This window comes from Meles meles, unplaced genomic scaffold (genome assembly GCF_922984935.1).
Source record: "Meles meles unplaced genomic scaffold, mMelMel3.1 paternal haplotype, whole genome shotgun sequence".
NCBI lineage: Eukaryota > Metazoa > Chordata > Mammalia > Carnivora > Mustelidae > Meles > Meles meles.
In genome coordinates this window covers 381,110-452,506 of record NW_025721142.1, presented here as the reverse complement: position 1 = coordinate 452,506, position 71,397 = coordinate 381,110, and positions in this window count along the sequence as shown.

Here is a 71,397-nt window from a genome sequence, read left to right as displayed (position 1 = left end):
AGCTCACTGGGGAGTCTGCTTAAGGACGCTCTTTTCGCTTCTCCCTCCACCCCACGCCCCACTCATGCGCATGCTCACTCTCTCAAAAAGAAAAAAAAATTTGTTAAATTAACTCAAAATTAATCACCGCCTTCTATGTAAAATGATAAATCTTCTAGGGAAAAAAATGTCCAGAATGGACAGCTAGGGAAAGAATCCTCCGACTGGACATCAAATCATGTTCCGTTCAAGAAGAGTTGATTCATTAGACATGATCCAACAATCAGAATTGGAAGTCTGTAATGTGTGAAACACCTTGTGAAGAAGACCCAAAAGGGGAGCTACAAACTGGGAGAAAATAGGTGCAAACCACATACCTGATAAAGGACTCCTGTCGGAAGGAGAGAACCTCAAAAGTTGACCCCCAAAGAAGCAAGCCATCCAGTCTGAAAAGAACAAAAACAAAAAAAATGGGCAAAAGACCGAAACACTTTACCAAAGAGTATACAGATGGAAATCCCATAAAAAGTTACCATCGGGGCAATTCAAATTCAAACTCCAATGAGCTCTCACCGCACACCTATCAGCATGATGCAAACCAAATGCACCCGAGAGGGAGAGAGAGACCCCACTCCCCAATGCAAGGCAGGATGTGGAACGACTGGATCGCTCCTGCATCGCTGTTGGGAATGGAAGATGATAGAGCTCCCTCTTGAAAACAGTTCACAGTTCCTTTTCTTTTTCAAGGCCTGGATTTAAATTCCAGGGAACAAGCAGTAGAATATGCTTTTCGGGTGCACAGTAGAGTGACCCAACCCTCCACACAGTTTCTCTGAAAACTAGACTTGCAACCACCCTAGGACCCCAGTCATTGCACTCTTGGCATTTCTCTGAGAGAAATCCAAACTTACGTTTGCTCAAAAACCTGTACAGGAACGGATCTGTGTCCTGATGGAAGCAGTGGGGCTGCCAAGGGGGTAGAAGTGACTGCAGTGGTTGGATATTGACACTGGACAGCCTTGTAAGAGATGTTCTCATCTTGCTTCTTTGAAGGCCCCTTCCCATTCATGGTGGTCCTGGGGACAAGGAGAAAAGGAATGTCAACGATTTCAAGAAGTTGAAAGGATTTCAAGAAGTTGAAACCAAGCATTAGAACACCATCTCTTCTACATGAATTCATTCTCATATTCACCCCCAGGCTCCCAAAGCAGACAGGAGGGGTCTGGTCCAACAGGGGTTGCGGGCAGTGGCCCTTCCACAGGCCATCTCCCCTCCAGTCTAGAAGTGCAACGACCAGGTCCCAGGCTTTCAACTCATCTCATTCTCTCGGGGCCTTCTCTAGGGGCCCCAGGGAACATCTGGGCTCTTTCTCTGCCTTCTAGGAGGCTCTGTGGGGCTGGGTCGAGTGCTCTCAGCCGACTTGGACCACACTGCCAGGTGTCTCCCCCTGCATTTGCCACCCTTCGACACAGGAGGATCAAGTGGGAGGATGTCCTCTCAGAGAGATCCATGGCGATCAGACTAGATGTCCTCTCTCTTCCATTGTTTACCCTCATCTCTCAGGCGTTTCTACCATCTCTTGATTTCCCTGGAATTTCAACCCCAGGAGAGGGGGGGTGGGTCAGAAGCCCGACATTTGGCTTCCCACTCCTGTCTTTCTTGAAGGTTTTCCCCGAACGAATGGGCCTAAAACAACATTCATAACCTGATATGGTTTCTGTGGGCCAGCCATCCAGGTGCAACTAGCCAGGTCCCTGTGGCTCAGGATCTCTCCCAAGGCTGCAGTCCAGAGGGCCTCTGGATCTTCAGTCATCTGCGGGCTTGTTGGGGGTAAGTCTGCTTTTGAGCTCACTCAGCTGGCTGTGAGCAGCCAGAGGCCCTCCACTGCTGGAAGCAAGAAATAGTCATTCCTTGCCCCATGGGCCTCTCCAGCATAAAGCTCCCAAGGAGCAGCTGGCTTCCCTGGGAACAGATGAGGGAGGGAGGGACGGAGGGCGGGCAAGCCCAAGAGGAGACCAGTCTCTTTGTCAACTCACCTCCGAAGGGACATCCTATCACTTTGGCCACATTCTGTCCTTTACAAGGGAGTCAGTAGTTCTGACTCGAATCAAGAGGTAGAGTATGGAACACAAAACGATGTGTACCCAAGATGGGAATCGTTGGAGACCCTTAAAGGCTGCCCTCCCTACTTGGCTGGGACTTGACCTCAGCTAGCCACCACTATAATCTCTGCATCCTTATATTATTATATATTATGTTAGATTATATTATATGCACTATTATCTTTGCATAGAATCATCACATCCTAGGACGTGAACGAGGGGAACATTTTACCAAGCCCTTCTGGGATCCTTCAGCAGCTTGCCTAGAAGTTCCTTGCCCAAGGGTGCCTGTCAGTTCAGTGTCTGGCTCCTGATTTCGGTTCAGGGCTGATCACGTGATCTGGGAAATCCAGACCAGCGTCTGGTTCAGCACTTGTGTCCGAAGCCTGACGAGGAATCTCTCTAACTCGGCCCCTCCCCCGCCTGCATGTGTGTGCGTTCCTTTGTGAGTGTGTGTGTGTATGTGTGCGCCGTCAACCTTTCTGTCTCTCCGAAGAAGAAGAAGAAGAAGAAGAAGAAGAAGAAGAAGAAGAAGAAGAAGAAGAAGAAGAAGAAGAAGAAGAACAGTAGTAGGCATTGTAGTAGAAGTTATTGGCACAGCAGGTGATCATTAGACAACCCTGGTTTGGAACAGGAGCTCTGAAATTCACTAGCTGTGTGATCTTGGGGCAAGTTGTTTCCCCTGTCTGAACCTCAGTCACACATGACACACTGGGTTATTGGGACGATTAAGGGATCGATACAAGACACTTCAAACCGTCCCTTGCTTGGCATAGAATCCCTTAATCAAATCCATTCTCAGTAGCAGTAGTCTCAGCCATTGGATATTTTTATTTTTATTTGTGTTACGCTGAACACTGAAAAATATTCTCTCACACTCATACGGCTCCAGGGAATATGGAGCATCAGGCTAAAGGATGGGGTGGATCTCAAGTCAAAGGAGCCATGGGTATGGCTGAAGGGGTCAGCACAGGAGCTTCTGTGCTCTGGTTGTGAGTGTTGGTGGCTGCTGGGCAAGGGAATCAGACCTGCAGGGGACCCGAGAACTTGGAGTCTGGCCAGTGCACCCTTGCTCCCTTCTTGGGCTTCCTGTGTTTCAGGGGAGCCTTTGGCCCTTGAGGGTATTTGAGGCTGTGCCCGGAACAGCAGGAGCAGGAGCAGGAGGCCCCCCGGAGACAGGCTGGACCTTGGGCCCAGAGTTGGCCAGCTTCTGCCTGAGGCAATGGTTTTGGGCCTGGAGCCTTTGGAACTCCCTCTCTGCCCACAGGACAGCCTTCTGGCTCTCCTCACTCCTCTTCTCCACCAGGAGGCGCTCCCGCTCATGCAAGGAGGCGATTTGCTGCCATTCTCGGTGCAGGTCGGCGGCCATGTTCCTATAGAGGCCCAAGTGCCAGTGGGCAGCATCCGCCTTCCTGCGCACCTTGGCAAGCTCGTTCTTCACTTGCAGGCAGCGTGCCTTCTCCTCCATCATCTTCCTCTCCAGGTGTCTGAGGTGCTCTTCGCACAGCTTCGGCTCTGGCTCAAGCTTCAGGCGCAACTTCGGAATCTCACCGTCCAGGAGGGTGTTCCGAAGGTGAACAGGTCCTTGCTCAGCTTGGTGGCTTGTTGGGTTTCTTGGGAGCTCTTCATTCCTCTGACGTGCCTTCTTCAGTGCCCTGGACGGCTTTAATTGGTTCACGGGGCTCCCGCCTGAGGGCACGTGGTCAGGGGAGGAGGAGCCAGTCTCCACCTGCCTCCTTGAGCCCCCACCTTCCAGATGATCTCCAAGCAGCTCTAGCACATGCATCCCCTTCAGGAGGATCTGGCTGAGGGTGTGCTGTTGGCTCTGGCCCTCAGCGCTGGCCTGCCGCCGCACTCCTCCTTCAGGAAGCTCTGGCCTGCCTGCCTGCCCTGCCTCGTCCTGCACTCTCTGTCCACAGCTGCCAATCTCCTGAACCAGCGGGTCTGCACTTGCCTGCAGATCACGGCTGTCCTTGAAGCCTTCTGGTGTTTTCCTCACCAGGGCTTCTCCATCTTCCCGGGCTGCTCCACAGATGGGATTTTCAGGAGGCAGCTGGTGAGGGCTCTTCAACAGCCTTTCCCGAACTCCCTTCAGCAGTTGCGTGGTGTTTCCCACTGACCAATACCCGGCATCTTGATTCAGGGCAGCCAGAGCAAGAAGCTGGAACGGGAGAGGACTGGCCTTCGGCTCGGATGATGCGACAGCTCCACGGGCTTGTGCGTCCGGTTCGGTCTTCTCCATGCCTTTTCCAGAGACTTCCTCGTTCTGGGCACACTGCCCCTTTCTTCTTCGGAAGCTGAGTGCACTCTTTCCCAGGAACACCACCACTGCAGTGCACACCAGGATCTCCCAGCGAAACCCAGAGACTCGTGGCACATGTGGCCAACGTTCGTCTATCACCAACCCAGCAGCCCACAGCTGCTCCAGGACAGCCCACAGCGGCTCCAGAACTGTGTGGGGAGGCATTTGGATGGCCCCCAGCTGGCTCCAAAGAGCCTTGTGGCTTGGTCTCCGATCACCAGTGTCTTCTGGGCCACTAGGAAGTGCTTGGAACCCCTACGAGGGTTCCGTCTCCAACGCAAACCAGTGCCTGGCAACAGGAGCTGAAGGGAGGAGGGGTGGGGGAGGTGCACCTGAGTCTCCAAGGCACATCAGTGCCTGCAACCCGAGCTGACAGCAGGTGGGGTAGGGGAGGGGAATCGCTCTATTGTACACCTGAAACAAAGACAACCCTATCGATCAATTTCTCGGAAGTACAATTTCAACATTAAAAAAAATATATTTAAAAAGCAAACTAGGTATCCAAAGGAGAAAACGAACAAATATCCAAACACTGAGAAAGTAACCTTCTAGATGATCAAAGATCAAAGATCAAATCTCAATGCCTTGAAGTGAAGGAAAATGAACATACAACATATGAAAATGTGTGGGACACAGCACAATCAATGGACAGCACCATGTAGAGCAATCACTGCCTATGTTAGAAAGGAGGAGGAGCATCTGGGAGGCTCAGTCAGTTAGTCCAACTCTTGATTTTGACTCGGGTCATGATGAAACTCGAGGTTGTGAGACTGAACCTGCATTGTGCTGGTGCTGGGCATGGAGGCTGTTTAATAATCTCTTTCTCTCTCTCTCTCTCTGTACCCCTTCCCTGTCTCTCTCTCTCTCTCTCTCTCTCTCTCTCAAAACAATAAGCTCTCCACGTCAGAACCTAGAAAAAGATGAGAAAATAAAACTAAAGAAGAAAACCAAAGGAATCCTTCCACCCAGTTTCAAGATCTACAGCTATAGTAATCCAAAATGTGTGGTGTTGGTGAAGGGATAGACAAATGGAACAGTATAAAGATAGATAAGTGGAACAGGATCAAACCCAGAAAGAGACCAACCACCAACATGTCAATGGGATTCTGACAAAGGGGAAAAGCAATTCAATGGAGGAGTGACAGCGTTTTGAAGAAATGGTGCTAGAGCAAGTGGACTTCCAGAGACAAAGAAGAAGAAGGAGAAGAAGAAGAGGGAGGGGCAGAGAGGAGGAGGAGGTGGAGGTGGAGGACGAGGAGGACGAGGACCACAATCGAAGGCTCATCCTCTGTACAAAACTGAACTCGTGGCGCCTGGGTGACTCAGTCGCTGAGGCAGCCAGCTCTTCATTTCGGCTCTTGTCATGCTCTCAGGGTCCCGGGACAAAATCAGGCTCCAAGCTCACTGGGGAGTCTGCTTAAGGACGCTCTTTTCGCTTCTCCCTCCACCCCACGCCCCACTCATGCGCATGCTCACTCTCTCAAAAAGAAAAAAAAATTTGTTAAATTAACTCAAAATTAATCACCGCCTTCTATGTAAAATGATAAATCTTCTAGGGAAAAAAATGTCCAGAATGGACAGCTAGGGAAAGAATCCTCCGACTGGACATCAAATCATGTTCCGTTCAAGAAGAGTTGATTCATTAGACATGATCCAACAATCAGAATTGGAAGTCTGTAATGTGTGAAACACCTTGTGAAGAAGACCCAAAAGGGGAGCTACAAACTGGGAGAAAATAGGTGCAAACCACATACCTGATAAAGGACTCCTGTCGGAAGGAGAGAACCTCAAAAGTTGACCCCCAAAGAAGCAAGCCATCCAGTCTGAAAAGAACAAAAACAAAAAAAATGGGCAAAAGACCGAAACACTTTACCAAAGAGTATACAGATGGAAATCCCATAAAAAGTTACCATCGGGGCAATTCAAATTCAAACTCCAATGAGCTCTCACCGCACACCTATCAGCATGATGCAAACCAAATGCACCCGAGAGGGAGAGAGAGACCCCACTCCCCAATGCAAGGCAGGATGTGGAACGACTGGATCGCTCCTGCATCGCTGTTGGGAATGGAAGATGATAGAGCTCCCTCTTGAAAACAGTTCACAGTTCCTTTTCTTTTTCAAGGCCTGGATTTAAATTCCAGGGAACAAGCAGTAGAATATGCTTTTCGGGTGCACAGTAGAGTGACCCAACCCTCCACACAGTTTCTCTGAAAACTAGACTTGCAACCACCCTAGGACCCCAGTCATTGCACTCTTGGCATTTCTCTGAGAGAAATCCAAACTTACGTTTGCTCAAAAACCTGTACAGGAACGGATCTGTGTCCTGATGGAAGCAGTGGGGCTGCCAAGGGGGTAGAAGTGACTGCAGTGGTTGGATATTGACACTGGACAGCCTTGTAAGAGATGTTCTCATCTTGCTTCTTTGAAGGCCCCTTCCCATTCATGGTGGTCCTGGGGACAAGGAGAAAAGGAATGTCAACGATTTCAAGAAGTTGAAAGGATTTCAAGAAGTTGAAACCAAGCATTAGAACACCATCTCTTCTACATGAATTCATTCTCATATTCACCCCCAGGCTCCCAAAGCAGACAGGAGGGGTCTGGTCCAACAGGGGTTGCGGGCAGTGGCCCTTCCACAGGCCATCTCCCCTCCAGTCTAGAAGTGCAACGACCAGGTCCCAGGCTTTCAACTCATCTCATTCTCTCGGGGCCTTCTCTAGGGGCCCCAGGGAACATCTGGGCTCTTTCTCTGCCTTCTAGGAGGCTCTGTGGGGCTGGGTCGAGTGCTCTCAGCCGACTTGGACCACACTGCCAGGTGTCTCCCCCTGCATTTGCCACCCTTCGACACAGGAGGATCAAGTGGGAGGATGTCCTCTCAGAGAGATCCATGGCGATCAGACTAGATGTCCTCTCTCTTCCATTGTTTACCCTCATCTCTCAGGCGTTTCTACCATCTCTTGATTTCCCTGGAATTTCAACCCCAGGAGAGGGGGGGTGGGTCAGAAGCCCGACATTTGGCTTCCCACTCCTGTCTTTCTTGAAGGTTTTCCCCGAACGAATGGGCCTAAAACAACATTCATAACCTGATATGGTTTCTGTGGGCCAGCCATCCAGGTGCAACTAGCCAGGTCCCTGTGGCTCAGGATCTCTCCCAAGGCTGCAGTCCAGAGGGCCTCTGGATCTTCAGTCATCTGCGGGCTTGTTGGGGGTAAGTCTGCTTTTGAGCTCACTCAGCTGGCTGTGAGCAGCCAGAGGCCCTCCACTGCTGGAAGCAAGAAATAGTCATTCCTTGCCCCATGGGCCTCTCCAGCATAAAGCTCCCAAGGAGCAGCTGGCTTCCCTGGGAACAGATGAGGGAGGGAGGGACGGAGGGCGGGCAAGCCCAAGAGGAGACCAGTCTCTTTGTCAACTCACCTCCGAAGGGACATCCTATCACTTTGGCCACATTCTGTCCTTTACAAGGGAGTCAGTAGTTCTGACTCGAATCAAGAGGTAGAGTATGGAACACAAAACGATGTGTACCCAAGATGGGAATCGTTGGAGACCCTTAAAGGCTGCCCTCCCTACTTGGCTGGGACTTGACCTCAGCTAGCCACCACTATAATCTCTGCATCCTTATATTATTATATATTATGTTAGATTATATTATATGCACTATTATCTTTGCATAGAATCATCACATCCTAGGACGTGAACGAGGGGAACATTTTACCAAGCCCTTCTGGGATCCTTCAGCAGCTTGCCTAGAAGTTCCTTGCCCAAGGGTGCCTGTCAGTTCAGTGTCTGGCTCCTGATTTCGGTTCAGGGCTGATCACGTGATCTGGGAAATCCAGACCAGCGTCTGGTTCAGCACTTGTGTCCGAAGCCTGACGAGGAATCTCTCTAACTCGGCCCCTCCCCCGCCTGCATGTGTGTGCGTTCCTTTGTGAGTGTGTGTGTGTATGTGTGCGCCGTCAACCTTTCTGTCTCTCCGAAGAAGAAGAAGAAGAAGAAGAAGAAGAAGAAGAAGAAGAAGAAGAAGAAGAAGAAGAAGAACAGTAGTAGGCATTGTAGTAGAAGTTATTGGCACAGCAGGTGATCATTAGACAACCCTGGTTTGGAACAGGAGCTCTGAAATTCACTAGCTGTGTGATCTTGGGGCAAGTTGTTTCCCCTGTCTGAACCTCAGTCACACATGACACACTGGGTTATTGGGACGATTAAGGGATCGATACAAGACACTTCAAACCGTCCCTTGCTTGGCATAGAATCCCTTAATCAAATCCATTCTCAGTAGCAGTAGTCTCAGCCATTGGATATTTTTATTTTTATTTGTGTTACGCTGAACACTGAAAAATATTCTCTCACACTCATACGGCTCCAGGGAATATGGAGCATCAGGCTAAAGGATGGGGTGGATCTCAAGTCAAAGGAGCCATGGGTATGGCTGAAGGGGTCAGCACAGGAGCTTCTGTGCTCTGGTTGTGAGTGTTGGTGGCTGCTGGGCAAGGGAATCAGACCTGCAGGGGACCCGAGAACTTGGAGTCTGGCCAGTGCACCCTTGCTCCCTTCTTGGGCTTCCTGGGTTTCAGGGGAGCCTTTGGCCCTTGAGGGTATTTGAGGCTGTGCCCGGAACAGCAGGAGCAGGAGCAGGAGGCCCCCCGGAGACAGGCTGGACCTTGGGCCCAGAGTTGGCCAGCTTCTGCCTGAGGCAATGGTTTTGGGCCTGGAGCCTTTGGAACTCCCTCTCTGCCCACAGGACAGCCTTCTGGCTCTCCTCACTCCTCTTCTCCACCAGGAGGCGCTCCCGCTCATGCAAGGAGGCGATTTGCTGCCATTCTCGGTGCAGGTCGGCGGCCATGTTCCTATAGAGGCCCAAGTGCCAGTGGGCAGCATCCGCCTTCCTGCGCACCTTGGCAAGCTCGTTCTTCACTTGCAGGCAGCGTGCCTTCTCCTCCATCATCTTCCTCTCCAGGTGTCTGAGGTGCTCTTCGCACAGCTTCGGCTCTGGCTCAAGCTTCAGGCGCAACTTCGGAATCTCACCGTCCAGGAGGGTGTTCCGAAGGTGAACAGGTCCTTGCTCAGCTTGGTGGCTTGTTGGGTTTCTTGGGAGCTCTTCATTCCTCTGACGTGCCTTCTTCAGTGCCCTGGACGGCTTGAATTGGTTCACGGGGCTCCCGCCTGAGGGCACGTGGTCAGGGGAGGAGGAGCCAGTCTCCACCTGCCTCCTTGAGCCCCCACCTTCCAGATGATCTCCAAGCAGCTCTAGCACATGCATCCCCTTCAGGAGGATCTGGCTGAGGGTGTGCTGTTGGCTCTGGCCCTCAGCGCTGGCCTGCCGCCGCACTCCTCCTTCAGGAAGCTCTGGCCTGCCTGCCTGCCCTGCCTCGTCCTGCACTCTCTGTCCACAGCTGCCAATCTCCTGAACCAGCGGGTCTGCACTTGCCTGCAGATCACGGCTGTCCTTGAAGCCTTCTGGTGTTTTCCTCACCAGGGCTTCTCCATCTTCCCGGGCTGCTCCACAGATGGGATTTTCAGGAGGCAGCTGGTGAGGGCTCTTCAACAGCCTTTCCCGAACTCCCTTCAGCAGTTGCGTGGTGTTTCCCACTGACCAATACCCGGCATCTTGATTCAGGGCAGCCAGAGCAAGAAGCTGGAACGGGAGAGGACTGGCCTTCGGCTCGGATGATGCGACAGCTCCACGGGCTTGTGCGTCCGGTTCGGTCTTCTCCATGCCTTTTCCAGAGACTTCCTCGTTCTGGGCACACTGCCCCTTTCTTCTTCGGAAGCTGAGTGCACTCTTTCCCAGGAACACCACCACTGCAGTGCACACCAGGATCTCCCAGCGAAACCCAGAGACTCGTGGCACATGTGGCCAACGTTCGTCTATCACCAACCCAGCAGCCCACAGCTGCTCCAGGACAGCCCACAGCGGCTCCAGAACTGTGTGGGGAGGCATTTGGATGGCCCCCAGCTGGCTCCAAAGAGCCTTGTGGCTTGGTCTCCGATCACCAGTGTCTTCTGGGCCACTAGGAAGTGCTTGGAACCCCTACGAGGGTTCCGTCTCCAACGCAAACCAGTGCCTGGCAACAGGAGCTGAAGGGAGGAGGGGTGGGGGAGGTGCACCTGAGTCTCCAAGGCACATCAGTGCCTGCAACCCGAGCTGACAGCAGGTGGGGTAGGGGAGGGGAATCGCTCTATTGTACACCTGAAACAAAGACAACCCTATCGATCAATTTCTCGGAAGTACAATTTCAACATTAAAAAAAATATATTTAAAAAGCAAACTAGGTATCCAAAGGAGAAAACGAACAAATATCCAAACACTGAGAAAGTAACCTTCTAGATGATCAAAGATCAAAGATCAAATCTCAATGCCTTGAAGTGAAGGAAAATGAACATACAACATATGAAAATGTGTGGGACACAGCACAATCAATGGACAGCACCATGTAGAGCAATCACTGCCTATGTTAGAAAGGAGGAGGAGCATCTGGGAGGCTCAGTCAGTTAGTCCAACTCTTGATTTTGACTCGGGTCATGATGAAACTCGAGGTTGTGAGACTGAACCTGCATTGTGCTGGTGCTGGGCATGGAGGCTGTTTAATAATCTCTTTCTCTCTCTCTCTCTCTGTACCCCTTCCCTGTCTCTCTCTCTCTCTCTCTCTCTCTCTCTCAAAACAATAAGCTCTCCACGTCAGAACCTAGAAAAAGATGAGAAAATAAAACTAAAGAAGAAAACCAAAGGAATCCTTCCACCCAGTTTCAAGATCTACAGCTATAGTAATCAAAAATGTGTGGTGTTGGTGAAGGGATAGACAAATGGAACAGTATAAAGATAGATAAGTGGAACAGGATCAAACCCAGAAAGAGACCAACCACCAACATGTCAATGGGATTCTGACAAAGGGGAAAAGCAATTCAATGGAGGAGTGACAGCGTTTTGAAGAAATGGTGCTAGAGCAAGTGGACTTCCAGAGACAAAGAAGAAGAAGGAGAAGAAGAAGAGGGAGGGGCAGAGAGGAGGAGGAGGTGGAGGTGGAGGACGAGGAGGACGAGGACCACAATCGAAGGCTCATCCTCTGTACAAAACTGAACTCGTGGCGCCTGGGTGACTCAGTCGCTGAGGCAGCCAGCTCTTCATTTCGGCTCTTGTCATGCTCTCAGGGTCCCGGGACAAAATCAGGCTCCAAGCTCACTGGGGAGTCTGCTTAAGGACGCTCTTTTCGCTTCTCCCTCCACCCCACGCCCCACTCATGCGCATGCTCACTCTCTCAAAAAGAAAAAAAAATTTGTTAAATTAACTCAAAATTAATCACCGCCTTCTATGTAAAATGATAAATCTTCTAGGGAAAAAAATGTCCAGAATGGACAGCTAGGGAAAGAATCCTCCGACTGGACATCAAATCATGTTCCGTTCAAGAAGAGTTGATTCATTAGACATGATCCAACAATCAGAATTGGAAGTCTGTAATGTGTGAAACACCTTGTGAAGAAGACCCAAAAGGGGAGCTACAAACTGGGAGAAAATAGGTGCAAACCACATACCTGATAAAGGACTCCTGTCGGAAGGAGAGAACCTCAAAAGTTGACCCCCAAAGAAGCAAGCCATCCAGTCTGAAAAGAACAAAAACAAAAAAAATGGGCAAAAGACCGAAACACTTTACCAAAGAGTATACAGATGGAAATCCCATAAAAAGTTACCATCGGGGCAATTCAAATTCAAACTCCAATGAGCTCTCACCGCACACCTATCAGCATGATGCAAACCAAATGCACCCGAGAGGGAGAGAGAGACCCCACTCCCCAATGCAAGGCAGGATGTGGAACGACTGGATCGCTCCTGCATCGCTGTTGGGAATGGAAGATGATAGAGCTCCCTCTTGAAAACAGTTCACAGTTCCTTTTCTTTTTCAAGGCCTGGATTTAAATTCCAGGGAACAAGCAGTAGAATATGCTTTTCGGGTGCACAGTAGAGTGACCCAACCCTCCACACAGTTTCTCTGAAAACTAGACTTGCAACCACCCTAGGACCCCAGTCATTGCACTCTTGGCATTTCTCTGAGAGAAATCCAAACTTACGTTTGCTCAAAAACCTGTACAGGAACGGATCTGTGTCCTGATGGAAGCAGTGGGGCTGCCAAGGGGGTAGAAGTGACTGCAGTGGTTGGATATTGACACTGGACAGCCTTGTAAGAGATGTTCTCATCTTGCTTCTTTGAAGGCCCCTTCCCATTCATGGTGGTCCTGGGGACAAGGAGAAAAGGAATGTCAACGATTTCAAGAAGTTGAAAGGATTTCAAGAAGTTGAAACCAAGCATTAGAACACCATCTCTTCTACATGAATTCATTCTCATATTCACCCCCAGGCTCCCAAAGCAGACAGGAGGGGTCTGGTCCAACAGGGGTTGCGGGCAGTGGCCCTTCCACAGGCCATCTCCCCTCCAGTCTAGAAGTCCAACGACCAGGTCCCAGGCTTTCAACTCATCTCATTCTCTCGGGGCCTTCTCTAGGGGCCCCAGGGAACATCTGGGCTCTTTCTCTGCCTTCTAGGAGGCTCTGTGGGGCTGGGTCGAGTGCTCTCAGCCGACTTGGACCACACTGCCAGGTGTCTCCCCCTGCATTTGCCACCCTTCGACACAGGAGGATCAAGTGGGAGGATGTCCTCTCAGAGAGATCCATGGCGATCAGACTAGATGTCCTCTCTCTTCCATTGTTTACCCTCATCTCTCAGGCGTTTCTACCATCTCTTGATTTCCCTGGAATTTCAACCCCAGGAGAGGGGGGGTGGGTCAGAAGCCCGACATTTGGCATCCCACTCCTGTCTTTCTTGAAGGTTTTCCCCGAACCAATGGGCCTAAAACAACATTCATAACCTGATATGGTTTCTGTGGGCCAGCCATCCAGGTGCAACTAGCCAGGTCCCTGTGGCTCAGGATCTCTCCCAAGGCTGCAGTCCAGAGGGCCTCTGGATCTTCAGTCATCTGCGGGCTTGTTGGGGGTAAGTCTGCTTTTGAGCTCACTCAGCTGGCTGTGAGCAGCCAGAGGCCCTCCACTGCTGGAAGCAAGAAATAGTCATTCCTTGCCCCATGGGCCTCTCCAGCATAAAGCTCCCAAGGAGCAGCTGGCTTCCCTGGGAACAGATGAGGGAGGGAGGGACGGAGGGCGGGCAAGCCCAAGAGGAGACCAGTCTCTTTGTAAACTCACCTCCGAAGGGACATCCTATCACTTTGGCCACATTCTGTCCTTTACAAGGGAGTCAGTAGTTCTGACTCGAAGCAAGAGGTAGACTATGGAACACAAAACGATGTGTACCCATGATGGGAATCGTTGGAGACCCTTAAAGGCTGCCCTCCCTACTTGGCTGGGACTTGACCTCAGCTAGCCACCACTATAATCTCTGCATCCTTATATTATTATATATTATGTTAGATTATATTATATGCACTATTATCTTTGCATAGAATCATCACATCCTAGGACGTGAACGAGGGGAACATTTTACCAAGCCCTTCTGGGATCCTTCAGCAGCTTGCCTAGAAGTTCCTTGCCCAAGGGTGCCTGTCAGTTCAGTGTCTGGCTCCTGATTTCGGTTCAGGGCTGATCACGTGATCTGGGAAATCCAGACCAGCGTCTGGTTCAGCACTTGTGTCCGAAGCCTGACGAGGAATCTCTCTAACTCGGCCCCTCCCCCGCCTGCATGTGTGTGCGTTCCTTTGTGTGTGTGTGTGTGTATGTGTGCGCCGTCAACCTTTCTGTCTCTCCGAAGAAGAAGAAGAAGAAGAAGAAGAAGAAGAAGAAGAAGAAGAAGAAGAAGAACAGTAGTAGGCATTGTAGTAGAAGTTATTGGCACAGCAGGTGATCATTAGACAACCCTGGTTTGGAACAGGAGCTCTGAAATTCACTAGCTGTGTGATCTTGGGGCAAGTTGTTTCCCCTGTCTGAACCTCAGTCACACATGACACACTGGGTTATTGGGACGATTAAGGGATCGATACAAGACACTTCAAACCGTCCCTTGCTTGGCATAGAATCCCTTAATCAAATCCATTCTCAGTAGCAGTAGTCTCAGCCATTGGATATTTTTATTTTTATTTGTGTTACGCTGAACACTGAAAAATATTCTCTCACACTCATACGGCTCCAGGGAATATGGAGCATCAGGCTAAAGGATGGGGTGGATCTCAAGTCAAAGGAGCCATGGGTATGGCTGAAGGGGTCAGCACAGGAGCTTCTGTGCTCTGGTTGTGAGTGTTGGTGGCTGCTGGGCAAGGGAATCAGACCTGCAGGGGACCCGAGAACTTGGAGTCTGGCCAGTGCACCCTTGCTCCCTTCTTGGGCTTCCTGGGTTTCAGGGGAGCCTTTGGCCCTTGAGGGTATTTGGAGGCTGTGCCCGGAACAGCAGGAGCAGGAGCAGGAGGCCCCCCGGAGACAGGCTGGACCTTGGGCCCAGAGTTGGCCAGCTTCTGCCTGAGGCAATGGTTTTGGGCCTGGAGCCTTTGGAACTCCCTCTCTGCCCACAGGACAGCCTTCTGGCTCTCCTCACTCCTCTTCTCCACCAGGAGGCGCTCCCGCTCATGCAAGGAGGCGATTTGCTGCCATTCTCGGTGCAGGTCGGCGGCCATGTTCCTATAGAGGCCCAAGTGCCAGTGGGCAGCATCCGCCTTCCTGCGCACCTTGGCAAGCTCGTTCTTCACTTGCAGGCAGCGTGCCTTCTCCTCCATCATCTTCCTCTCCAGGTGTCTGAGGTGCTCTTCGCACAGCTTCGGCTCTGCCTCAAGCTTCAGGCGCAACTTCGGAATCTCACCGTCCAGGAGGGTGTTCCGAAGGTGAACAGGTCCTTGCTCAGCTTGGTGGCTTGTTGGGTTTCTTGGGAGCTCTTCATTCCTCTGACGTGCCTTCTTCAGTGCCCTGGACGGCTTTAATTGGTTCACGGGGCTCCCGCCTGAGGGCACGTGGTCAGGGGAGGAGGAGCCAGTCTCCACCTGCCTCCTTGAGCCCCCACCTTCCAGATGATCTCCAAGCAGCTCTAGCACATGCATCCCCTTCAGGAGGATCTGGCTGAGGGTGTGCTGTTGGCTCTGGCCCTCAGCGCTGGCCTGCCGCCGCACTCCTCCTTCAGGAAGCTCTGGCCTGCCTGCCTGCCCTGCCTCGTCCTGCACTCTCTGTCCACAGCGGCCAATCTCCTGAACCAGCGGGTCTGCACTTGCCTGCAGATCACGGCTGTCCTTGAAGCCTTCTGGTGTTTTCCTCACCAGGGCTTCTCCATCTTCCCGGGCTGCTCCACAGATGGGATTTTCAGGAGGCAGCTGGTGAGGGCTCTTCAACAGCCTTTCCCGAACTCCCTTCAGCAGTTGCGTGGTGTTTCCCACTGACCAATACCCGGCATCTTGATTCAGGGCAGCCAGAGCAAGAAGCTGGAACGGGAGAGGACTGGCCTTCGGCTCGGATGATGCGACAGCTCCACGGGCTTGTGCGTCCGGTTCGGTCTTCTCCATGCCTTTTCCAGAGACTTCCTCGTTCTGGGCACACTACCCCTTTCTTCTTCGGAAGCTGAGTGCACTCTTTCCCAGGAACACCACCACTGCAGTGCACACCAGGATCTCCCAGCGAAACCCAGAGACTCGTGGCACATGTGGCCAACGTTCGTCTATCACCAACCCAGCAGCCCACAGCTGCTCCAGGACAGCCCACAGCGGCTCCAGAACTGTGTGGGGAGGCATTTGGATGGCCCCCAGCTGGCTCCAAAGAGCCTTGTGGCTTGGTCTCCGATCACCAGTGTCTTCTGGGCCACTAGGAAGTGCTTGGAACCCCTACGAGGGTTCCGTCTCCAACGCAAACCAGTGCCTGGCAACAGGAGCTGAAGGGAGGAGGGGTGGGGGAGGTGCACCTGAGTCTCCAAGGCACATCAGTGCCTGCAACCGGAGCTGACAGCAGGTGGGGTAGGGGAGGGGAATCGCTCTATTGTACACCTGAAACAAAGAAAACCCTATCGATCAATTTCTCAGAAGTACAATTTCAACATTAAAAAAAATATATTTAAAAAGCAAACTAGGTATCCAAAGGAGAAAACGAACAAATATCCAAACACTGAGAAAGTAACCTTCTAGATGATCAAAGATCAAAGATCAAATCTCAATGCCTTGAAGTGAAGGAAAATGAACATACAACATATGAAAATGTGTGGGACACAGCACAATCAATGGACAGCACCATGTAGAGCAATCACTGCCTATGTTAGAAAGGAGGAGGAGCATCTGGGAGGCTCAGTCAGTTAGTCCAACTCTTGATTTTGACTCGGGTCATGATTAAACTCGAGGTTGTGAGACTGAACCTGCATTGTGCTGGTGCTGGCCATGGAGGCTGTTTAATAATCTCTCTCTCTCTCTCTCTCTCTCTGTACCCCTTCCCTGTCTCTCTCTCTCTCTCTCTCTATCTCTGTCTCAAAACAATAAGCTCTCCACGTCAGAACCTAGAAAAAGATGAGAAAATAAAACTAAAGAAGAAAACCAAAGGAATCCTTCCACCCAGTTTCAAGATCTACAGCTATAGTAATCAAAAATGTGTGGTGTTGGTGAAGGGATAGACAAATGGAACAGTATAAAGATAGATAAGTGGAACAGGATCAAACCCAGAAAGAGACCAACCACCAACATGTCAATGGGATTCTGACAAAGGGGAAAAGCAATTCAATGGAGGAGTGACAGCGTTTTGAAGAAATGGTGCTAGAGCAAGTGGACTTCCAGAGACAAAGAAGAAGAAGGAGAAGAAGAAGAGGGAGGGGCAGAGAGGAGGAGGAGGTGGAGGTGGAGGACGAGGAGGACGAGGACCACAATCGAAGGCTCATCCTCTGTACAAAACTGAACTCGTGGCGCCTGGGTGACTCAGTCGCTGAGGCAGCCAGCTCTTAATTTCGGCTCTTGTCATGCTCTCAGGGTCCCGGGACAAAATCAGGCTCCAAGCTCACTGGGGAGTCTGCTTAAGGACGCTCTTTTCGCTTCTCCCTCCACCCCACGCCCCACTCATGCGCATGCTCACTCTCTCAAAAAGAAAAAAAAATTTGCTAAATTAACTCAAAATTAATCACCGCCTTCTATGTAAAATGATAAATCTTCTAGGGAAAAAAATGTCCAGAATGGACAGCTAGGGAAAGAATCCTCCGACTGGACATCAAATCATGTTCCGTTCAAGAAGAGTTGATTCATTAGACATGATCCAACAATCAGAATTGGAAGTCTGTAATGTGTGAAACACCTTGTGAAGAAGACCCAAAAGGGGAGCTACAAACTGGGAGAAAATAGGTGCAAACCACATACCTGATAAAGGACTCCTGTCGGAAGGAGAGAACCTCAAAAGTTGACCCCCAAAGAAGCAAGCCATCCAGTCTGAAAAGAACAAAAACAAAAAAAATGGGCAAAAGACCGAAACCCTTTACCAAAGAGTATACAGATGGAAATCCCATAAAAAGTTACCATCGGGGCAATTCAAATTCAAACTCCAATGAGCTCTCACTGCACACCTATCAGCATGATGCAAACCAAATGCACCCGAGAGGGAGAGAGAGACCCCACTCCCCAATGCAAGGCAGGATGTGGAACGACTGGATCGCTCCTGCATCGCTGCTGGGAATGGAAGATGATAGAGCTCCCTCTTGAAAACAGTTCACAGTTCCTTTTCTTTTTCAAGGCCTGGATTTAAATTCCAGGGAACAAGCAGTAGAATATGCTTTTCGGGTGCACAGTAGAGTGACCCAACCCTCCACACAGTTTCTCTGAAAACTAGACTTGCAACCACCCTAGGACCCCAGTCATTGCACTCTTGGCATTTCTCTGAGAGAAATCCAAACTTACGTTTGCTCAAAAACCTGTACAGGAACGGATCTGTGTCCTGATGGAAGCAGTGGGGCTGCCAAGGGGGTAGAAGTGACTGCAGTGGTTGGATATTGACACTGGGCAGCCTTGTAAGAGATGTTCTCATCTTGCTTCTTTGAAGGCCCCTTCCCATTCATGGTGGTCCTGGGGACAAGGAGAAAAGGAATGTCAACGATTTCAAGAAGTTGAAAGGATTTCAAGAAGTTGAAACCAAGCATTAGAACACCATCTCTTCTACATGAATTCATTCTCATATTCACCCCCAGTCTCCCAAAGCAGACAGGAGGGGTCTGGTCCAACAGGGGTTGCGGGCAGTGGCCCTTCCACAGGCCATCTCCCCTCCAGTCTAGAAGTCCAACGACCAGGTCCCAGGCTTTCAACTCATCTCATTCTCTCGGGGCCTTCTCTAGGGGCCCCAGGGAACATCTGGGCTCTTTCTCTGCCTTCTAGGAGGCTCTGTGGGGCTGGGTCGAGTGCTCTCAGCCGACTTGGACCACACTGCCAGGTGTCTCCCCCTGCATTTGCCACCCTTCGACACAGGAGGATCAAGTGGGAGGATGTCCTCTCAGAGAGATCCATGGCGATCAGACTAGATGCCCTCTCTCTTCCATTGTTTACCCTCATCTCTCAGGCGTTTCTACCATCTCTTGATTTCCCTGGAATTTCAACCCCAGGAGAGGGGGGGTGGGTCAGAAGCCCAACATTTGGCTTCCCACTCCTGTCTTTCTTGAAGGTTTTCCCCGAACCAATGGGCCTAAAACAACATTCATAACCTGATATGGTTTCTGTGGGCCAGCCATCCAGGTGCAACTAGCCAGGTCCCTGTGGCTCAGGATCTCTCACAAGGCTGCAGTCCAGAGGGCCTCTGGATCTTCAGTCATCTGCGGGCTTGTTGGGGGTAAGTCTGCTTTTGAGCTCACTCAGCTGGCTGTGAGCAGCCAGAGGCCCTCCACTGCTGGAAGCAAGAAATAGTCATTCCTTGCCCCATGGGCCTCTCCAGCATAAAGCTCCCAAGGAGCAGCTGGCTTCCCTGGGAACAGATGAGGGAGGGAGGGACGGAGGGCGGGCAAGCCCAAGAGGAGACCAGTCTCTTTGTCAACTCACCTCCGAAGGGACATCCTATCACTTTGGCCACATTCTGTCCTTTACAAGGGAGTCAGTAGTTCTGACTCGAAGCAAGAGGTAGACTATGGAACACAAAACGATGTGTACCCAAGATGGGAATCGTTGGAGACCCTTAAAGGCTGCCCTCCCTACTTGGCTGGGACTTGACCTCAGCTAGCCACCACTATAATCTCTGCATCCTTATATTATTATATATTATGTTAGATTATATTATATGCACTATTATCTTTGCATAGAATCATCACATCCTAGGACGTGAACGAGGGGAACATTTTACCAAGCCCTTCTGGGATCCTTCAGCAGCTTGCCTAGAAGTTCCTTGCCCAAGGGTGCCTGTCAGTTCAGTGTCTGGCTCCTGATTTCGGTTCAGGGCTGATCACGTGATCTGGGAAATCCAGACCAGCGTCTGGTTCAGCACTTGTGTCCGAAGCCTGACGAGGAATCTCTCTAACTCGGCCCCTCCCCCGCCTGCATGTGTGTGCGTTCCTTTGTGAGTGTGTGTGTGTATGTGTGCGCCGTCACCCTTTCTGTCTCTCCGAAGAAGAAGAAGAAGAAGAAGAAGAAGAAGAAGAAGAAGAAGAAGAAGAAGAAGAAGAAGAAGAAGAACAGTAGTAGGCATTGTAGTAGAAGTTATTGGCACAGCAGGTGATCATTAGACAACCCTGGTTTGGAACAGGAGCTCTGAAATTCACTAGCTGTGTGATCTTGGGGCAAGTTGTTTCCCCTGTCTGAACCTCAGTCAGACATGACACACTGGGTTATTGGGACGATTAAGGGATCGATACAAGACACTTCAAACCGTCCCTTGCTTGGCATAGAATCCCTTAATCAAATCCATTCTCAGTAGCAGTAGTCTCAGCCATTGGATATTTTTATTTTTATTTGTGTTACGCTGAACACTGAAAAATATTCTCTCACACTCATACGGCTCCAGGGAATATGGAGCATCAGGCTAAAGGATGGGGTGGATCTCAAGTCAAAGGAGCCATGGGTATGGCTGAAGGGGTCAGCACAGGAGCTTCTGTGCTCTGGTTGTAAGTGTTGGTGGCTGCTGGGCAAGGGAATCAGACCTGCAGGGGACCCGAGAACTTGGAGTCTGGCCAGTGCACCCTTGCTCCCTTCTTGGGCTTCCTGGGTTTCAGGGGAGTCTTTGGCCCTTGAGGGTATTTGGAGGCTGTGCCCGGAACAGCAGGAGCAGGAGCAGGAGGCCCCCCGGAGACAGGCTGGACCTTGGGCCCAGAGTTGGCCAGCTTCTGCCTGAGGCAATGGTTTTGGGCCTGGAGCCTTTGGAACTCCCTCTCTGCCCACAGGACAGCCTTCTGGCTCTCCTCACTCCTCTTCTCCACCAGGAGGCGCTCCCGCTCATGCAAGGAGGCGATTTGCTGCCATTCTCGGTGCAGGTCGGCGGCCATGTTCCTATAGAGGCCCAAGTGCCAGTGGGCAGCATCCGCCTTCCTGCGCACCTTGGCAAGCTCGTTCTTCACTTGCAGGCAGCGTGCCTTCTCCTCCATCATCTTCCTCTCCAGGTGTCTGAGGTGCTCTTCGCACAGCTTCGGCTCTGCCTCAAGCTTCAGGCGCAACTTCGGAATCTCACCGTCCAGGAGGGTGTTCCGAAGGTGAACAGGTCCTTGCTCAGCTTGGTGGCTTGTTGGGTTTCTTGGGAGCTCTTCATTCCTCTGACGTGCCTTCTTCAGTGCCCTGGACGGCTTGAATTGGTTCACGGGGCTCCCGCCTGAGGGCACGTGGTCAGGGGAGGAGGAGCCAGTCTCCACCTGCCTCCTTGAGCCCCCACCTTCCAGATGATCTCCAAGCAGCTCTAGCACATGCATCCCCTTCAGGAGGATCTGGCTGAGGGTGTGCTGTTGGCTCTGGCCCTCAGCGCTGGCCTGCCGCCGCACTCCTCCTTCAGGAAGCTCTGGCCTGCCTGCCTGCCCTGCCTCGTCCTGCACTCTCTGTCCACAGCTGCCAATCTCCTGAACCAGCGGGTCTGCACTTGCCTGCAGATCACGGCTGTCCTTGAAGCCTTCTGGTGTTTTCCTCACCAGGGCTTCTCCATCTTCCCGGGCTGCTCCACAGATGGGATTTTCAGGAGGCAGCTGGTGAGGGCTCTTCAACAGCCTTTCCCGAACTCCCTTCAGCAGTTGCGTGGTGTTTCCCACTGACCAATACCCGGCATCTTGATTCAGGGCAGCCAGAGCAAGAAGCTGGAACGGGAGAGGACTGGCCTTCGGCTCGGATGATGCGACAGCTCCACGGGCTTGTGCGTCCGGTTCGGTCTTCTCCATGCCTTTTCCAGAGACTTCCTCGTTCTGGGCACACTGCCACTTTCTTCTTCGGAAGCTGAGTGCACTCTTTCCCAGGAACACCACCACTGCAGTGCACACCAGGATCTCCCAGCGAAACCCAGAGACTCGTGGCACATGTGGCCAACGTTCGTCTATCACCAACCCAGCAGCCCACAGCTGCTCCAGGACAGCCCACAGCGGCTCCAGAACTGTGTGGGGAGGCATTTGGATGGCCCCCAGCTGGCTCCAAAGAGCCTTGTGGCTTGGTCTCCGATCACCAGTGTCTTCTGGGCCACTAGGAAGTGCTTGGAACCCCTACGAGGGTTCCGTCTCCAACGCAAACCAGTGCCTGGCAACAGGAGCTGAAGGGAGGAGGGGTGGGGGAGGTGCACCTGAGTCTCCAAGGCACATCAGTGCCTGCAACCGGAGCTGACAGCAGGTGGGGTAGGGGAAGGGAATCGCTCTATTGTACACCTGAAACAAAGACAACCCTATCGATCAATTTCTCGGAAGTACAATTTCAACATTAAAAAAAATATATTTAAAAAGCAAACTAGGTATCCAAAGGAGAAAACGAACAAATATCCAAACACTGAGAAAGTAACCTTCTAGATGATCAAAGATCAAAGATCAAATCTCAATGCCTTGAAGTGAAGGAAAATGAACATACAACATATGAAAATGTGTGGGACACAGCACAATCAATGGACAGCACCATGTAGAGCAATCACTGCCTATGTTAGAAAGGAGGAGGAGCATCTGGGAGGCTCAGTCAGTTAGTCCAACTCTTGATTTTGACTCGGGTCATGATTAAACTCGAGGTTGTGAGACTGAACCTGCATTGTGCTGGTGCTGGGCATGGAGGCTGTTTAATAATCTCTCTCTCTCTCTCTCTCTCTCTGTACCCCTTCCCTGTCTCTCTCTCTCTCTCTCTCTCTCTGTCTCAAAACAATAAGCTCTCCACGTCAGAACCTAGAAAAAGATGAGAAAATAAAACTAAAGAAGAAAACCAAAGGAATCCTTCCACCCAGTTTCAAGATCTACAGCTATAGTAATCAAAAAGGTGTGGTGTTGGTGAAGGGATAGACAAATGGAACAGTATAAAGATAGATAAGTGGAACAGGATCAAACCCAGAAAGAGACCAACCACCAACATGTCAATGGGATTCTGACAAAGGGGAAAAGCAATTCAATGGAGGAGTGACAGCGTTTTGAAAAAATGTTGCTAGAGCAAGTGGACTTCCAGAGACAAAGAAGAAGAAGGAGAAGAAGAAGAGGGAGGGGCAGAGAGGAGGAGGAGGTGGAGGTGGAGGACGAGGAGGACGAGGACCACAATCGAAGGCTCATCCTCTGTACAAAACTGAACTCGTGGCGCCTGGGTGACTCAGTCGCTGAGGCAGCCAGCTCTTCATTTCGGCTCTTGTCATGCTCTCAGGGTCCCGGGACAAAATCAGGCTCCAAGCTCACTGGGGAGTCTGCTTAAGGAAGCTCTTTTCGCTTCTCCCTCCACCCCACGCCCCACTCATGCGCATGCTCACTCTCTAAAAGAAAAAAAAATTTGTTAAATTAACTCAAAATTAATCACCGCCTTCTATGTAAAATGATAAATCTTCTAGGGAAAAAAATGTCCAGAATGGACAGCTAGGTAAAGAATCCTCCGACTGGACATCAAATCATGTTCCGTTCAAGAAGAGTTGATTCATTAGACATGATCCAACAATCAGAATTGGAAGTCTGTAATGTGTGACACACCTTGTGAAGAAGACCCAAAAGGGGAGCTACAAACTGGGAGAAAATAGGTGCAAACCACATACCTGATAAAGGACTCCTGTCGGAAGGAGAGAACCTCAAAAGTTGACCCCCAAAGAAGCAAGCCATCCAGTCTGAAAAGAACAAAAACAAAAAAAAATGGGTAAAAGACCGAAATACTTTACCAAAGAGTATACAGATGGAAATCCCATAAAAAGTCACCATCGGGGCAATTCAAATTCAAACTCCAATGAGCTCTCACTGCACACCTATCAGCATGATGCAAACCAAATGCACCCGAGAGGGAGAGAGAGACCCCACTCCCCAATGCAAGGCAGGATGTGGAACGACTGGATCGCTCCTGCATCGCTGTTGGGAATGGAAGATGATAGAGCTCCCTCTTGAAAACAGTTCACAGTTCCTTTTCTTTTTCAAGGCCTGGATTTAAATTCCAGGGAACAAGCAGTAGAATATGCTTTTCGGGTGCACAGTAGAGTGACCCAACCCTCCACACAGTTTCTCTGAAAACTAGACTTGCAACCACCCTAGGACCCCAGTCATTGCACTCTTGGCATTTCTCTGCGAGAAATCCAAACTTACGTTTGCTCAAAAACCTGTACAGGAACGGATCTGTGTCCTGATGGAAGTAGTATGGCTGCCAAGGGGGTAGAAGTGACTGCAGTGGTTGGATATTGACACTGGACAGCCTTGTAAGAGATGTTCTCATCTTGCTTCTTTGAAGGCCCCTTCCCATTCATGGTGGTCCTGGGGACAAGGAGAAAAGGAATGTCAACGATTTCAAGAAGTTGAAAGGATTTCAAGAAGTTGAAACCAAGCATTAGAACACCATCTCTTCTACATGAATTCATTCTCATATTCACCCCCAGGCTCCCAAAGCAGACAGGAGGGGTCTGGTCCAACAGGGGTTGCGGGCAGTGGCCCTTCCACAGGCCATCTCCCCTCCAGTCTAGAAGTGCAACGACCAGGTCCCAGGCTTTCAACTCATCTCATTCTCTCGGGGCCTTCTCTAGGGGCCCCAGGGAACATCTGGGCTCTTTCTCTGCCTTCTAGGAGGCTCTGTGGGGCTGGGTCGAGTGCTCTCAGCCGACTTGGACCACACTGCCAGGTGTCTCCCCCTGCATTTGCCACCCTTCGACACAGGAGGATCAAGTGGGAGGATGTCCTCTCAGAGAGATCCATGGCGATCAGACTAGATGTCCTCTCTCTTCCATTGTTTACCCTCATCTCTCAGGCGTTTCTACCATCTCTTGATTTCCCTGGAATTTCAACCCCAGGAGAGGGGGGTGGGTCAGAAGCCCAACATTTGGCTTCCCACTCCTGTCTTTCTTGAAGGTTTTCCCTGAACCAATGGGCCTAAAACAACATTCATAACCTGATATGGTTTCTGTGGGCCAGCCATCCAGGTGCAACTAGCCAGGTCCCTGTGGCTCAGGATCTCTCCCAAGGCTTCAGTCCAGAGGGCCTCTGGATCTTCAGTCATCTGCGGGCTTGTTGGGGGTAAGTCTGCTTTTGAGCTCACTCAGCTGGCTGTGAGCAGCCAGAGGCCCTCCACTGCTGGAAGCAAGAAATAGTCATTCCTTGCCCCATGGGCCTCTCCAGCATAAAGCTCCCAAGGAGCAGCTGGCTTCCCTGGGAACAGATGAGGGAGGGAGGGACGGAGGGCGGGCAAGCCCAAGAGGAGACCAGTCTCTTTGTCAACTCACCTCCGAAGGGACATCCTATCACTTTGGCCACATTCTGTCCTTTACAAGGGAGTCAGTAGTTCTGACTCGAAGCAAGAGGTAGACTATGGAACACAAAACGATGTGTACCCAAGATGGGAATCGTTGGAGACCCTTAAAGGCTGCCCTCCCTACTTGGCTGGGACTTGACCTCAGCTAGCCACCACTATAATCTCTGCATCCTTATATTATTATATATTATGTTAGATTATATTATATGCACTATTATCTTTGCATAGAATCATCACATCCTAGGACGTGAACGAGGGGAACATTTTACCAAGCCCTTCTGGGATCCTTCAGCAGCTTGCCTAGAAGTTCCTTGCCCAAGGGTGCCTGTCAGTTCAGTGTCTGGCTCCTGATTTCGGTTCAGGGCTGATCACGTGATCTGGGAAATCCAGACCAGCGTCTGGTTCAGCACTTGTGTCCGAAGCCTGACGAGGAATCTCTCAAAGTCGGCCCCTCCCCCGCCTGCATGTGTGTGCGTTCCTTTGTGTGTGTGTCTGTGTGTATGTGTGCGCCATCACCCTTTCTGTCTCTCCGAAGAAGAAGAAGAAGAAGAAGAAGAAGAAGAAGAAGAAGAAGAAGAAGAAGAAGAAGAACAGTAGTAGGCATTGTAGTAGAAGTTATTGGCACAGCAGGTGATCATTAGACAACCCTGGTTTGGAACAGGAGCTCTGAAATTCACTAGCTGTGTGATCTTGGGGCAAGTTGTTTCCCCTGTCTGAACCTCAGTCAGACATGACACACTGGGTTATTGGGACGATTAAGGGATCGATACAAGACACTTCAAACCGTCCCTTGCTTGGCATAGAATCCCTTAATCAAATCCATTCTCAGTAGCAGTAGTCTCAGCCATTGGATATTTTTATTTTTATTTGTGTTACGCTGAACACTGAAAAATATTCTCTCACACTCATACGGCTCCAGGGAATATGGAGCATCAGGCTAAAGGATGGGGTGGATCTCAAGTCAAAGGAGCCATGGGTATGGCTGAAGGGGTCAGCACAGGAGCTTCTGTGCTCTGGTTGTGAGTGTTGGTGGCTGCTGGGCAAGGGAATCAGACCTGCAGGGGACCCGAGAACTTGGAGTCTGGCCAGTGCACCCTTGCTCCCTTCTTGGGCTTCCTGGGTTTCAGGGGAGCCTTTGGCCCTTGAGGGTATTTGGAGGCTGTGCCCGGAACAGCAGGAGCAGGAGCAGGAGGCCCCCCGGAGACAGGCTGGACCTTGGGCCCAGAGTTGGCCAGCTTCTGCCTGAGGCAATGGTTTTGGGCCTGGAGCCTTTGGAACTCCCTCTCTGCCCACAGGACAGCCTTCTGGCTCTCCTCACTCCTCTTCTCCACCAGGAGGCGCTCCCGCTCATGCAAGGAGGCGATTTGCTGCCATTCTCGGTGCAGGTCGGCGGCCATGTTCCTATAGAGGCCCAAGTGCCAGTGGGCAGCATCCGCCTTCCTGCGCACCTTGGCAAGCTCGTTCTTCACTTGCAGGCAGCGTGCCTTCTCCTCCATCATCTTCCTCTCCAGGTGTCTGAGGTGCTCTTCGCACAGCTTCGGCTCTGGCTCAAGCTTCAGGCGCAACTTCGGAATCTCACCGTCCAGGAGGGTGTTCCGAAGGTGAACAGGTCCTTGCTCAGCTTGGTGGCTTGTTGGGTTTCTTGGGAGCTCTTCATTCCTCTGACGTGCCTTCTTCAGTGCCCTGGACGGCTTTAATTGGTTCACGGGGCTCCCGCCTGAGGGCACGTGGTCAGGGGAGGAGGAGCCAGTCTCCACCTGCCTCCTTGAGCCCCCACCTTCCAGATGATCTCCAAGCAGCTCTAGCACATGCATCCCCTTCAGGAGGATCTGGCTGAGGGTGTGCTGTTGGCTCTGGCCCTCAGCGCTGGCCTGCCGCCGCACTCCTCCTTCAGGAAGCTCTGGCCTGCCTGCCTGCCCTGCCTCGTCCTGCACTCTCTGTCCACAGCGGCCAATCTCCTGAACCAGCGGGTCTGCACTTGCCTGCAGATCACGGCTGTCCTTGAAGCCTTCTGGTGTTTTCCTCACCAGGGCTTCTCCATCTTCCCGAGCTGCTCCACAGATGGGATTTTCAGGAGGCAGCTGGTGAGGGCTCTTCAACAGCCTTTCCCGAACTCCCTTCAGCAGTTGCGTGGTGTTTCCCACTGACCAATACCCGGCATCTTGATTCAGGGCAGCCAGAGCAAGAAGCTGGAACGGGAGAGGACTGGCCTTCGGCTCGGATGATGCGACAGCTCCACGGGCTTGTGCGTCCGGTTCGGTCTTCTCCATGCCTTTTCCAGAGACTTCCTCGTTCTGGGCACACTGCCTCTTTCTTCTTCGGAAGCTGAGTGCACTCTTTCCCAGGAACACCACCACTGCAGTGCACACCAGGATCTCCCAGCGAAACCCAGAGACTCGTGGCACATGTGGCCAACGTTCGTCTATCACCAACCCAGCAGCCCACAGCTGCTCCAGGACAGCCCACAGCGGCTCCAGAACTGTGTGGGGAGGCATTTGGATGGCCCCCAGCTGGCTCCAAAGAGCCTTGTGGCTTGGTCTCCGATCACCAGTGTCTTCTGGGCCACTAGGAAGTGCTTGGAACCCCTACGAGGGTTCCGTCTCCAACGCAAACCAGTGCCTGGCAACAGGAGCTGAAGGGAGGAGGGGTGGGGGAGGTGCACCTGAGTCTCCAAGGCACATCAGTGCCTGCAACCGGAGCTGACAGCAGGTGGGGTAGGGGAGGGGAATCGCTCTATTGTACACCTGAAACAAAGACAACCCTATCGATCAATTTCTCGGAACTACAATTTCAACATTAAAAAAAATATATTTAAAAAGCAAACTAGGTATCCAAAGGAGAAAACGAACAAATATCCAAACACTGAGAAAGTAACCTTCTAGATGATCAAAGATCAAAGATCAAATCTCAATGCCTTGAAGTGAAGGAAAATGAACATACAACATATGAAAATGTGTGGGACACAGCACAATCAATGGACAGCACCATGTAGAGCAATCACTGCCTATGTTAGAAAGGAGGAGGAGCATCTGGGAGGCTCAGTCAGTTAGTCCAACTCTTGATTTTGACTCGGGTCATGATTAAACTCGAGGTTGTGAGACTGAACCTGCATTGTGCTGGTGCTGGGCATGGAGGCTGTTTAATAATCTCTCTCTCTCTCTCTCTCTCTCTCTCTGTACCCCTTCCCTGTCTCTCTCTCTCTCTCTCTCTCTGTCTCAAAACAATAAGCTCTCCACGTCAGAACCTAGAAAAAGATGAGAAAATAAAACTAAAGAAGAAAACCAAAGGAATCCTTCCACCCAGTTTCAAGATCTACAGCTATAGTAATCAAAAATGTGTGGTGTTGGTGAAGGGATAGACAAATGGAACAGTATAAAGATAGATAAGTGGAACAGGATCAAACCCAGAAAGAGACCAACCACCAACATGTCAATGGGATTCTGACAAAGGGGAAAAGCAATTCAATGGAGGAGTGACAGCGTTTTGAAGAAATGGTGCTAGAGCAAGTGGACTTCCAGAGACAAAGAAGAAGAAGGAGAAGAAGAAGAGGGAGGGGCAGAGAGGAGGAGGAGGTGGAGGTGGAGGACGAGGAGGACGAGGACCACAATCGAAGGCTCATCCTCTGTACAAAACTGAACTCGTGGCGCCTGGGTGACTCAGTCGCTGAGGCAGCCAGCTCTTCATTTCGGCTCTTGTCATGCTCTCAGGGTCCCGGGACAAAATCAGGCTCCAAGCTCACTGGGGAGTCTGCTTAAGGACGCTCTTTTCGCTTCTCCCTCCACCCCACGCCCCACTCATGCGCATGCTCACTCTCTCAAAAAGAAAAAAAAATTTGCTAAATTAACTCAAAATTAATCACCGCCTTCTATGTAAAATGATAAATCTTCTAGGGAAAAAAATGTCCAGAATGGACAGCTAGGTAAAGAATCCTCCGACTGGACATCAAATCATGTTCCGTTCAAGAAGAGTTGATTCATTAGACATGATCCAACAATCAGAATTGGAAGTCTGTAATGTGTGAAACACCTTGTGAAGAAGACCCAAAAGGGGAGCTACAAACTGGGAGAAAATAGGTGCAAACCACATACCTGATAAAGGACTCCTGTCAGAAGGAGAGAACCTCAAAAGTTGACCCCCAAAGAAGCAAGCCATCCAGTCTGAAAAGAACAAAAACAAAAAAAATGGGCAAAAGACCGAAACACTTTACCAAAGAGTATACAGATGGAAATCCCATAAAAAGTTACCATCGGGGCAATTCAAATTCAAACTCCAATGAGCTCTCACTGCACACCTATCAGCATGATGCAAACCAAATGCACCCGAGAGGGAGAGAGAGACCCCACTCCCCAATGCAAGGCAGGATGTGGAACGACTGGATCGCTCCTGCATCGCTGTTGGGAATGGATGATAGAGCTCCCTCTTGAAAACAGTTCACAGTTCCTTTTCTTTTTCAAGGCCTGGATTTAAATTCCAGGGAACAAGCAGTAGAATATGCTTTTCGGGTGCACAGTAGAGTGACCCAACCCTCCACACAGTTTCTCTGAAAACTAGACTTGCAACCACCCTAGGACCCCAGTCATTGCACTCTTGGCATTTCTCTGAGAGAAATCCAAACTTACGTTTGCTCAAAAACCTGTACAGGAACGGATCTGTGTCCTGATGGAAGCAGTGGGGCTGCCAAGGGGGTACAAGTGACTGCAGTGGTTGGATATTGACACTGGACAGCCTTGTAAGAGATGTTCTCATCTTGCTTCTTTGAAGGCCCCTTCCCATTCATGGTGGTCCTGGGGACAAGGAGAAAAGGAATGTCAACGATTTCAAGAAGTTGAAAGGATTTCAAGAAGTTGAAACCAAGCATTAGAACACCATCTCTTCTACATGAATTCATTCTCATATTCACCCCCAGGCTCCCAAAGCAGACAGGAGGGGTCTGGTCCAACAGGGGTTGCGGGCAGTGGCCCTTCCACAGGCCATCTCCCCTCCAGTCTAGAAGTCCAACGACCAGGTCCCAGGCTTTCAACTCATCTCATTCTCTCGGGGCCTTCTCTAGGGGCCCCAGGGAACATCTGGGCTCTTTCTCTGCCTTCTAGGAGGCTCTGTGGGGCTGGGTCGAGTGCTCTCAGCCGACTTGGACCACACTGCCAGGTGTCTCCCCCTGCATTTGCCACCCTTCGACACAGGAGGATCAAGTGGGAGGATGTCCTCTCAGAGAGATCCATGGCGATCAGACTAGATGTCCTCTCTCTTCCATTGTTTACCCTCATCTCTCAGGCGTTTCTACCATCTCTTGATTTCCCTGGAATTTCAACCCCAGGAGAGGGGGGGTGGGTCAGAAGCCCAACATTTGGCTTCCCACTCCTGTCTTTCTTGAAGGTTTTCCCTGAACCAATGGGCCTAAAACAACATTCATAACCTGATATGGTTTCTGTGGGCCAGCCATCCAGGTGCAACTAGCCAGGTCCCTGTGGCTCAGGATCTCTCCCAAGGCTGCAGTCCAGAGGGCCTCTGGATCTTCAGTCATCTGCGGGCTTGTTGGGGGTAAGTCTGCTTTTGAGCTCACTCAGCTGGCTGTGAGCAGCCAGAGGCCCTCCACTGCTGGAAGCAAGAAATAGTCATTCCTTGCCCCATGGGCCTCTCCAGCATAAAGCTCCCAAGGAGCAGCTGGCTTCCCTGGGAACAGATGAGGGAGGGAGGGACGGAGGGCGGGCAAGCCCAAGAGGAGACCAGTCTCTTTGTAAACTCACCTCCAAAGGGACATCCTATCACTTTGGCCACATTCTGTCCTTTACAAGGGAGTCAGTAGTTCTGACTCGAAGCAAGAGGTAGACTATGGAACACAAAACGATGTGTACCCAAGATGGGAATCGTTGGAGACCCTTAAAGGCTGCCCTCCCTACTTGGCTGGGACTTGACCTCAGCTAGCCACCACTATAATCTCTGCATCCTTATATTATTATATATTATGTTAGATTATATTATATGCACTATTATCTTTGCATAGAATCATCACATCCTAGGACGTGAACGAGGGGAACATTTTACCAAGCCCCTCTGGGATCCTTCAGCAGCTTGCCTAGAAGTTCCTTGCCCAAGGGTGCCTGTCAGTTCAGTGTCTGGCTCCTGATTTCGGTTCAGGGCTGATCACGTGATCTGGGAAATCCAGACCAGCGTCTGGTTCAGCACTTGTGTCCGAAGCCTGACGAGGAATCTCTCTAACTCGGCCCCTCCCCCGCCTGCATGTGTGTGCGTTCCTTTGTGTGTGTGTGTGTGTGTATGTGTGCGCCGTCACCCTTTCTGTCTCTCCGAAGAAGAAGAAGAAGAAGAAGAAGAAGAAGAAGAAGAAGAAGAAGAAGAAGAACAGTAGTAGGCATTGTAGTAGAAGTTATTGGCACAGCAGGTGATCATTAGACAACCCTGGTTTGGAACAGGAGCTCTGAAATTCACTAGCTGTGTGATCTTGGGGCAAGTTGTTTCCCCTGTCTGAACCTCAGTCAAACATGACACACTGGGTTATTGGGACGATTAAGGGATCGATACAAGACACTTCAAACCGTCCCTTGCTTGGCATAGAATCCCTTAATCAAATCCATTCTCAGTAGCAGTAGTCTCAGCCATTGGATATTTTTATTTTTATTTGTGTTACGCTGAACACTGAAAAATATTCTCTCACACTCATACGGCTCCAGGGAATATGGAGCATCAGGCTAAAGGATGGGGTGGATCTCAAGTCAAAGGAGCCATGGGTATGGCTGAAGGGGTCAGCACAGGAGCTTCTGTGCTCTGGTTGTGAGTGTTGGTGGCTGCTGGGCAAGGGAATCAGACCTGCAGGGGACCCGAGAACTTGGAGTCTGGCCAGTGCACCCTTGCTCCCTTCTTGGGCTTCCTGGGTTTCAGGGGAGCCTTTGGCCCTTGAGGGTATTTGGAGGCTGTGCCCGGAACAGCAGGAGCAGGAGCAGGAGGCCCCCCGGAGACAGGCTGGACCTTGGGCCCAGAGTTGGCCAGCTTCTGCCTGAGGCAATGGTTTTGGGCCTGGAGACTTTGGAACTCCCTCTCTGCCCACAGGACAGCCTTCTGGCTCTCCTCACTCCTCTTCTCCACCAGGAGGCGCTCCCGCTCATGCAAGGAGGCGATTTGCTGCCATTCTCGGTGCAGGTCGGCGGCCATGTTCCTATAGAGGCCCAAGTGCCAGTGGGCAGCATCCGCCTTCCTGCGCACCTTGGCAAGCTCGTTCTTCACTTGCAGGCAGCGTGCCTTCTCCTCCATCATCTTCCTCTCCAGGTGTCTGAGGTGCTCTTCGCACAGCTTCGGCTCTGCCTCAAGCTTCAGGCGCAACTTCGGAATCTCACCGTCCAGGAGGGTGTTCCGAAGGTGAACAGGTCCTTGCTCAGCTTGGTGGCTTGTTGGGTTTCTTGGGAGCTCTTCATTCCTCTGACGTGCCTTCTTCAGTGCCCTGGACGGCTTGAATTGGTTCACGGGGCTCCCGCCTGAGGGCACGTGGTCAGGGGAGGAGGAGCCAGTCTCCACCTGCCTCCTTGAGCCCCCACCTTCCAGATGATCTCCAAGCAGCTCTAGCACATGCATCCCCTTCAGGAGGATCTGGCTGAGGGTGTGCTGTTGGCTCTGGCCCTCAGCGCTGGCCTGCCGCCGCACTCCTCCTTCAGGAAGCTCTGGCCTGCCTGCCTGCCCTGCCTCGTCCTGCACTCTCTGTCCACAGCGGCCAATCTCCTGAACCAGCGGGTCTGCACTTGCCTGCAGATCACGGCTGTCCTTGAAGCCTTCTGGTGTTTTCCTCACCAGGGCTTCTCCATCTTCCCGGGCTGCTCCACAGATGGGATTTTCAGGAGGCAGCTGGTGAGGGCTCTTCAACAGCCTTTCCCGAACTCCCTTCAGCAGTTGCGTGGTGTTTCCCACTGACCAATACCCGGCATCTTGATTCAGGGCAGCCAGAGCAAGAAGCTGGAACGGGAGAGGACTGGCCTTCGGCTCGGATGATGCGACAGCTCCACGGGCTTGTGCGTCCGGTTCGGTCTTCTCCATGCCTTTTCCAGAGACTTCCTCGTTCTGGGCACACTGCCACTTTCTTCTTCGGAAGCTGAGTGCACTCTTTCCCAGGAACACCACCACTGCAGTGCACACCAGGATCTCCCAGCGAAACCCAGAGACTCGTGGCACATGTGGCCAACGTTCGTCTATCACCAACCCAGCAGCCCACAGCTGCTCCAGGACAGCCCACAGCGGCTCCAGAACTGTGTGGGGAGGCATTTGGATGGCCCCCAGCTGGCTCCAAAGAGCCTTGTGGCTTGGTCTCCGATCACCAGTGTCTTCTGGGCCACTAGGAAGTGCTTGGAACCCCTACGAGGGTTCCGTCTCCAACGCAAACCAGTGCCTGGCAACAGGAGCTGAAGGGAGGAGGGGTGGGGGAGGTGCACCTGAGTCTCCAAGGCACATCAGTGCCTGCAACCGGAGCTGACAGCAGGTGGGGTAGGGGAGGGGAATCGCTCTATTGTACACCTGAAACAAAGACAACCCTATCGATCAATTTCTCGGAAGTACAATTTCAACATTAAAAAAAATATATTTAAAAAGCAAACTAGGTATCCAAAGGAGAAAACGAACAAATATCCAAACACTGAGAAAGTAACCTTCTAGATGATCAAAGATCAAAGATCAAATCTCAATGCCTTGAAGTGAAGGAAAATGAACATACAACATATGAAAATGTGTGGGACACAGCACAATCAATGGACAGCACCATGTAGAGCAATCACTGCCTATGTTAGAAAGGAGGAGGAGCATCTGGGAGGCTCAGTCAGTTAGTCCAACTCTTGATTTTGACTCGGGTCATGATGAAACTCGAGGTTGTGAGACTGAACCTGCATTGTGCTGGTGCTGGGCATGGAGGCTGTTTAATAATCTCTCTCTCTCTCTCTCTCTCTCTCTCTGTACCCCTTCCCTGTCTCTCTCTCTCTCTCTCTCTCTGTCTCAAAACAATAAGCTCTCCACGTCAGAACCTAGAAAAAGATGAGAAAATAAAACTAAAGAAGAAAACCAAAGGAATCCTTCCACCCAGTTTCAAGATCTACAGCTATAGTAATCAAAAATGTGTGGTGTTGGTGAAGGGATAGACAAATGGAACAGTATAAAGATAGATAAGTGGAACAGGATCAAACCCAGAAAGAGACCAACCACCAACATGTCAATGGGATTCTGACAAAGGGGAAAAGCAATTCAATGGAGGAGTGACAGCGTTTTGAAGAAATGGTGCTAGAGCAAGTGGACTTCCAGAGACAAAGAAGAAGAAGGAGAAGAAGAAGAGGGAGGGGCAGAGAGGAGGAGGAGGTGGAGGTGGAGGACGAGGAGGACGAGGACCACAATCGAAGGCTCATCCTCTGTACAAAACTGAACTCGTGGCGCCTGGGTGACTCAGTCGCTGAGGCAGCCAGCTCTTCATTTCGGCTCTTGTCATGCTCTCAGGGTCCCGGGACAAAATCAGGCTCCAAGCTCACTGGGGAGTCTGCTTAAGGACGCTCTTTTCGCTTCTCCCTCCACCCCACGCCCCACTCATGCGCATGCTCACTCTCTCAAAAAGAAAAAAAAATTTGCTAAATTAACTCAAAATTAATCACCGCCTTCTATGTAAAATGATAAATCTTCTAGGGAAAAAAATGTCCAGAATGGACAGCTAGGGAAAGAATCCTCCGACTGGACATCAAATCATGTTCCGTTCAAGAAGAGTTGATTCATTAGACATGATCCAACAATCAGAATTGGAAGTCTGTAATGTGTGAAACACCTTGTGAAGAAGACCCAAAAGGGAAGCTACAAACTGGGAGAAAATAGGTGCAAACCACATACCTGATAAAGGACTCCTGTCGGAAGGAGAGAACCTCAAAAGTTGACCCCCAAAGAAGCAAGCCATCCAGTCTGAAAAGAACAAAAACAAAAAAAAATGGGTAAAAGACCGAAACACTTTACCAAAGAGTATACAGATGGAAATCCCATAAAAAGTCACCATCGGGGCAATTCATATTCAAACTCCAATGAACTCTCACTGCACACCTATCAGCATGATGCAAACCAAATGCACCCGAGAGGGAGAGAGAGACCCCACTCCCCAATGCAAGGCAGGATGTGGAACGACTGGATCGCTCCTGCATCGCTGTTGGGAATGGAAGATGATAGAGCTCCCTCTTGAAAACAGTTCACAGTTCCTTTTCTTTTTCAAGGCCTGGATTTAAATTCCAGGGAACAAGCAGTAGAATATGCTTTTCGGGTGCACAGTAGAGTGACCCAACCCTCCACACAGTTTCTCTGAAAACTAGACTTGCAACCACCCTAGGACCCCAGTCATTGCACTCTTGGCATTTCTCTGAGAGAAATCCAAACTTACGTTTGCTCAAAAACCTGTACAGGAACGGATCTGTGTCCTGATGGAAGCAGTGGGGCTGCCAAGGGGGTACAAGTGACTGCAGTGGTTGGATATTGACACTGGACAGCCTTGTAAGAGATGTTCTCATCTTGCTTCTTTGAAGGCCCCTTCCCATTCATGGTGGTCCTGGGGACAAGGAGAAAAGGAATGTCAACGATTTCAAGAAGTTGAAAGGATTTCAAGAAGTTGAAACCAAGCATTAGAACACCATCTCTTCTACATGAATTCATTCTCATATTCACCCCCAGTCTCCCAAAGCAGACAGGAGGGGTCTGGTCCAACTGGGGTTGCGGGCAGTGGCCCTTCCACAGGCCATCTCCCCTCCAGTCTAGAAGTCCAACGACCAGGTCCCAGGCTTTCAACTCATCTCATTCTCTAGGGGCCTTCTCTAGGGGCCCCAGGGAACATCTGGGCTCTTTCTCTGCCTTCTAGGAGGCTCTGTGGGGCTGGGTCGAGTGCTCTCAGCCGACTTGGACCACACTGCCAGGTGTCTCCCCCTGCATTTGCCACCCTTCGACACAGGAGGATCAAGTGGGAGGATGTCCTCTCAGAGAGATCCATGGCGATCAGACTAGATGTCCTCTCTCTTCCATTGTTTACCCTCATCTCTCAGGCGTTTCTACCATCTCTTGATTTCCCTGGAATTTCAACCCCAGGAGAGGGGGGGTGGGTCAGAAGCCCAACATTTGGCTTCCCACTCCTGTCTTTCTTGAAGGTTTTCCCCGAACCAATGGGCCTAAAACAACATTCATAACCTGATATGGTTTCTGTGGGCCAGCCATCCAGGTGCAACTAGCCAGGTCCCTGTGGCTCAGGATCTCTCCCAAGGCTGCAGTCCAGAGGGCCTCTGGATCTTCAGTCATCTGCGGGCTTGTTGGGGGTAAGTCTGCTTTTGAGCTCACTCAGCTGGCTGTGAGCAGCCAGAGGCCCTCCACTGCTGGAAGCAAGAAATAGTCATTCCTTGCCCCATGGGCCTCTCCAGCATAAAGCTCCCAAGGAGCAGCTGGCTTCCCTGGGAACAGATGAGGGAGGGAGGGACGGAGGGCGGGCAAGCCCAAGAGGAGACCAGTCTCTTTGTAAACTCACCTCCAAAGGGACATCCTATCACTTTGGCCACATTCTGTCCTTTACAAGGGAGTCAGTAGTTCTGACTCGAAGCAAGAGGTAGACTATGGAACACAAAACGATGTGTACCCAAGATGGGAATCGTTGGAGACCCTTAAAGGCTGCCCTCCCTACTTGGCTGGGACTTGACCTCAGCTAGCCACCACTATAATCTCTGCATCCTTATATTATTATATATTATGTTAGATTATATTATATGCACTATTATCTTTGCATAGAATCATCACATCCTAGGACGTGAACGAGGGGAACATTTTACCAAGCCCCTCTGGGATCCTTCAGCAGCTTGCCTAGAAGTTCCTTGCCCAAGGGTGCCTGTCAGTTCAGTGTCTGGCTCCTGATTTCGGTTCAGGGCTGATCACGTGATCTGGGAAATCCAGACCAGCGTCTGGTTCAGCACTTGTGTCCGAAGCCTGACGAGGAATCTCTCTAACTCGGCCCCTCCCCCGCCTGCATGTGTGTGCGTTCCTTTGTGTGTGTGTGTGTGTGTATGTGTGCGCCGTCACCCTTTCTGTCTCTCCGAAGAAGAAGAAGAAGAAGAAGAAGAAGAAGAAGAAGAAGAAGAAGAAGAAGAAGAAGAAGAACAGTAGTAGGCATTGTAGTAGAAGTTATTGGCACAGCAGGTGATCATTAGACAACCCTGGTTTGGAACAGGAGCTCTGAAATTCACTAGCTGTGTGATCTTGGGGCAAGTTGTTTCCCCTGTCTGAACCTCAGTCAAACATGACACACTGGGTTATTGGGACGATTAAGGGATCGATACAAGACACTTCAAACCGTCCCTTGCTTGGCATAGAATCCCTTAATCAAATCCATTCTCAGTAGCAGTAGTCTCAGCCATTGGATATTTTTATTTTTATTTGTGTTACGCTGAACACTGAAAAATATTCTCTCACACTCATACGGCTCCAGGGAATATGGAGCATCAGGCTAAAGGATGGGGTGGATCTCAAGTCAAAGGAGCCATGGGTATGGCTGAAGGGGTCAGCACAGGAGCTTCTGTGCTCTGGTTGTGAGTGTTGGTGGCTGCTGGGCAAGGGAATCAGACCTGCAGGGGACCCGAGAACTTGGAGTCTGGCCAGTGCACCCTTGCTCCCTTCTTGGGCTTCCTGGGTTTCAGGGGAGCCTTTGGCCCTTGAGGGTATTTGGAGGCTGTGCCCGGAACAGCAGGAGCAGGAGCAGGAGGCCCCCCGGAGACAGGCTGGACCTTGGGCCCAGAGTTGGCCAGCTTCTGCCTGAGGCAATGGTTTTGGGCCTGGAGCCTTTGGAACTCCCTCTCTGCCCACAGGACAGCCTTCTGGCTCTCCTCACTCCTCTTCTCCACCAGGAGGCGCTCCCGCTCATGCAAGGAGGCGATTTGCTGCCATTCTCGGTGCAGGTCGGCGGCCATGTTCCTATAGAGGCCCAAGTGCCAGTGGGCAGCATCCGCCTTCCTGCGCACCTTGGCAAGCTCGTTCTTCACTTGCAGGCAGCGTGCCTTCTCCTCCATCATCTTCCTCTCCAGGTGTCTGAGGTGCTCTTCGCACAGCTTCGGCTCTGCCTCAAGCTTCAGGCGCAACTTCGGAATCTCACCGTCCAGGAGGGTGTTCCGAAGGTGAACAGGTCCTTGCTCAGCTTGGTGGCTTGTTGGGTTTCTTGGGAGCTCTTCATTCCTCTGACGTGCCTTCTTCAGTGCCCTGGACGGCTTGAATTGGTTCACGGGGCTCCCGCCTGAGGGCACGTGGTCAGGGGAGGAGGAGCCAGTCTCCACCTGCCTCCTTGAGCCCCCACCTTCCAGATGATCTCCAAGCAGCTCTAGCACATGCATCCCCTTCAGGAGGATCTGGCTGAGGGTGTGCTGTTGGCTCTGGCCCTCAGCGCTGGCCTGCCGCCGCACTCCTCCTTCAGGAAGCTCTGGCCTGCCTGCCTGCCCTGCCTCGTCCTGCACTCTCTGTCCACAGCGGCCAATCTCCTGAACCAGCGGGTCTGCACTTGCCTGCAGATCACGGCTGTCCTTGAAGCCTTCTGGTGTTTTCCTCACCAGGGCTTCTCCATCTTCCCGGGCTGCTCCACAGATGGGATTTTCAGGAGGCAGCTGGTGAGGGCTCTTCAACAGCCTTTCCCGAACTCCCTTCAGCAGTTGCGTGGTGTTTCCCACTGACCAATACCCGGCATCTTGATTCAGGGCAGCCAGAGCAAGAAGCTGGAACGGGAGAGGACTGGCCTTCGGCTCGGATGATGCGACAGCTCCACGGGCTTGTGCGTCCGGTTCGGTCTTCTCCATGCCTTTTCCAGAGACTTCCTCGTTCTGGGCACACTGCCACTTTCTTCTTCGGAAGCTGAGTGCACTCTTTCCCAGGAACACCACCACTGCAGTGCACACCAGGATCTCCCAGCGAAACCCAGAGACTCGTGGCACATGTGGCCAACGTTCGTCTATCACCAACCCAGCAGCCCACAGCTGCTCCAGGACAGCCCACAGCGGCTCCAGAACTGTGTGGGGAGGCATTTGGATGGCCCCCAGCTGGCTCCAAAGAGCCTTGTGGCTTGGTCTCCGATCACCAGTGTCTTCTGGGCCACTAGGAAGTGCTTGGAACCCCTACGAGGGTTCCGTCTCCAACGCAAACCAGTGCCTGGCAACAGGAGCTGAAGGGAGGAGGGGTGGGGGAGGTGCACCTGAGTCTCCAAGGCACATCAGTGCCTGCAACCGGAGCTGACAGCAGGTGGGGTAGGGGAGGGGAATCGCTCTATTGTACACCTGAAACAAAGACAACCCTATCGATCAATTTCTCGGAAGTACAATTTCAACATTAAAAAAAATATATTTAAAAAGCAAACTAGGTATCCAAAGGAGAAAACGAACAAATATCCAAACACTGAGAAAGTAACCTTCTAGATGATCAAAGATCAAAGATCAAATCTCAATGCCTTGAAGTGAAGGAAAATGAACATACAACATATGAAAATGTGTGGGACACAGCACAATCAATGGACAGCACCATGTAGAGCAATCACTGCCTATGTTAGAAAGGAGGAGGAGCATCTGGGAGGCTCAGTCAGTTAGTCCAACTCTTGATTTTGACTCGGGTCATGATGAAACTCGAGGTTGTGAGACTGAACCTGCATTGTGCTGGTGCTGGGCATGGAGGCTGTTTAATAATCTCTCTCTCTCTCTCTCTCTCTCTCTCTGTACCCCTTCCCTGTCTCTCTCTCTCTCTCTCTCTCTGTCTCAAAACAATAAGCTCTCCACGTCAGAACCTAGAAAAAGATGAGAAAATAAAACTAAAGAAGAAAACCAAAGGAATCCTTCCACCCAGTTTCAAGATCTACAGCTATAGTAATCAAAAATGTGTGGTGTTGGTGAAGGGATAGACAAATGGAACAGTATAAAGATAGATAAGTGGAACAGGATCAAACCCAGAAAGAGACCAACCACCAACATGTCAATGGGATTCTGACAAAGGGGAAAAGCAATTCAATGGAGGAGTGACAGCGTTTTGAAGAAATGGTGCTAGAGCAAGTGGACTTCCAGAGACAAAGAAGAAGAAGGAGAAGAAGAAGAGGGAGGGGCAGAGAGGAGGAGGAGGTGGAGGTGGAGGACGAGGAGGACGAGGACCACAATCGAAGGCTCATCCTCTGTACAAAACTGAACTCGTGGCGCCTGGGTGACTCAGTCGCTGAGGCAGCCAGCTCTTCATTTCGGCTCTTGTCATGCTCTCAGGGTCCCGGGACAAAATCAGGCTCCAAGCTCACTGGGGAGTCTGCTTAAGGACGCTCTTTTCGCTTCTCCCTCCACCCCACGCCCCACTCATGCGCATGCTCACTCTCTCAAAAAGAAAAAAAAATTTGCTAAATTAACTCAAAATTAATCACCGCCTTCTATGTAAAATGATAAATCTTCTAGGGAAAAAAATGTCCAGAATGGACAGGTAGGGAAAGAATCCTCCGACTGGACATCAAATCATGTTCCGTTCAAGAAGAGTTGATTCATTAGACATGATCCAACAATCAGAATTGGAAGTCTGTAATGTGTGAAACACCTTGTGAAGAAGACCCAAAAGGGAAGCTACAAACTGGGAGAAAATAGGTGCAAACCACATACCTGATAAAGGACTCCTGTCGGAAGGAGAGAACCTCAAAAGTTGACCCCCAAAGAAGCAAGCCATCCAGTCTGAAAAGAACAAAAACAAAAAAAAATGGGTAAAAGACCGAAACACTTTACCAAAGAGTATACAGATGGAAATCCCATAAAAAGTCACCATCGGGGCAATTCAAATTCAAACTCCAATGAACTCTCACTGCACACCTATCAGCATGATGCAAACCAAATGCACCCGAGAGGGAGAGAGAGACCCCACTCCCCAATGCAAGGCAGGATGTGGAACGACTGGATCGCTCCTGCATCGCTGTTGGGAATGGAAGATGATAGAGCTCCCTCTTGAAAACAGTTCACAGTTCCTTTTCTTTTTCAAGGCCTGGATTTAAATTCCAGGGAACAAGCAGTAGAATATGCTTTTCGGGTGCACAGTAGAGTGACCCAACCCTCCACACAGTTTCTCTGAAAACTAGACTTGCAACCACCCTAGGACCCCAGTCATTGCACTCTTGGCATTTCTCTGAGAGAAATCCAAACTTACGTTTGCTCAAAAACCTGTACAGGAACGGATCTGTGTCCTGATGGAAGCAGTGGGGCTGCCAAGGGGGTAGAAGTGACTGCAGTGGTTGGATATTGACACTGGACAGCCTTGTAAGAGATGTTCTCATCTTGCTTCTTTGAAGGCCCCTTCCCATTCATGGTGGTCCTGGGGACAAGGAGAAAAGGAATGTCAACGATTTCAAGAAGTTGAAAGGATTTCAAGAAGTTGAAACCAAGCATTAGAACACCATCTCTTCTACATGAATTCATTCTCATATTCACCCCCAGTCTCCCAAAGCAGACAGGAGGGGTCTGGTCCAACTGGGGTTGCGGGCAGTGGCCCTTCCACAGGCCATCTCCCCTCCAGTCTAGAAGTCCAACGACCAGGTCCCAGGCTTTCAACTCATCTCATTCTCTAGGGGCCTTCTCTAGGGGCCCCAGGGAACATCTGGGCACTTTCTCTGCCTTCTAGGAGGCTCTGTGGGGCTGGGTCGAGTGCTCTCAGCCGACTTGGACCACACTGCCAGGTGTCTCCCCCTGCATTTGCCACCCTTCGACACAGGAGGATCAAGTGGGAGGATGTCCTCTCAGAGAGATCCATGGCGATCAGACTAGATGTCCTCTCTCTTCCATTGTTTACCCTCATCTCTCAGGCGTTTCTACCATCTCTTGATTTCCCTGGAATTTCAACCCCAGGAGAGGGGGGGTGGGTCAGAAGCCCAACATTTGGCTTCCCACTCCTGTCTTTCTTGAAGGTTTTCCCTGAACCAATGGGCCTAAAACAACATTCATAACCTGATATGGTTTCTGTGGGCCAGCCATCCAGGTGCAACTAGCCAGGTCCCTGTGGCTCAGGATCTCTCACAAGGCTGCAGTCCAGAGGGCCTCTGGATCTTCAGTCATCTGCGGGCTTGTTGGGGGTAAGTCTGCTTTTGAGCTCACTCAGCTGGCTGTGAGCAGCCAGAGGCCCTCCACTGCTGGAAGCAAGAAATAGTCATTCCTTGCCCCGTGGGCCTCTCCACCATAAAGCTCCCAAGGAGCAGCTGGCTTCCCTGGGAACAGATGAGGGAGGGAGGGACGGAGGGCGGGCAAGCCCAAGAGGAGACCAGTCTCTTTGTAAACTCACCTCCGAAGGGACATCCTATCACTTTGGCCACATTCTGTCCTTTACAAGGGAGTCAGTAGTTCTGACTCGAAGCAAGAGGTAGACTATGGAACACAAAACGATGTGTACCCAAGATGGGAATCGTTGGAGACCCTTAAAGGCTGCCCTCCCTACTTGGCTGGGACTTGACCTCAGCTAGCCACCACTATAATCTCTGCATCCTTATATTATTATATATTATGTTAGATTATATTATATGCACTATTATCTTTGCATAGAATCATCACATCCTAGGACGTGAACGAGGGGAACATTTTACCAAGCCCTTCTGGGATCCTTCAGCAGCTTGCCTAGAAGTTCCTTGCCCAAGGGTGCCTGTCAGTTCAGTGTCTGGCTCCTGATTTCGGTTCAGGGCTGATCACGTGATCTGGGAAATCCAGACCAGCGTCTGGTTCAGCACTTGTGTCCGAAGCCTGACGAGGAATCTCTCTAACTCGGCCCCTCCCCCGCCTGCATGTGTGTGCGTTCCTTTGTGTGTGTGTGTGTGTATGTGTGCGCCGTCACCCTTTCTGTCTCTCCGAAGAAGAAGAAGAAGAAGAAGAAGAAGAAGAAGAAGAAGAAGAAGAAGAAGAAGAAGAACAGTAGTAGGCATTGTAGTAGAAGTTATTGGCACAGCAGGTGATCATTAGACAACCCTGGTTTGGAACAGGAGCTCTGAAATTCACTAGCTGTGTGATCTTGGGGCAAGTTGTTTCCCCTGTCTGAACCTCAGTCAGACATGACACACTGGGTTATTGGGACGATTAAGGGATCGATACAAGACACTTCAAACCGTCCCTTGCTTGGCATAGAATCCCTTAATCAAATCCATTCTCAGTAGCAGTAGTCTCAGCCATTGGATATTTTTATTTTTATTTGTGTTACGCTGAACACTGAAAAATATTCTCTCACACTCATACGGCTCCAGGGAATATGGAGCATCAGGCTAAAGGATGGGGTGGATCTCAAGTCAAAGGAGCCATGGGTATGGCTGAAGGCGTCAGCACAGGAGCTTCTGTGCTCTGGTTGTGAGTGTTGGTGGCTGCTGGGCAAGGGAACCAGACCTGCAGGGGACCCGAGAACTTGGAGTCTGGCCAGTGCACCCTTGCTCCCTTCTTGGGCTTCCTGGGTTTCAGGGGAGCCTTTGGCCCTTGAGGGTATTTGGAGGCTGTGCCCGGAACAGCAGGAGCAGGAGCAGGAGGCCCCCCGGAGACAGGCTGGACCTTGGGCCCAGAGTTGGCCAGCTTCTGCCTGAGGCAATGGTTTTGGGCCTGGAGCCTTTGGAACTCCCTCTCTGCCCACAGGACAGCCTTCTGGCTCTCCTCACTCCTCTTCTCCACCAGGAGGCGCTCCCGCTCATGCAAGGAGGCGATTTGCTGCCATTCTCGGTGCAGGTCGGCGGCCATGTTCCTATAGAGGCCCAAGTGCCAGTGGGCAGCATCCGCCTTCCTGCGCACCTTGGCAAGCTCGTTCTTCACTTGCAGGCAGCGTGCCTTCTCCTCCATCATCTTCCTCTCCAGGTGTCTGAGGTGCTCTTCGCACAGCTTCGGCTCTGGCTCAAGCTTCAGGCGCAACTTCGGAATCTCACCGTCCAGGAGGGTGTTCCGAAGGTGAACAGGTCCTTGCTCAGCTTGGTGGCTTGTTGGGTTTCTTGGGAGCTCTTCATTCCTCTGACGTGCCTTCTTCAGTGCCCTGGACGGCTTTAATTGGTTCACGGGGCTCCCGCCTGAGGGCACGTGGTCAGGGGAGGAGGAGCCAGTCTCCACCTGCCTCCTTGAGCCCCCACCTTCCAGATGATCTCCAAGCAGCTCTAGCACATGCATCCCCTTCAGGAGGATCTGGCTGAGGGTGTGCTGTTGGCTCTGGCCCTCAGCGCTGGCCTGCCGCCGCACTCCTCCTTCAGGAAGCTCTGGCCTGCCTGCCTGCCCTGCCTCGTCCTGCACTCTCTGTCCACAGCGGCCAATCTCCTGAACCAGCGGGTCTGCACTTGCCTGCAGATCACGGCTGTCCTTGAAGCCTTCTGGTGTTTTCCTCACCAGGGCTTCTCCATCTTCCCGGGCTGCTCCACAGATGGGATTTTCATGAGGCAGCTGGTGAGGGCTCTTCAACAGCCTTTCCCGAACTCCCTTCAGCAGTTGCGTGGTGTTTCCCACTGACCAATACCCGGCATCTTGATTCAGGGCAGCCAGAGCAAGAAGCTGGAACGGGAGAGGACTGGCCTTCGGCTCGGATGATGCGACAGCTCCACGGGCTTGTGCGTCCGGTTCGGTCTTCTCCATGCCTTTTCCAGAGACTTCCTCGTTCTGGGCACACTACCACTTTCTTCTTCGGAAGCTGAGTGCACTCTTTCCCAGGAACACCACCACTGCAATGCACACCAGGATCTCCCAGCAAAACCCAGAGACTCGTGGCACATGTGGCCAACGTTCGTCTATCACCAACCCAGCAGCCCACAGCTGCTCCAGGACAGCCCACAGCGGCTCCAGAACTGTGTGGGGAGGCATTTGGATGGCCACCAGCTGGCTCCAAAGAGCCTTGTGGCTTGGTCTCCGATCACCAGTGTCTTCTGGGCCACTACGAAGTGCTTGGAACCCCTACGAGGGTTCCGTCTCCAACGCAAACCAGTGCCTGGCAACAGGAGCTGAAGGGAGGAGGGGTGGGGGAGGTGCACCTGAGTCTCCAAGGCACATCAGTGCCTGCAACCGGAGCTGACAGCAGGTGGGGTAGGGGAGGGGAATCGCTCTATTGTACACCTGAAACAAAGACAACCCTATCGATCAATTTCTCGGAAGTACAATTTCAACATTAAAAAAAATATATTTAAAAAGCAAACTAGGTATCCAAAGGAGAAAACGAACAAATATCCAAACACTGAGAAAGTAACCTAGATGATTAAGATCAAAGATCAAATCTCAATGCCTTGAAGTGAAGGAAAATGAACATACAACATATGAAAATGTGTGGGACACAGCACAATCAATGGACAGCACCATGTAGAGCAATCACTGCCTATGTTAGAAAGGAGGAGGAGCATCTGGGAGGCTCAGTCAGTTAGTCCAACTCTTGATTTTGACTCGGGTCATGATTAAACTCGAGGTTGTGAGACTGAACCTGCATTGTGCTGGTGCTGGGCATGGAGGCTGTTTAATAATCTCTCTCTCTCTCTCTCTCTCTCTCTCTGTACCCCTTCCCTGTCTCTCTCTCTCTCTCTCTCTCTGTCTCAAAACAATAAGCTCTCCACGTCAGAACCTAGAAAAAGATGAGAAAATAAAACTAAAGAAGAAAACCAAAGGAATCCTTCCACCCAGTTTCAAGATCTACAGCTATAGTAATCCAAAATGTGTGGTGTTGGTGAAGGGATAGACAAATGGAACAGTATAAAGATAGATAAGTGGAACAGGATCAAACCCAGAAAGAGACCAACCACCAACATGTCAATGGGATTCTGACAAAGGGGAAAAGCAATTCAATGGAGGAGTGACAGCGTTTTGAAGAAATGGTGCTAGAGCAAGTGGACTTCCAGAGACAAAGAAGAAGAAGGAGAAGAAGAAGAGGGAGGGGCAGAGAGGAGGAGGAGGTGGAGGTGGAGGACGAGGAGGACGAGGACCACAATCGAAGGCTCATCCTCTGTACAAAACTGAACTCGTGGCGCCTGGGTGACTCAGTCGCTGAGGCAGCCAGCTCTTAATTTCGGCTCTTGTCATGCTCTCAGGGTCCCGGGACAAAATCAGGCTCCAAGCTCACTGGGGAGTCTGCTTAAGGACGCTCTTTTCGCTTCTCCCTCCACCCCACGCCCCACTCATGCGCATGCTCACTCTCTCAAAAAGAAAAAAAAATTTGTTGAATTAACTCAAAATTAATCACCGCCTTCTATGTAAAATGATAAATCTTCTAGGGAAAAAAATGTCCAGAATGGACAGCTAGGTAAAGAATCCTCCGACTGGACATCAAATCATGTTCCGTTCAAGAAGTGTTGATTCATTAGACATGATCCAACAATCAGAATTGGAAGTCTGTAATGTGTGAAACACCTTGTGAAGAAGACCCAAAAGGGGAGCTACAAACTGGGAGAAAATAGGTGCAAACCACATGCCTGATAAAGGACTCCTGTCGGAAGGAGAGAACCTCAAAAGTTGACCCCCAAAGAAGCAAGCCATCCAGTCTGAAAAGAACAAAAACAAAAAAAAATGGGTAAAAGACCGAAACACTTTACCAAAGAGTATACAGATGGAAATCCCATAAAAAGTCACCATCGGGGCAATTCAAATTCAAACTCCAATGAGCTCTCACTGCACACCTATCAGCATGATGCAAACCAAATGCACCCGAGAGGGAGAGAGAGACCCCACTCCCCAATGCAAGGCAGGATGTGGAACGACTGGATCGCTCCTGCATCGCTGTTGGGAATGGAAGATGATAGAGCTCCCTCTTGAAAACAGTTCACAGTTCCTTTTCTTTTTCAAGGCCTGGATTTAAATTCCAGGGAACAAGCAGTAGAATATGCTTTTCGGGTGCACAGGATAGTGACCCAACCCTCCACACAGTTTCTCTGAAAACTAGACTTGCAACCACCCTAGGACCCCAGTCATTGCACTCTTGGCATTTCTCTGCGAGAAATCCAAACTTACGTTTGCTCAAAAACCTGTACAGGAACGGATCTGTGTCCTGATGGAAGCAGTGGGGCTGCCAAGGGGGTAGAAGTGACTGCAGTGGTTGGATATTGACACTGGAAAGCCTTGTAAGAGATGTTCTCATCTTGCTTCTTTGAAGGCTCCTTCCCATTCATGGTGGTCCTGGGGACAAGGAGAAAAGGAATGTCAACGATTTCAAGAAGTTGAAAGGATTTCAAGAAGTTGAAACCAAGCATTAGAACACCATCTCTTCTACATGAATTCATTCTCATATTCACCCCCAGTCTCCCAAAGCAGACAGGAGGGGTCTGGTCCAACAGGGCTTGCGGGCAGTGGCCCTTCCACAGGCCATCTCCCCTCCAGTCTAGAAGTCCAACGACCAGGTCCCAGGCTTTCAACTCATCTCATTCTCTCGGGGCCTTCTCTAGGGGCCCCAGGGAACATCTGGGCTCTTTCTCTGCCTTCTAGGAGGCTCTGTGGGGCTGGGTCGAGTGCTCTCAGCCAACTTGGACCACACTGCCAGGTGTCTCCCCCTGCATTTGCCACCCTTCGACACAGGAGGATCAAGTGGGAGGATGTCCTCTCAGAGAGATCCATGGCGATCAGACTAGATGTCCTCTCTCTTCCATTGTTTACCCTCATCTCTCAGGCGTTTCTACCATCTCTTCATTTCCCTGGAATTTCAACCCCAGGAGAGGGGGGGTGGGTCAGAAGCCCAACATTTGGCTTCCCACTCCTGTCTTTCTTGAAGGTTTTCCCTGAACCAATGGGCCTAAAACAACATTCATAACCTGATATGGTTTCTGTGGGCCAGCCATCCAGGTGCAACTAGCCAGGTCCCTGTGGCTCAGGATCTCTCACAAGGCTGCAGTCCAGAGGGCCTCTGGATCTTCAGTCATCTGCGGGCTTGTTGGGGGTAAGTCTGCTTTTGAGCTCACTCAGCTGGCTGTGAGCAGCCAGAGGCCCTCCACTGCTGGAAGCAAGAAATAGTCATTCCTTGCCCCGTGGGCCTCTCCAGCATAAAGCTCCCAAGGAGCAGCTGGCTTCCCTGGGAACAGATGAGGGAGGGAGGGACGGAGGGCGGGCAAGCCCAAGAGGAGACCAGTCTCTTTGTAAACTCACCTCCGAAGGGACATCCTATCACTTTGGCCACATTCTGTCCTTTACAAGGGAGTCAGTAGTTCTGACTCGAAGCAAGAGGTAGACTATGGAACACAAAACGATGTGTACCCAAGATGGGAATCGTTGGAGACCCTTAAAGGCTGCCCTCCCTACTTGGCTGGGACTTGACCTCAGCTAGCCACCACTATAATCTCTGCATCCTTATATTATTATATATTATGTTAGATTATATTATATGCACTATTATCTTTGCATAGAATCATCACATCCTAGGACGTGAACGAGGGGAACATTTTACCAAGCCCTTCTGGGATCCTTCAGCAGCTTGCCTAGAAGTTCCTTGCCCAAGGGTGCCTGTCAGTTCAGTGTCTGGCTCCTGATTTCGGTTCAGGGCTGATCACGTGATCTGGGAAATCCAGACCAGCGTCTGGTTCAGCACTTGTGTCCGAAGCCTGACGAGGAATCTCTCTAACTCGGCCCCTCCCCCGCCTGCATGTGTGTGCGTTCCTTTGTGTATGTGTGTGTGTGTGTATGTGTGCGCCGTCACCCTTTCTGTCTCTCCGAAGAAGAAGAAGAAGAAGAAGAAGAAGAAGAAGAAGAAGAAGAAGAAGAAGAAGAAGAAGAAGAACAGTAGTAGGCATTGTAGTAGAAGTTATTGGCACAGCAGGTGATCATTAGACAACCCTGGTTTGGAACAGGAGCTCTGAAATTCACTAGCTGTGTGATCTTGGGGCAAGTTGTTTCCCCTGTCTGTTCCTCAGTCAAACATGACACACTGGGTTATTGGGACGATTAAGGGATCGATACAAGACACTTCAAACCGTCCCTTGCTTGGCATAGAATCCCTTAATCAAATCCATTCTCAGTAGCAGTAGTCTCAGCCATTGGATATTTTTATTTTTATTTGTGTTATGCTGAACACTGAAAAATATTCTCTCACACTCATACGGCTCCAGGGAATATGGAGCATCAGGCTAAAGGATGGGGTGGATCTCAAGTCAAAGGAGCCATGGGTATGGCTGAAGGGGTCAGCACAGGAGCTTCTGTGCTCTGGTTGTGAGTGTTGGTGGCTGCTGGGCAAGGGAATCAGACCTGCAGGGGACCCGAGAACTTGGAGTCTGGCCAGTGCACCCTTGCTCCCTTCTTGGGCTTCCTGGGTTTCAGGGGAGCCTTTGGCCCTTGAGGGTATTTGGAGGCTGTGCCCGGAACAGCAGGAGCAGGAGCAGGAGGCCCCCCGGAGACAGGCTGGACCTTGGGCCCAGAGTTGGCCAGCTTCTGCCTGAGGCAATGGTTTTGGGCCTGGAGCCTTTGGAACTCCCTCTCTGCCCACAGGACAGCCTTCTGGCTCTCCTCACTCCTCTTCTCCACCAGGAGGCGCTCCCGCTCATGCAAGGAGGCGATTTGCTGCCATTCTCGGTGCAGGTCGGCGGCCATGTTCCTATAGAGGCCCAAGTGCCAGTGGGCAGCATCCGCCTTCCTGCGCACCTTGGCAAGCTCGTTCTTCACTTGCAGGCAGCGTGCCTTCTCCTCCATCATCTTCCTCTCCAGGTGTCTGAGGTGCTCTTCGCACAGCTTCGGCTCTGGCTCAAGCTTCAGGCGCAACTTCGGAATCTCACCGTCCAGGAGGGTGTTCCGAAGGTGAACAGGTCCTTGCTCAGCTTGGTGGCTTGTTGGGTTTCTTGGGAGCTCTTCATTCCTCTGACGTGCCTTCTTCAGTGCCCTGGACGGCTTTAATTGGTTCACGGGGCTCCCGCCTGAGGGCACGTGGTCAGGGGAGGAGGAGCCAGTCTCCACCTGCCTCCTTGAGCCCCCACCTTCCAGATGATCTCCAAGCAGCTCTAGCACATGCATCCCCTTCAGGAGGATCTGGCTGAGGGTGTGCTGTTGGCTCTGGCCCTCAGCGCTGGCCTGCCGCCGCACTCCTCCTTCAGGAAGCTCTGGCCTGCCTGCCTGCCCTGCCTCGTCCTGCACTCTCTGTCCACAGCGGCCAATCTCCTGAACCAGCGGGTGTGCACTTGCCTGCAGATCACGGCTGTCCTTGAAGCCTTCTGGTGTTTTCCTCACCAGGGCTTCTCCATCTTCCCGGGCTGCTCCACAGATGGGATTTTCATGAGGCAGCTGGTGAGGGCTCTTCAACAGCCTTTCCCGAACTCCCTTCAGCAGTTGCGTGGTGTTTCCCACTGACCAATACCCGGCATCTTGATTCAGGGCAGCCAGAGCAAGAAGCTGGAACGGGAGAGGACTGGCCTTCGGCTCGGATGATGCGACAGCTCCACGGGCTTGTGCGTCCGGTTCGGTCTTCTCCATGCCTTTTCCAGAGACTTCCTCGTTCTGGGCACACTGCCACTTTCTTCTTCGGAAGCTGAGTGCACTCTTTCCCAGGAACACCACCACTGCAGTGCACACCAGGATCTCCCAGCGAAACCCAGAGACTCGTGGCACATGTGGCCAACGTTCGTCTATCACCAACCCAGCAGCCCACAGCTGCTCCAGGACAGCCCACAGCGGCTCCAGAACTGTGTGGGGAGGCATTTGGATGGCCCCCAGCTGGCTCCAAAGAGCCTTGTGGCTTGGTCTCCGATCACCAGTGTCTTCTGGGCCACTAGGAAGTGCTTGGAACCCCTACGAGGGTTCCGTCTCCAACGCAAACCAGTGCCTGGCAACAGGAGCTGAAGGGAGGAGGGGTGGGGGAGGTGCACCTGAGTCTCCAAGGCACATCAGTGCCTGCAACCGGAGCTGACAGCAGGTGGGGTAGGGGAGGGGAATCGCTCTATTGTACACCTGAAACAAAGACAACCCTATCGATCAATTTCTCGGAAGTACAATTTCAACATTAAAAAAAATATATTTAAAAAGCAAACTAGGTATCCAAAGGAGAAAACGAACAAATATCCAAACACTGAGAAAGTAACCTTCTAGATGATCAAAGATCAAAGATCAAATCTCAATGCCTTGAAGTGAAGGAAAATGAACATACAACATATGAAAATGTGTGGGACACAGCACAATCAATGGACAGCACCATGTAGAGCAATCACTGCCTATGTTAGAAAGGAGGAGGAGCATCTGGGAGGCTCAGTCAGTTAGTCCAACTCTTGATTTTGACTCGGGTCATGATTAAACTCGAGGTTGTGAGACTGAACCTGCATTGTGCTGGTGCTGGGCATGGAGGCTGTTTAATAATCTCTCTCTCTCTCTCTCTCTCTCTCTGTACCCCTTCCCTGTCTCTCTCTCTCTCTCTGTCTCAAAACAATAAGCTCTCCACGTCAGAACCTAGAAAAAGATGAGAAAATAAAACTAAAGAAGAAAACCAAAGGAATCCTTCCACCCAGTTTCAAGATCTACAGCTATAGTAATCCAAAATGTGTGGTGTTGGTGAAGGGATAGACAAATGGAACAGTATAAAGATAGATAAGTGGAACAGGATCAAACCCAGAAAGAGACCAACCACCAACATGTCAATGGGATTCTGACAAAGGGGAAAAGCAATTCAATGGAGGAGTGACAGCGTTTTGAAGAAATGGTGCTAGAGCAAGTGGACTTCCAGAGACAAAGAAGAAGAAGGAGAAGAAGAAGAGGGAGGGGCAGAGAGGAGGAGGAGGTGGAGGTGGAGGACGAGGAGGACGAGGACCACAATCGAAGGCTCATCCTCTGTACAAAACTGAACTCGTGGCGCCTGGGTGACTCAGTCCCTGAAGCAGCCAGCTCTTCATTTCGGCTCTTGTCATGCTCTCAGGGTCCCGGGACAAAACCAGGCTCCAAGCTCACTGGGGAGTCTGCTTAAGGACGCTCTTTTCGCTTCTCCCTCCACCCCACGCCCCACTCATGCGCATGCTCACTCTCTCAAAAAGAAAAAAAATTTGTTAAATTAACTCAAAATTAATCACCGCCTTCTATGTAAAATGATAAATCTTCTAGGGAAAAAAATGTCCAGAATGGACAGCTAGGGAAAGAATCCTCCGACTGGACATCAAATCATGTTCCGTTCAAGAAGAGTTGATTCAGTAGACATGATCCAACAATCAGAATTGGAAGTCTGTAATGTGTGAAACACCTTGTGAAGAAGACCCAAAAGGGAAGCTACAAACTGGGAGAAAATAGGTGCAAACCACATACCTGATAAAGGACTCCTGTCGGAAGGAGAGAACCTCAAAAGTTGACCCCCAAAGAAGCAAGCCATCCAGTCTGAAAAGAACAAAAACAAAAAAAAAATGGGCAAAAGACCGAAACCCTTTACCAAAGAGTATACAGATGGAAATCCCATAAAAAGTTACCATCGGGGCAATTCAAATTCAAACTCCAATGAGCTCTCACTGCACACCTATCAGCATGATGCAAACCAAATGCACCCGAGAGGGAGAGAGAGACCCCACTCCCCAATGCAAGGCAGGATGTGGAACGACTGGATCGCTCCTGCATCGCTGTTGGGAATGGAAGATGATAGAGCTCCCTCTTGAAAACAGTTCACAGTTCCTTTTCTTTTTCAAGGCCTGGATTTAAATTCCAGGGAACAAGCAGTAGAATATGCTTTTCGGGTGCACAGTAGAGAGACCCAACCCTCCACACAGTTTCTCTGAAAACTAGACTTGCAACCACCCTAGGACCCCAGTCATTGCACTCTTGGCATTTCTCTGAGAGAAATCCAAACTTACGTTTGCTCAAAAACCTGTACAGGAACGGATCTGTGTCCTGATGGAAGCAGTGGGGCTGCCAAGGGGGTAGAAGTGACTGCAGTGGTTGGATATTGACACTGGACAGCCTTGTAAGAGATGTTCTCATCTTGCTTCTTTGAAGGCCCCTTCCCATTCATGGTGGTCCTGGGGACAAGGAGAAAAGGAATGTCAACAATTTCAAGAAGTTGAAAGGATTTCAAGAAGTTGAAACCAAGCATTAGAACACCATCTCTTCTACATGAATTCATTCTCATATTCACCCCCAGGCTCCCAAAGCAGACAGGAGGGGTCTGGTCCAACAGGGGTTGCGGGCAGTGGCCCTTCCACAGGCCATCTGTCCTCCAGTCTAGAAGTCCAACGACCAGGTCCCAGGCTTTCAACTCATCTCATTCTCTCGGGGCCTTCTCTAGGGGCCCCAGGGAACATCTGGGCTCTTTCTCTGCCTTCTAGGAGGCTCTGTGGGGCTGGGTCGAGTGCTCTCAGCCGACTTGGACCACACTGCCAGGTGTCTCCCCCTGCATTTGCCACCCTTCGACACAGGAGGATCAAGTGGGAGGATGTCCTCTCAGAGAGATCCATGGCGATCAGACTAGATGTCCTCTCTCTTCCATTGTTTACCCTCATCTCTCAGGCGTTTCTACCATCTCTTGATTTCCCTGGAATTTCAACCCCAGGAGAGGGGGGGTGGGTCAGAAGCCCAACATTTGGCTTCCCACTCCTGTCTTTCTTGAAGGTTTTCCCCGAACCAATGGGCCTAAAACAACATTCATAACCTGATATGGTTTCTGTGGGCCAGCCATCCAGGTGCAACTAGCCAGGTCCCTGTGGCTCAGGATCTCTCACAAGGCTGCAGTCCAGAGGGCCTCTGGATCTTCAGTCATCTGCGGGCTTGTTGGGGGTAAGTCTGCTTTTGAGCTCACTCAGCTGGCTGTGAGCAGCCAGAGGCCCTCCATTGCTGGAAGCAAGAAATAGTCATTCCTTGCCCCATGGGCCTCTCCAGCATAAAGCTCCCAAGGAGCAGCTGGCTTCCCTGGGAACAGATGAGGGAGGGAGGGACGGAGGGCGGGCAAGCCCAAGAGGAGACCAGTCTCTTTGTAAACTCACCTCCGAAGGGACATCCTATCACTTTGGCCACATTCTGTCCTTTACAAGGGAGTCAGTAGTTCTGACTCGAAGCAAGAGGTAGACTATGGAACACAAAACGATGTGTACCCAAGATGGGAATCGTTGGAGACCCTTAAAGGCTGCCCTCCCTACTTGGCTGGGACTTGACCTCAGCTAGCCACCACTATAATCTCTGCATCCTTATATTATTATATATTATGTTAGATTATATTATATGCACTATTATCTTTGCATAGAATCATCACATCCTAGGACGTGAACGAGGGGAACATTTTAACAAGCCCTTCTGGGATCCTTCAGCAGCTTGCCTAGAAGTTCCTTGCCCAAGGGTGCCTGTCAGTTCAGTGTCTGGCTCCTGATTTCGGTTCAGGGCTGATCACGTGATCTGGGAAATCCAGACCAGCGTCTGGTTCAGCACTTGTGTCCGAAGCCTGACGAGGAATCTCTCTAACTCGGCCCCTCCCCCGCCTGCATGTGTGTGCGTTCCTTTGTGAGTGTGTGTGTGTATGTGTGCGCCGTCACCCTTTCTGTCTCTCCGAAGAAGAAGAAGAAGAAGAAGAAGAAGAAGAAGAAGAAGAAGAAGAAGAAGAAGAACAGTAGTAGGCATTGTAGTAGAAGTTATTGGCACAGCAGGTGATCATTAGACAACCCTGGTTTGGAACAGGAGCTCTGAAATTCACTAGCTGTGTGATCTTGGGGCAAGTTGTTTCCCCTGTCTGAACCTCAGTCAGACATGACACACTGGGTTATTGGGACGATTAAGGGATCGATACAAGACACTTCAAACCGTCCCTTGCTTGGCATAGAATCCCTTAATCAAATCCATTCTCAGTAGCAGTAGTCTCAGCCATTGGATATTTTTATTTTTATTTGTGTTACGCTGAACACTGAAAAATATTCTCTCACACTCATACGGCTCCAGGGAATATGGAGCATCAGGCTAAAGGATGGGGTGGATCTCAAGTCAAAGGAGCCATGGGTATGGCTGAAGGGGTCAGCACAGGAGCTTCTGTGCTCTGGTTGTGAGTGTTGGTGGCTGCTGGGCAAGGGAATCAGACCTGCAGGGGACCCGAGAACTTGGAGTCTGGCCAGTGCACCCTTGCTCCCTTCTTGGGCTTCCTGGGTTTCAGGGGAGCCTTTGGCCCTTGAGGGTATTTGGAGGCTGTGCCCGGAACAGCAGGAGCAGGAGCAGGAGGCCCCCCGGAGACAGGCTGGACCTTGGGCCCAGAGTTGGCCAGCTTCTGCCTGAGGCAATGGTTTTGGGCCTGGAGCCTTTGGAACTCCCTCTCTGCCCACAGGACAGCCTTCTGGCTCTCCTCACTCCTCTTCTCCACCAGGAGGCGCTCCCGCTCATGCAAGGAGGCGATTTGCTGCCATTCTCGGTGCGGGTCGGCGGCCATGTTCCTATAGAGGCCCAAGTGCCAGTGGGCAGCATCCGCCTTCCTGCGCACCTTGGCAAGCTCGTTCTTCACTTGCAGGCAGCGTGCCTTCTCCTCCATCATCTTCCTCTCCAGGTGTCTGAGGTGCTCTTCGCACAGCTTCGGCTCTGGCTCAAGCTTCAGGCGCAACTTCGGAATCTCACCGTCCAGGAGGGTGTTCCGAAGGTGAACAGGTCCTTGCTCAGCTTGGTGGCTTGTTGGGTTTCTTGGGAGCTCTTCATTCCTCTGACGTGCCTTCTTCAGTGCCCTGGACGGCTTTAATTGGTTCACGGGGCTCCCGCCTGAGGGCACGTGGTCAGGGGAGGAGGAGCCAGTCTCCACCTGCCTCCTTGAGCCCCCACCTTCCAGATGATCTCCAAGCAGCTCTAGCACATGCATCCCCTTCAGGAGGATCTGGCTGAGGGTGTGCTGTTGGCTCTGGCCCTCAGCGCTGGCCTGCCGCCGCACTCCTCCTTCAGGAAGCTCTGGCCTGCCTGCCTGCCCTGCCTCGTCCTGCACTCTCTGTCCACAGCGGCCAATCTCCTGAACCAGCGGGTCTGCACTTGCCTGCAGATCACGGCTGTCCTTGAAGCCTTCTGGTGTTTTCCTCACCAGGGCTTCTCCATCTTCCCGGGCTGCTCCACAGATGGGATTTTCAGGAGGCAGCTGGTGAGGGCTCTTCAACAGCCTTTCCCGAACTCCCTTCAGCAGTTGCGTGGTGTTTCCCACTGACCAATACCCGGCATCTTGATTCAGGGCAGCCAGAGCAAGAAGCTGGAACGGGAGAGGACTGGCCTTCGGCTCGGATGATGCGACAGCTCCACGGGCTTGTGCGTCCGGTTCGGTCTTCTCCATGCCTTTTCCAGAGACTTCCTCGTTCTGGGCACACTGCCCCTTTCTTCTTCGGAAGCTGAGTGCACTCTTTCCCAGGAACACCACCACTGCAGTGCACACCAGGATCTCCCAGCGAAACCCAGAGACTCGTGGCACATGTGGCCAACGTTCGTCTATCACCAACCCAGCAGCCCACAGCTGCTCCAGGACAGCCCACAGCGGCTCCAGAACTGTGTGGGGAGGCATTTGGATGGCCCCCAGCTGGCTCCAAAGAGCCTTGTGGCTTGGTCTCCGATCACCAGTGTCTTCTGGGCCACTAGGAAGTGCTTGGAACCCCTACGAGGGTTCCGTCTCCAACGCAAACCAGTGCCTGGCAACAGGAGCTGAAGGGAGGAGGGGTGGGGGAGGTGCACCTGAGTCTCCAAGGCACATCAGTGCCTGCAACCGGAGCTGACAGCAGGTGGGGTAGGGGAGGGGAATCGCTCTATTGTACACCTGAAACAAAGACAACCCTATCGATCAATTTCTCGGAAGTACAATTTCAACATTAAAAAAAATATATTTAAAAAGCAAACTAGGTATCCAAAGGAGAAAACGAACAAATATCCAAACACTGAGAAAGTAACCTTCTAGATGATCAAAGATCAAAGATCAAATCTCAATGCCTTGAAGTGAAGGAAAATGAACATACAACATATGAAAATGTGTGGGACACAGCACAATCAATGGACAGCACCATGTAGAGCAATCACTGCCTATGTTAGAAAGGAGGAGGAGCATCTGGGAGGCTCAGTCAGTTAGTCCAACTCTTGATTTTGACTCGGGTCATGATTAAACTCGAGGTTGTGAGACTGAACCTGCATTGTGCTGGTGCTGGGCATGGAGGCTGTTTAATAATCTCTCTCTCTCTCTCTCTCTCTCTGTACCCCTTCCCTGTCTCTCTCTCTCTTTCTCTCTCAAAACAATAAGCTCTCCACGTCAGAACCTAGAAAAAGATGAGAAAATAAAACTAAAGAAGAAAACCAAAGGAATCCTTCCACCCAGTTTCAAGATCTACAGCTATAGTAATCCAAAATGTGTGGTGTTGGTGAAGGGATAGACAAATGGAACAGTATAAAGATAGATAAGTGGAACAGGATCAAACCCAGAAAGAGACCAACCACCAACATGTCAATGGGATTCTGACAAAGGGGAAAAGCAATTCAATGGAGGAGTGACAGCGTTTTGAAGAAATGGTGCTAGAGCAAGTGGACTTCCAGAGACAAAGAAGAAGAAGGAGAAGAAGAAGAGGGAGGGGCAGAGAGGAGGAGGAGGTGGAGGTGGAGGACGAGGAGGACGAGGACCACAATCGAAGGCTCATCCTCTGTACAAAACTGAACTCGTGGCGCCTGGGTGACTCAGTCGCTGAGGCAGCCAGCTCTTAATTTCGGCTCTTGTCATGCTCTCAGGGTCCCGGGACAAAATCAGGCTCCAAGCTCACTGGGGAGTCTGCTTAAGGACGCTCTTTTCGCTTCTCCCTCCACCCCACGCCCCACTCATGCGCATGCTCACTCTCTCAAAAAGAAAAAAAAATTTGCTAAATTAACTCAAAATTAATCACCGCCTTCTATGTAAAATGATAAATCTTCTAGGGAAAAAAATGTCCAGAATGGACAGCTAGGGAAAGAATCCTCCGACTGGACATCAAATCATGTTCCGTTCAAGAAGAGTTGATTCATTAGACATGATCCAACAATCAGAATTGGAAGTCTGTAATGTGTGAAACACCTTGTGAAGAAGACCCAAAAGGGGAGCTACAAACTGGGAGAAAATAGGTGCAAACCACATACCTGATAAAGGACTCCTGTCGGAAGGAGAGAACCTCAAAAGTTGACCCCCAAAGAAGCAAGCCTTCCAGTCTGAAAAGAACAAAAACAAAAAAAATGGGCAAAAGACCGAAACACTTTACCAAAGAGTATACAGATGGAAATCCCATAAAAAGTTACCATCGGGGCAATTCAAATTCAAACTCCAATGAGCTCTCACTGCACACCTATCAGCATGATGCAAACCAAATGCACCCGAGAGGGAGAGAGAGACCCCACTCCCCAATGCAAGGCAGGATGTGGAACGACTGGATCGCTCCTGCATCGCTGTTGGGAATGGAAGATGATAGAGCTCCCTCTTGAAAACAGTTCACAGTTCCTTTTCTTTTTCAAGGCCTGGATTTAAATTCCAGGGAACAAGCAGTAGAATATGCTTTTCGGGTGCACAGTAGAGTGACCCAACCCTCCACACAGTTTCTCTGAAAACTAGACTTGCAACCACCCTAGGACCCCAGACATGGCACTCTTGGCATTTCTCTGAGAGAAATCCAAACTTACGTTTGCTCAAAAACCTGTACAGGAACGGATCTGTGTCCTGATGGAAGCAGTGGGGCTGCCAAGGGGGTAGAAGTGACTGCAGTGGTTGGATATTGACACTGGACAGCCTTGTAAGAGATGTTCTCATCTTGCTTCTTTGAAGGCCCCTTCCCATTCATGGTGGTCCTGGGGACAAGGAGAAAAGGAATGTCAACGATTTCAAGAAGTTGAAAGGATTTCAAGAAGTTGAAACCAAGCATTAGAACACCATCTCTTCTACATGAATTCATTCTCATATTCACCCCCAGGCTCCCAAAGCAGACAGGAGGGGTCTGGTCCAACAGGGGTTGCGGGCAGTGGCCCTTCCACAGGCCATCTCCCCTCCAGTCTAGAAGTCCAACGACCAGGTCCCAGGCTTTCAACTCATCTCATTCTCTCGGGGCCTTCTCTAGGGGCCCCAGGGAACATCTGGGCACTTTCTCTGCCTTCTAGGAGGCTCTGTGGGGCTGGGTCGAGTGCTCTCAGCCGACTTGGACCACACTGCCAGGTGTCTCCCCCTGCATTTGCCACCCTTCGACACAGGAGGATCAAGTGGGAGGATGTCCTCTCAGAGAGATCCATGGCGATCAGACTAGATGTCCTCTCTCTTCCATTGTTTACCCTCATCTCTCAGGCGTTTCTACCATCTCTTGATTTCCCTGGAATTTCAACCCCAGGAGAGGGGGGGTGGGTCAGAAGCCCAACATTTGGCTTCCCACTCCTGTCTTTCTTGAAGGTTTTCCCTGAACCAATGGGCCTAAAACAACATTCATAACCTGATATGGTTTCTGTGGGCCAGCCATCCAGGTGCAACTAGCCAGGTCCCTGTGGCTCAGGATCTCTCACAAGGCTGCAGTCCAGAGGGCCTCTGGATCTTCAGTCATCTGCGGGCTTGTTGGGGGTAAGTCTGCTTTTGAGCTCACTCAGCTGGCTGTGAGCAGCCAGAGGCCCTCCATGGCTGGAAGCAAGAAATAGTCATTCCTTGCCCCATGGGCCTCTCCAGCATAAAGCTCCCAAGGAGCAGCTGGCTTCCCTGGGAACAGATGAGGGAGGGAGGGACGGAGGGCGGGCAAGCCCAAGAGGAGACCAGTCTCTTTGTCAACTCACCTCCGAAGGGACATCCTATCACTTTGGCCACATTCTGTCCTTTACAAGGGAGTCAGTAGTTCTGACTCGAAGCAAGAGGTAGACTATGGAACACAAAACGATGTGTACCCAAGATGGGAATCGTTGGAGACCCTTAAAGGCTGCCCTCCCTACTTGGCTGGGACTTGACCTCAGCTAGCCACCACTATAATCTCTGCATCCTTATATTATTATATATTATGTTAGATTATATTATATGCACTATTATCTTTGCATAGAATCATCACATCCTAGGACGTGAACGAGGGGAACATTTTACCAAGCCCTTCTGGGATCCTTCAGCAGCTTGCCTAGAAGTTCCTTGCCCAAGGGTGCCTGTCAGTTCAGTGTCTGGCTCCTGATTTCGGTTCAGGGCTGATCACGTGATCTGGGAAATCCAGACCAGCGTCTGGTTCAGCACTTGTGTCCGAAGCCTGACGAGGAATCTCTCTAACTCGGCCCCTCCCCCGCCTGCATGTGTGTGCGTTCCTTTGTGAGTGTGTGCGTGTATGTGTGCGCCGTCACCCTTTCTGTCTCTCCGAAGAAGAAGAAGAAGAAGAAGAAGAAGAAGAAGAAGAAGAAGAAGAAGAAGAAGAAGAAGAAGAAGAACAGTAGTAGGCATTGTAGTAGAAGTTATTGGCACAGCAGGTGATCATTAGACAACCCTGGTTTGGAACAGGAGCTCTGAAATTCACTAGCTGTGTGATCTTGGGGCAAGTTGTTTCCCCTGTCTGAACCTCAGTCAGACATGACACACTGGGTTATTGGGACGATTAAGGGATCGATACAAGACACTTCAAACCGTCCCTTGCTTGGCATAGAATCCCTTAATCAAATCCATTCTCAGTAGCAGTAGTCTCAGCCATTGGATATTTTTATTTTTATTTGTGTTACGCTGAACACTGAAAAATATTCTCTCACACTCATACGGCTCCAGGGAATATGGAGCATCAGGCTAAAGGATGGGGTGGATCTCAAGTCAAAGGAGCCATGGGTATGGCTGAAGGGGTCAGCACAGGAGCTTCTGTGCTCTGGTTGTGAGTGTTGGTGGCTGCTGGGCAAGGGAATCAGACCTGCAGGGGACCCGAGAACTTGGAGTCTGGCCAGTGCACCCTTGCTCCCTTCTTGGGCTTCCTGGGTTTCAGGGGAGCCTTTGGCCCTTGAGGGTATTTGGAGGCTGTGCCCGGAACAGCAGGAGCAGGAGCAGGAGGCCCCCCGGAGACAGGCTGGACCTTGGGCCCAGAGTTGGCCAGCTTCTGCCTGAGGCAATGGTTTTGGGCCTGGAGCCTTTGGAACTCCCTCTCTGCCCACAGGACAGCCTTCTGGCTCTCCTCACTCCTCTTCTCCACCAGGAGGCGCTCCCGCTCATGCAAGGAGGCGATTTGCTGCCATTCTCGGTGCAGGTCGGCGGCCATGTTCCTATAGAGGCCCAAGTGCCAGTGGGCAGCATCCGCCTTCCTGCGCACCTTGGCAAGCTCGTTCTTCACTTGCAGGCAGCGTGCCTTCTCCTCCATCATCTTCCTCTCCAGGTGTCTGAGGTGCTCTTCGCACAGCTTCGGCTCTGCCTCAAGCTTCAGGCGCAACTTCGGAATCTCACCGTCCAGGAGGGTGTTCCGAAGGTGAACAGGTCCTTGCTCAGCTTGGTGGCTTGTTGGGTTTCTTGGGAGCTCTTCATTCCTCTGACGTGCCTTCTTCAGTGCCCTGGACGGCTTTAATTGGTTCACGGGGCTCCCGCCTGAGGGCACGTGGTCAGGGGAGGAGGAGCCAGTCTCCACCTGCCTCCTTGAGCCCCCACCTTCCAGATGATCTCCAAGCAGCTCTAGCACATGCATCCCCTTCAGGAGGATCTGGCTGAGGGTGTGCTGTTGGCTCTGGCCCTCAGCGCTGGCCTGCCGCCGCACTCCTCCTTCAGGAAGCTCTGGCCTGCCTGCCTGCCCTGCCTCGTCCTGCATTCTCTGTCCACAGCGGCCAGTCTCCTGAACCAGCGGGTCTGCACTTGCCTGCAGATCACGGCTGTCCTTGAAGCCTTCTGGTGTTTTCCTCACCAGGGCTTCTCCATCTTCCCGGGCTGCTCCACAGATGGGATTTTCAGGAGGCAGCTGGTGAGGGCTCTTCAACAGCCTTTCCCGAACTCCCTTCAGCAGTTGCGTGGTGTTTCCCACTGACCAATACCCGGCATCTTGATTCAGGGCAGCCAGAGCAAGAAGCTGGAACGGGAGAGGACTGGCCTTCGGCTCGGATGATGCGACAGCTCCACGGGCTTGTGCGTCCGGTTCGGTCTTCTCCATGCCTTTTCCAGAGACTTCCTCGTTCTGGGCACACTGCCCCTTTCTTCTTCGGAAGCTGAGTGCACTCTTTCCCAGGAACACCACCACTGCAGTGCACACCAGGATCTCCCAGCGAAACCCAGAGACTCGTGGCACATGTGGCCAACGTTCGTCTATCACCAACCCAGCAGCCCACAGCTGCTCCAGGACAGCCCACAGCGGCTCCAGAACTGTGTGGGGAGGCATTTGGATGGCCCCCAGCTGGCTCCAAAGAGCCTTGTGGCTTGGTCTCCGATCACAAGTGTCTTCTGGGCCACTAGGAAGTGCTTGGAACCCCTACGAGGGTTCCGTCTCCAACGCAAACCAGTGCCTGGCAACAGGAGCTGAAGGGAGGAGGGGTGGGGGAGGTGCACCTGAGTCTCCAAGGCACATCAGTGCCTGCAACCGGAGCTGACAGCAGGTGGGGTAGGGGAGGGGAATCGCTCTATTGTACACCTGAAACAAAGACAACCCTATCGATCAATTTCTCAGAAGTACAATTTCAACATTAAAAAAAATATATTTAAAAAGCAAACTAGGTATCCAAAGGAGAAAACGAACAAATATCCAAACACTGAGAAAGTAACCTTCTAGATGATCAAAGATCAAAGATCAAATCTCAATGCCTTGAAGTGAAGGAAAATGAAAATACAACATATGAAAATGTGTGGGACACAGCACAATCAATGGACAGCACCATGTAGAGCAATCACTGCCTATGTTAGAAAGGAGGAGCATCTGGGAGGCTCAGTCAGTTAGTCCAACTCTTGATTTTGACTCGGGTCATGATGAAACTCGAGGTTGTGAGACTGAACCTGCATTGTGCTGGTGCTGGGCATGGAGGCTGTTTAATAATCCCTCTCTCTCTCTCTCTCTCTCTCTCTGTACCCCTTCCCTGTCTCTCTCTCTCTCTCTCTCTCTCTCTCTGTCTCAAAACAATAAGCTCTCCACGTCAGAACCTAGAAAAAGATGAGAAAATAAAACTAAAGAAGAAAACCAAAGGAATCCTTCCACCCAGTTTCAAGATCTACAGCTATAGTAATCCAAAATGTGTGGTGTTGGTGAAGGGATAGACAAATGGAACAGTATAAAGATAGATAAGTGGAACAGGATCAAACCCAGAAAGAGACCAACCACCAACATGTCAATGGGATTCTGACAAAGGGGAAAAGCAATTCAATGGAGGAGTGACAGCGTTTTGAAGAAATGGTGCTAGAGCAAGTGGACTTCCAGAGACAAAGAAGAAGAAGGAGAAGAAGAAGAGGGAGGGGCAGAGAGGAGGAGGAGGTGGAGGTGGAGGACGAGGAGGACGAGGACCACAATCGAAGGCTCATCCTCTGTACAAAACTGAACTCGTGGCGCCTGGGTGACTCAGTCGCTGAGGCAGCCAGCTCTTAATTTCGGCTCTTGTCATGCTCTCAGGGTCCCGGGACAAAATCAGGCTCCAAGCTCACTGGGGAGTCTGCTTAAGGACGCTCTTTTCGCTTCTCCCTCCACCCCACGCCCCACTCCTGCGCATGCTCACTCTCTCAAAAAGAAAAAAAAATTTGTTAAATTAACTCAAAATTAATCACCGCCTTCTATGTAAAATGATAAATCTTCTAGGGAAAAAAAATGTCCAGAATGGACAGCTAGGTAAAGAATCCTCCGACTGGACATCAAATCATGTTCCGTTCAAGAAGAGTTGATTCATTAGACATGATCCAACAATCAGAATTGGAAGTCTGTAATGTGTGAAACACCTTGTGAAGAAGACCCAAAAGGGAAGCTACAAACTGGGAGAAAATAGGTGCAAACCACATACCTGATAAAGGACTCCTGTCGGAAGGAGAGAACCTCAAAAGTTGACCCCCAAAAAAGCAAGCCATCCAGTCTGAAAAGAACAAAAACAAAAAAAATGGGCAAAAGACCGAAACACTTTACCAAAGAGTATACAGATGGAAATCCCATAAAAAGTCACCATCGGGGCAATTCAAATTCAAACTCCAATGAGCTCTCACTGCACACCTATCAGCATGATGCAAACCAAATGCACCCGAGAGGGAGAGAGAGACCCCACTCCCCAATGCAAGGCAGGATGTGGAACGACTGGATCGCTCCTGCATCGCTGTTGGGAATGGAAGATGATAGAGCTCCCTCTTGAAAACAGTTCACAGTTCCTTTTCTTTTTCAAGGCCTGGATTTAAATTCCAGGGAACAAGCAGTAGAATATGCTTTTCGGGTGCACAGTAGAGAGACCCAACCCTCCACACAGTTTCTCTGAAAACTAGACTTGCAACCACCCTAGGACCCCAGTCATTGCACTCTTGGCATTTCTCTGAGAGAAATCCAAACTTACGTTTGCTCAAAAACCTGTACAGGAACGGATCTGTGTCCTGATGGAAGCAGTGGGGCTGCCAAGGGGGTAGAAGTGACTGCAGTGGTTGGATATTGACACTGGACAGCCTTGTAAGAGATGTTCTCATCTTGCTTCTTTGAAGGCCCCTTCCCATTCATGGTGGTCCTGGGGACAAGGAGAAAAGGAATGTCAACGATTTCAAGAAGTTGAAAGGATTTCAAGAAGTTGAAACCAAGCATTAGAACACCATCTCTTCTACATGAATTCATTCTCATATTCACCCCCAGGCTCCCAAAGCAGACAGGAGGGGTCTGTTCCAAGAGGGGCTGCGGGCAGTGGCCCTTCCACAGGCCATCTCCCCTCCAGTCTAGAAGTCCAACGACCAGGTCCCAGGCTTTCAACTCATCTCATTCTCTAGGGGCCTTCTCTAGGGGCCCCAGGGAACATCTGGGCTCTTTCTCTGCCTTCTAGGAGGCTCTGTGGGGCTGGGTCGAGTGCTCTCAGCCGACTTGGACCACACTGCCAGGTGTCTCCCCCTGCATTTGCCACCCTTCGACACAGGAGGATCAAGTGGGAGGATGTCCTCTCAGAGAGATCCATGGCGATCAGACTAGATGTCCTCTCTCTTCCATTGTTTACCCTCATCTCTCAGGCGTTTCTACCATCTCTTGATTTCCCTGGAATTTCAACCCCAGGAGAGGGGGGGTGGGTCAGAAGCCCAACATTTGGCTTCCCACTCCTGTCTTTCTTGAAGGTTTTCCCCAAACCAATGGGCCTAAAACAACATTCATAACCTGATATGGTTTCTGTGGGCCAGCCATCCAGGTGCAACTAGCCAGGTCCCTGTGGCTCAGGATCTCTCCCAAGGCTGCAGTCCAGAGGGCCTCTGGATCTTCAGTCATCTGCGGGCTTGTTGGGGGTAAGTCTGCTTTTGAGCTCACTCAGCTGGCTGTGAGCAGCCAGAGGCCCTCCATTGCTGGAAGCAAGAAATAGTCATTCCTTGCCCCATGGGCCTCTCCAGCATAAAGCTCCCAAGGAGCAGCTGGCTTCCCTGGGAACAGATGAGGGAGGGAGGGACGGAGGGCGGGCAAGCCCAAGAGGAGACCAGTCTCTTTGTAAACTCACCTCCGAAGGGACATCCTATCACTTTGGCCACATTCTGTCCTTTACAAGGGAGTCAGTAGTTCTGACTCGAAGCAAGAGGTAGACTATGGAACACAAAACGATGTGTACCCACGATGGGAATCGTTGGAGACCCTTAAAGGCTGCCCTCCCTACTTGCCTGGGACTTGACCTCAGCTAGCCACCACTATAATCTCTGCATCCTTATATTATTATATATTATGTTAGATTATATTATATGCACTATTATCTTTGCATATAATCATCACATCCTAGGACGTGAACGAGGGGAACATTTTACCAAGCCCTTCTGGGAACCTTCAGCAGCTTGCCTAGAAGTTCCTTGCCCAAGGGTGCCTGTCAGTTCAGTGTCTGGCTCCTGATTTCGGTTCAGGGCTGATCACGTGATCTGGGAAATCCAGACCAGCGTCTGGTTCAGCACTTGTGTCCGAAGCCTGACGAGGAATCTCTCTAACTCGGCCCCTCCCCCGCCTGCATGTGTGTGCGTTCCTTTGTGTGTGAGTGTGTGTATGTGTGCGCCGTCACACTTTCTGTCTCTCAGAAGAAGAAGAAGAAGAAGAAGAAAAAGAAGAAGAAGAAGAAGAAGAAGAAGAAGAAGAAGAAGAAGAAGAAGAAGAAGAAGAAGAAGAACAGTAGTAGGCATTGTAGTAGAAGTTATTGGCACAGCAGGTGATCATTAGACAACCCTGGTTTGGAACAGGAGCTCTGAAATTCACTAGCTGTGTGATCTTGGGGCAAGTTGTTTCCCCTGTCTGAACCTCAGTCAGACATGACACACTGGGTTATTGGGACGATTAAGGGATCGATACAAGACACTTCAAACCGTCCCTTGCTTGGCATAGAATCCCTTAATCAAATCCATTCTCAGTAGCAGGAGTCTCAGCCATTGGATATTTTTATTTTTATTTGTGTTACGCTGAACACTGAAAAATATTCTCTCACACTCATACGGCTCCAGGGAATATGGAGCATCAGGCTAAAGGATGGGGTGGATCTCAAGTCAAAGGAGCCATGGGTATGGCTGAAGGGGTCAGCACAGGAGCTTCTGTGCTCTGGTTGTGAGTGTTGGTGGCTGCTGGGCAAGGGAATCAGACCTGCAGGGGACCCGAGAACTTGGAGTCTGGCCAGTGCACCCTTGCTCCCTTCTTGGGCTTCCTGGGTTTCAGGGGAGCCTTTGGCCCTTGAGGGTATTTGGAGGCTGTGCCCGGAACAGCAGGAGCAGGAGCAGGAGGCCCCCCGGAGACAGGCTGGACCTTGGGCCCAGAGTTGGCCAGCTTCTGCCTGAGGCAATGGTTTTGGGCCTGGAGCCTTTGGAACTCCCTCTCTGCCCACAGGACAGCCTTCTGGCTCTCCTCACTCCTCTTCTCCACCAGGAGGCGCTCCCGCTCATGCAAGGAGGCGATTTGCTGCCATTCTCGGTGCGGGTCGGCGGCCATGTTCCTATAGAGGCCCAAGTGCCAGTGGGCAGCATCCGCCTTCCTGCGCACCTTGGCAAGCTCGTTCTTCACTTGCAGGCAGCGTGCCTTCTCCTCCATCATCTTCCACTCCAGGTGTCTGAGGTGCTCTTCGCACAGCTTCGGCTCTGGCTCAAGCTTCAGGCGCAACTTCGGAATCTCACCGTCCAGGAGGGTGTTCCGAAGGTGAACAGGTCCTTGCTCAGCTTGGTGGCTTGTTGGGTTTCTCGGGAGCTCTTCATTCCTCTGACGTGCCTTCTTCAGTGCCCTGGACGGCTTTAATTGGTTCACGGGGCTCCCGCCTGAGGGCACGTGGTCAGGGGAGGAGGAGCCAGTCTCCACCTGCCTCCTTGAGCCCCCACCTTCCAGATGATCTCCAAGCAGCTCTAGCACATGCATCCCCTTCAGGAGGATCTGGCTGAGGGTGTGCAGTTGGCTCTGGCCCTCAGCGCTGGCCTGCCGCCGCACTCCTCCTTCAGGAAGCTCTGGCCTGCCTGCCTGCCCTGCCTCGTCCTGCACTCTCTGTCCACAGCGGCCAATCTCCTGAACCAGCGGGTCTGCACTTGCCTGCAGATCACGGCTGTCCTTGAAGCCTTCTGGTGTTTTCCTCACCAGGGCTTCTCCATCTTCCCGGGCTGCTCCACAGATGGGATTTTCAGGAGGCAGCTGGTGAGGGCTCTTCAACAGCCTTTCCCGAACTCCCTTCAGCAGTTGCGTGGTGTTTCCCACTGACCAATACCCGGCATCTTGATTCAGGGCAGCCAGAGCAAGAAGCTGGAACGGGAGAGGACTGGCCTTCGGCTCGGATGATGCGACAGCTCCACGGGCTTGTGCGTCCGGTTCGGTCTTCTCCATGCCTTTTCCAGAGACTTCCTCGTTCTGGGCACACTGCCACTTTCTTCGTCGGAAGCTGAGTGCACTCTTTCCCAGGAACACCACCACTGCAGTGCACAGCAGGATCTCCCAGCGAAACCCAGAGACTCGTGGCACATGTGGCCAACGTTCGTCTATCACCAACCCAGCAGCCCACAGCTGCTCCAGGACAGCCCACAGCGGCTCCAGAACTGTGTGGGGAGGCATTTGGATGGCCCCCAGCTGGCTCCAAAGAGCCTTGTGGCTTGGTCTCCGATCACCAGTGTCTTCTGGGCCACTAGGAAGTGCTTGGAACCCCTACGAGGGTTCCGTCTCCAACGCAAACCAGTGCCTGGCAACAGGAGCTGATGGGAGGAGGGGTGGGGGAGGTGCACCTGAGTCTCCAAGGCACATCAGTGCCTGCAACCGGAGCTGACAGCAGGTGGGGTAGGGGAGGGGAATCGCTCTATTGTACACCTGAAACAAAGACAACCCTATCGATCAATTTCTCGGAAGTACAATTTCAACATTAAAAAAAATATATTTAAAAAGCAAACTAGGTATCCAAAGGAGAAAACGAACAAATATCCAAACACTGAGAAAGTAACCTTCTAGATGATCAAAGATCAAAGATCAAATCTCAATGCCTTGAAGTGAAGGAAAATGAACATACAACATATGAAAATGTGTGGGACACAGCACAATCAATGGACAGCACCATGTAGAGCAATCACTGCCTATGTTAGAAAGGAGGAGGAGCATCTGGGAGGCTCAGTCAGTTAGTCCAACTCTTGATTTTGACTCGGGTCATGATTAAACTCGAGGTTGTGAGACTGAACCTGCATTGTGCTGGTGCTGGGCATGGAGGCTGTTTAATAATCTCTCTCTCTCTCTCTCTCTCTCTCTCTCTGTACCCCTTCCCTGTCTCTCTCTCTCTCTCTCTCTCTCTGTCTCAAAACAATAAGCTCTCCACGTCAGAACCTAGAAAAAGATGAGAAAATAAAACTAAAGAAGAAAACCAAAGGAATCCTTCCACCCAGTTTCAAGATCTACAGCTATAGTAATCAAAAATGTGTGGTGTTGGTGAAGGGATAGACAAATGGAACAGTATAAAGATAGATAAGTGGAACAGGATCAAACCCAGAAAGAGACCAACCACCAACATGTCAATGGGATTCTGACAAAGGGGAAAAGCAATTCAATGGAGGAGTGACAGCGTTTTGAAGAAATGGTGCTAGAGCAAGTGGACTTCCAGAGACAAAGAAGAAGAAGGAGAAGAAGAAGAGGGAGGGGCAGAGAGGAGGAGGAGGTGGAGGTGGAGGACGAGGAGGACGAGGACCACAATCGAAGGCTCATCCTCTGTACAAAACTGAACTCGTGGCGCCTGGGTGACTCAGTCGCTGAGGCAGCCAGCTCTTCATTTCGGCTCTTGTCATGCTCTCAGGGTCCCGGGACAAAATCAGGCTCCAAGCTCACTGGGGAGTCTGCTTAAGGACGCTCTTTTCGCTTCTCCCTCCACCCCACGCCCCACTCATGCGCATGCTCACTCTCTCAAAAAGAAAAAAAAATTTGTTAAATTAACTCAAAATTAATCACCGCCTTCTATGTAAAATGATAAATCTTCTAGGGAAAAAAATGTCCAGAATGGACAGCTAGGGAAAGAATCCTCCGACTGGACATCAAATCATGTTCCGTTCAAGAAGAGTTGATTCATTAGACATGATCCAACAATCAGAATTGGAAGTCTGTAATGTGTGAAACACCTTGTGAAGAAGACCCAAAAGGGGAGCTACAAACTGGGAGAAAATAGGTGCAAACCACATACCTGATAAAGGACTCCTGTTGGAAGGAGAGAACCTCAAAAGTGGACCCCCAAAGAAGCAAGCCATCCAGTCTGAAAAGAACAAAAACAAAAAAAAATGGGCAAAAGACCGAAACACTTTACCAAAGAGTATACAGATGGAAATCCCATAAAAAGTTACCATCGGGGCAATTCAAATTCAAACTCCAATGAGCTCTCACTGCACACCTATCAGCATGATGCAAACCAAATGCACCCGAGAGGGAGAGAGAGACCCCACTCCCCAATGCAAGGCAGGATGTGGAACGACTGGATCGCTCCTGCATCGCTGTTGGGAATGGAAGATGATAGAGCTCCCTCTTGAAAACAGTTCACAGTTCCTTTTCTTTTTCAAGGCCTGGATTTAAATTCCAGGGAACAAGCAGTAGAATATGCTTTTCGGGTGCACAGTAGAGTGACCCAACCCTCCACACAGTTTCTCTGTAAACTAGACTTGCAACCACCCTAGGACCCCAGTCATGGCACTCTTGGCATTTCTCTGAGAGAAATCCAAACTTACGTTTGCTCAAAAACCTGTACAGGAACGGATCTGTGTCCTGATGGAAGCAGTGGGGCTGCCAAGGGGGTAGAAGTGACTGCAGTGGTTGGATATTGACACTGGACAGCCTTGTAAGAGATGTTCTCATCTTGCTTCTTTGAAGGCCCCTTCCCATTCATGGTGGTCCTGGGGACAAGGAGAAAAGGAATGTCAACGATTTCAAGAAGTTGAAAGGATTTCAAGAAGTTGAAACCAAGCATTAGAACACCATCTCTTCTACATGAATTCATTCTCATATTCACCCCCAGGCTCCCAAAGCAGACAGGAGGGGTCTGTTCCAAGAGGGGCTGCGGGCAGTGGCCCTTCCACAGGCCATCTCCCCTCCAGTCTAGAAGTCCAACGACCAGGTCCCAGGCTTTCAACTCATCTCATTCTCTAGGGGCCTTCTCTAGGGGCCCCAGGGAACATCTGGGCTCTTTCTCTGCCTTCTAGGAGGCTCTGTGGGGCTGGGTCGAGTGCTCTCAGCCGACTTGGACCACACTGCCAGGTGTCTCCCCCTGCATTTGCCACCCTTCGACACAGGAGGATCAAGTGGGAGGATGTCCTCTCAGAGAGATCCATGGCGATCAGACTAGATGTCCTCTCTCTTCCATTGTTTACCCTCATCTCTCAGGCGTTTCTACCATCTCTTGATTTCCCTGGAATTTCAACCCCAGGAGAGGGGGGGTGGGTCAGAAGCCCAACATTTGGCTTCCCACTCCTGTCTTTCTTGAAGGTTTTCCCCAAACCAATGGGCCTAAAACAACATTCATAACCTGATATGGTTTCTGTGGGCCAGCCATCCAGGTGCAACTAGCCAGGTCCCTGTGGCTCAGGATCTCTCCCAAGGCTGCAGTCCAGAGGGCCTCTGGATCTTCAGTCATCTGCGGGCTTGTTGGGGGTAAGTCTGCTTTTGAGCTCACTCAGCTGGCTGTGAGCAGCCAGAGGCCCTCCATTGCTGGAAGCAAGAAATAGTCATTCCTTGCCCCATGGGCCTCTCCAGCATAAAGCTCCCAAGGAGCAGCTGGCTTCCCTGGGAACAGATGAGGGAGGGAGGGACGGAGGGCGGGCAAGCCCAAGAGGAGACCAGTCTCTTTGTAAACTCACCTCCGAAGGGACATCCTATCACTTTGGCCACATTCTGTCCTTTACAAGGGAGT